Source organism: Protomyctophum parallelum (genome assembly GCF_964188405.1).
Source record: "Protomyctophum parallelum genome assembly, chromosome: 22".
Classification (NCBI taxonomy): Eukaryota; Metazoa; Chordata; class Actinopteri; order Myctophiformes; family Myctophidae; genus Protomyctophum; species Protomyctophum parallelum.
The window spans coordinates 37710468-37773685 of NC_139714.1; the positions used below are offsets into that span (position 1 = coordinate 37710468).

The window sequence follows — 63218 nt, forward strand, 5'->3', positions numbered from 1 at the left end:
GCACTATATTTCTAAAACTATGACACCTTTCAAAGACTCCTTTTCAGGCAAACATGTCCACCGTAAGATGAACCTAAGTAGGCTAGAATGGGGTTGGTAGGTTTAAGTATGTAGGACTAGTAGCATGCCAAAGTTTGTGCTATTGCCATAGAGAATGCATTGGGCGTTTAAGTTAAATAACTCAGAAACTACAAAACATTTCAAAGTAAAACGTTCCAGCATGTGTCTCCACAGTAAGCTGAATAAGTGTGAATGGAAATATCACACACATTATTTTGTTGTATTACTGTTGTATGGTAGACAATATATTTGGGTTTCAAGTGTGGTAATCTGAACACATGCGTCTTCACACTCTAGTGAAATAGTGCATGTCATATTTAATGTAAACATACAACAGGACTAAGGTGAGGCAGTCAGCAGGTCACAGCGCTGTAGGGCTTCGAACCCTATATCCAGGCAGAAGCTCGGATAGTACTCTACCAGTGCTTTTTGCAACACCATGCCTTTACTTGCATGTGCCCAGGCAGGCAGGCACCCACCCACCCACCCACCCAGCCACCCACCCACCCAGCCAGCCAGCCAGCCAGCCAGCCAGCCAGCCAGCCAGCCAGCCAGCCAGCCAGCCAGCCAGCCACCCACCCACCCAGCCAGCCAGCCAGCCAGCCAGCCAGCCACCCACCCACCCAGCCAGCCAGCCAGCCAGCCAGCCAGCCAGCCAGCCAGCCAGCCAGCCAGCCAGCCAGCCACCCACCCACCCAGCCAGCCAGCCAGCCAGCCAGCCAGCCACCCACCCACCCAGCCAGCCAGCCAGCCACCCACCCAGCCAGCCAGCCAGCCAGCCAGCCAGCCAGCCAGCCAGCCAGCCAGCCAGCCAGCCAGCCACCCACCCACCCAGCCAGCCAGCCAGCCAGCCAGCCAGCCACCCACCCACCCAGCCAGCCAGCCAGCCAGCCAGCCAGCCAGCCAGCCAGCCAGCCAGCCAGCCAGCCAGCCACCCACCCACCCAGCCAGCCAGCCAGCCAGCCAGCCAGCCACCCACCCACCCAGCCAGCCAGCCAGCCAGCCAGCCAGCCACCCACCCACCCAGCCAGCCAGCCAGCCAGCCAGCCAGCCAGCCACCCACACATAACTCCGTAAGTGAGTGCATGGTTGCGCCACTCAAAAACAGCTATGGTTGGGGATTTCCTAACATAACCTGGAATACAGTTTGATTCGGGTTGAATTGGACTCCCAAAATAACACTCACTCAGGCAATAAATCCACTCACTCATCAATACAGACAGAGGTTTTTTTTAAAGAGCAAAGGGAGTCACTGTTGAATAAAACATCCCTATATACGACTGGAAAGTATAGGCTACTGCTCATGCAGCTATAAGTGCAGCTACATTTGTAGCCTTTTTTTTTTTTAATCAACGTAACCAAATTATGTGATATGCTAATTCAGGGCACTTATATTTTATGTTCAGGAAAATTCACATAATACTCCCTCCCACTGCATTTATCCTTCTAACAAATTGCCCACGTCAAATCCAGGCTTGTTTACTGCCTCCATTTCTCACACTCAAGTGTATGTATGTGTGTTTCTGTAAGTATACGGTTTTGCATGTGTTTGTAGGCGCGTGCGTGCGTGCGTGCGTGCGTGCGTGGGTGCGTGCGTGCGTGCGTGCGTGGGTGGGTGGGTGCGTGCGTTGCATAATTTTTCACCTGCTCTGATCGTGCTCAACCATGTGATCAAAGACTGTCACAGCCTCAGGCAGATGGCTGCCAGATCACTGCCTTATCTGGATAGATTAACCCATTCTGACCTGAGATCAGATTCACACGAGGTTTCCACTGGACACACACTGGTCTGATTAACCCATTCTGACCCGAGATCAGATTCTAAAAATGTCAGTCGTTCTTCGATTTTTTTCAAAAATAGCAGACCTACAAGCTATGAGCTTGTAGATCTGCTATTTTTAAATAGCTAAAGCATAACATGATGCTAACACCAAAATGGGTGCCCGTTCAGAATGGATTAACACACAAATCAGGTGACATGTTTCAGTCTATGTTAACGTTCATCAAAGCTTGATATATTTGTTCCTATATTTGTTGTAATCCACACTTAGATTACAACAAATATAGGAACATGAAGAAAGTGTCAACTTGAACACCCTGCATAGTGGATTATCCACTAGCTCTGGTCCATAGCCTTCTACTGGTTCTACCATTCTGCCCTGCAGTTTAAGGCTATGGGACTTTCGGTTTTAAATCTCAAATCGGAATCAGACCAGCCTCTCCTCTTTAGCGTAAATAAAAAGAACGTTTTTGATACTCACCAAAACAAAGGCGGGTTGTGTCATTAGAAAGCCTACTTTCCTTAGTGGTCGCACTCTGAGCCCCCCACCACAAGTATAAACGGTACTTTTGGACCAAAAGGGGATTTTGTTTCCACCGGGAAAAAATACTTTTAGCTATACGTTTATATACGTGTGGTGGTGGGCTCAGAGTGCGTCCACTAAGGAAAGTAGGCTTTCTAATGACACAACAGTGTGTGTGTGTGTGTGTGTGTGTGTGTGTGTGTGTGTGTGTGTGTGTGTGTGTGTGTGTGTGTGTGTGTGTGTGTGTGTGTGTGTGTGCGCGCTTGCACACACATCACATGACACCCGCCCACATGCTTGGGAGCAATTAGTGTATATTTGAAACGAGCGTGTGAAAGAACTCCCAGCTGTGTCTCCTCACAGCTCAAACTCACATTTTTATTTTTGTCCTTTTTTCCCCTCATGCAAGTTTTATGCACTGAACTCACATTCGTTTGATTGTGTTGCTTCGCCATTAGATAAAAGAAACTAAAAGGCTATAATTTATATACGTTGCTGTAATTACGACCACGAGGCGAACTGAAAAGAACTGATTGTCATTGTTCAGGGAGACCCATTTATTTTTCTACATTTTCAAGATCTCTTGAAAATAGCCGACCCACAATTCGTATTGTAGCTTTTGGATCTTTGACTTATTATCTTTGATTGAAGTATTTATTAACAGTTTGCAGAATTACAGTACATTTCAAGCACAACTCGATACAAAGACTGTTAACTGTGAGTGGACGACACCATAACATAAAGGGACTAGTGGACATTTTACACTTGGTTGCATGCTGAAAATAGCTCACAACGTGTCGCGCTGCTATTTTTGCTATTGCTATTTTCAGCAAATGTAAAAACAGTCATTACGACGGCATCAAGGCCCGCCAAAATTTCAGTCGACTAAATAAACTGTAGATTTAGTCGACTAAAATCTCATGATATTTAGTCGACTAAAACTAGACTTAACACTAAAACATTCCAGGTGACTAAATGTGACTGAGACTAAATGAAAACTATTGAAGAGACTATGACTAAAACTAAAATAAAAAAAATCTGTCCAAAAACAACAGTGGTTCTGAAACACTGCCTGGATTCAGAGACACTCCACCAACGCTGCGCATACACACACACACACACACACACACACACACACTAAGGCTGTACCCTAGCCCTTATTTTAGGACTCGAACTTCGGCAGGAATTTTCGAGTGAACATTCGGACCAATCATGACAAACACAATTTTTCGGGCCAAAGAATTAGAGTAGCAGGTTACAACACATTTTGTTCTTCTTTGTAATTATTTGGTCCAAAATATTGTGTGTGTTGTCATGATTTGTCACGACAAGAGTTGGCTTCGTACGACGCTTAAAGGTCTTTAAATAAATAAGTTTTGAAATGCCTATGGAGAAAATGAAATGGAGAATAATTTCCTGGGCCACTCCAAGGACTGTATAAAGAGGACGAGAAGCGAAGACCGTAAGGGCGCCGCCATGTTGCTCACATGGTGCTCCATGGAAGGAAAGAAACATGCGCAATGGGCTTTATGCAGCCAACACTTCCGCGTTCAGCTGCCTTGGTCTGCAACTGCGCATGTTTCTTTCCTTCCATGGAGCACCATGTGAGCAACATGGCGCCCGTACAGTCTTCGCTTCTTGTGCTCTTTAGACAGTCCTTGGGCCACTCGTCGTTCTGAAAGGGGGAGGGACTGAGACGCTCCATTGTGCAAAAGGATGCCTGTTTAACAGATTAAATGTAATCAGCAGGGCGCAGCAGGGAATCGAACCCCATCCCAGTAAACCAGGAGCTCCATGCCTGTGCCAAAGTGCTTAGTTTGCGATGCAACGCAAAAACCTACCCTAGTAGGAGCCCTACCCTACCAGCCCTACCCTACCAGCAGCAAAGAATACAAAAACAGATACTTACCGTGAACCATCACGTTCTTCTGCAGATGACAGGCAGTGTCCACAAGTTAGGTGAAATGTCAGAACCGGACGAAATTGTGGCAGTCGACGCAAAAGACGCAACGCAAACGAGTGCAACAGCAGGCAGCCTGACGCGACGCAACCGCAGGAAGCCAGAACGCAAACGCAAACGAGAGCAACACCATCAGTACCCTGCAGAACCACACCATCAGTACCCTGCAGAACCACACCAGACCATCAGTACCCTGCAGAACCACACCAGCGACAGCAAAGGACAATAAACTAGATTTGTACTCACTGCGCAGCAAGCAGCTCTTCACAGCAGCAGCAGCTATAGCGTACAGTTCCTACCTCAATGTCTTGTGCAGGGAGGGGGGGGGCATCGGTCTGGGACACTTCACATGGGCTCAGGGTGGGGGTCGTCGGAAGCCTAAATTGGTGGGGCTGTGGGGCCCACGGACATGGCTCGTCTCAGGGTCCAGGGCTTGGTGCTGTGACTCTTCATATTCTGGAATTACATGGAGAAAAGATAAGTGTCCTTAGTGTTATGTAGGCCTACATCACATTAGAAACACATGTGGCTGTATAGCCTTGTCAGCCCCCACAACCCACATTTTACAACTTAACATCCCTCCCCCAAGCTTACATTTTTAATATACATTTCCCCCCAACTTTTGAAATAGGTTTTCCCTTCAGCTTTGAATGAAGTTTAAGCTTTTGTTTTGAATGCCAGTCAAAAAGACACTATGAGCCATATTGGAACAGTTAGCTTAACTCTTGTTATAAAACTCCACATCTCAGTGGCATTCATTCACAGGTCAAGTTACCCAAACTGAATCATTTAAAACAAAGCTAAAGGTTTAAGTTTAACATGTAGTTACCTTCTTGCTACAGCCAGACGGTGTGTAACTTCTTGCTACAGACAGACGGTGTGTAACTTCTTGCTACAGACAGGCCAAACACACACCAGGAAGAATACATCAGAATGCTGCTTCCAGTGCTTCCACACAGCTTTATATAGTTGAGGCCATCACAGGAGCCAATCAGCAGCCTGGCTCCTCCTAAACAATCACACAGCAGTCACCACACTTTTTTTCAATTCAAAGGAGCTTTATTGGCATTGAGAAAACATACATTTACATTGCCAAGGCAAAAAGCACAATACAACAAATTAACAATACAATCAAAACTAAATGTATGTACATTTGAATTGAAAGTCAGAATATTCAATAAATCTGTGTCACACACACACACGCACACACACACACACACACACACACACACACACACACACACACACACACACACACACACACACACACACACACACACACACACACACACACACAGACAGACAGACAGACAGACAGACAGACAGACAGACAGACAGACAGACAGACAGACAGACAGACAGACAGACAGAAATATGCAACAGCGCAGCGAGAGAGATAGAGATAGTGTGTGTGTGTGTGTGTGTGTGTGTGTGTGTGTGTGTGTGTGTGTGTGTGTGTGTGTGTGTGTGTGTGTGTGTGTGTGTGTGTGTGTGTGTGTGTGTTGTTGCTGATTGGCTGATTGGCTGCAGGCCCATCACCAAATGAATGTGCACAGGGGATTTTGGAGAGGGACAGAACAAGGAGATAGACATAACTTCTGACAGGAATGCACCAGAAACTTACTTTTTAACATATATCCATTCTCGCCGAGATATATTTTCGAGTTAATAAAAAAGGGAAACAAATATATATTTTTATTTTTATTTAAAAAACCCCCCGAATGGTTCAACTTCAAACCCATTAATTAAGATTCGAGTGCCAACCCTAACGAGCGAACATTCGAACCTTGAATGTTTGGGGACAGCCTTAACACACACACACACACACACACACACACACACACACACTGTGTGCTACGGCTCTGCCTGTCATTTGCATTTGTGAGAGTAAGCAGGAAAATGGTCTTTTATCCTCATTCATGAGGCAGAACAAGGTTATGCTGTGTCGCACACAGCGCTGTACGCACACAGCGCTGTACATCAAATGTGCATTCAAAGGAAAAGTGGCATGCGTAGATCTGAAATACAAAAAGATATCAATATGTTTTACATAATATGTTGGAATAGAAACACGTACTACTTATCCTTATTTGCTATGCAGTCTCTGTCTATGACTGATGTATGCATGTATGATTCTCTCGTTTCCTAGACATTATTCTGGCTACCTCCTTAACCCATTTGGACCTGAGCTCCATTCTACAAAATGTCTTCTAAATCATGACAGTTTTCTGATAAACCTCATGTTTCTGTGTCAGTGGTGATAAACCTCATGTTTCTGTGTCAGTGGTGCTCACACTAACCTCATGTTTCTGTGTCAGTGGTGCTCACACTATCTCATATCAAGTAAGGACATTTCACGATTTTTCAAAAATAGCAGATCTACAAGCTCATAGCGCGCCACTCGGTGCCGCACTATGAGATTGTAGATCTGCTTTTTTCAATAGCTAAAGTATAACATAATGCTCAAAACACCACAAGGGGTTCCCACCCAGGATGGATTAAGAATTGGCTCAGGAGCATTTACATTTACCTTGAGGATTCATTGTAAGATGCCGTCGACATTCTTCTTTTCTTCAACATATAAGTGGTGTGAATTGGTCCATGTCCTTCACAGCGGTCTCAGTATATACATTATAGATTAGAGGGACGCTTATTACATGCTAAAATATAGAATTACAGCACTGCAAACTGCAGTACCTATATCTATATGATAATTCACGAAACCTGCGTGCGTGCCATTCTCCAAGGTCCCCTCACTTTGTCTTTGATTTTGACCGACCCATTCTCATTCTGACCTGAGATCAGATTCATACGAGGTTTCCGCCGGACAAACACTGGGTCTGATTAACCCATTCTGACCTGAGATCAGATTCTAAAAATGTCAGTCGTTCTTCGATTTTTCAAAAAATAGCAGACCTACAAGCTCGTATCGCGCCACTCGGTGGCGCGATACGAGCTTGTAGATCTGCTATTTTTCAATAGCTAAAGCATAACATGATGCTGACACCAGAATGGGTGCCCGGTCAGAATGGGTTATAGATTAGAGGGACGCACCTGCTTATTCCATGCTAAAATATAGAATTACAGCACTGCAAACTGCAGTACCTACAGTATCTATATGATAATTCACGAAACCTGCGTGCGTGCCATTCTCCAAGGTCCCCTCACTTTGTCTTTGATTTTGACCGACCCATTCTCATTCTGACCTGAGATCAGATTCATACGAGTTTTCCACTGGACACACACTGGTCTGATTAACCCATTCTGACCTGAGATCAGATTCTAAAAATGTCAGTCGTTCTTCGATTTTTCAAAAAATAGCAGACCTACAAGCTCGTATCGCGCCACTCGGTGGCGCGATATGAGCTTGTAGATCTGCTATTTTTAAATAGCTAAAGCATAACATGATGCCGACACCAAAATGGGTGCCAGAATGGGTCAGAATGGGTCAGAATGGGTTAAACCAACCTCCCAATTTAAGCACAAATTAAATTTAGAATACGATTCTAAAGTCATGATGTGATTGGTTGTTGTGATCTTATAGAGATGCTGGTATAACAAACCAGTAAGACGCTCTGAGGGCGAGGTCGCCCGCACGCATCCTCCTGGGTGACAGCAGACTGCTGGGCGAGCGCTGGCGCTTTGGCATGGGGGGGTCAGATCAGCATAATGGAATTCATTCTGTTTTCTGTACTGCATGGCCATATATGGAGCGTGTCTTGAGTGTACATAGGGTTCGATGAGGTCAGATCAACATAATGGAATGTCAGAACAGGTCAGCTCCATATACAGAGATCTAAGGGTGGCTAAAACGTGACTAAAACTAAATTAATACTATTCAAGCGACTATGACTAAAACTAAAATTTGCTTCCAAAAACAACACTGCTTACTATTCAACAGCGCTGAGCTCACTCGCCTTCACTCTCCTTCACAGCCTCGGTATCTAGAGCTCTTGTGGGTGTTCAAGCAGATGCAGATGTCTTCCTCTCCTCTTCTCCTGCACTCTTCCTCCATTTGCCCTTAATTCCCCTCCATCCTGGGCTTCTGTTGCTGTCTACCCACTAATCAGTTCCCTCACTTGGGGCTAAGAAGATTCATCTACAAAAAGGGTTGCGGTACAGAGGATGCGGTTGTCACACTGGTCCACTTAATTACAAAACACCTAGATAAGTCAAATAAGAATCATGCGAGAGTGCTATTCTTAGACTTTTCTTCAGCTTTCAACACAATACAGTCGGATATACTAGTGTCAAAAATGGTACAGTTGGAACTGAATCCATACTTAATTCACTGGTATGCTTCTTTTCTTACTAACAGAGTACAGAGGGTGAAAGTGAACACAACCCTCTCATCAGCATTAACTACTAATGTTGGTGCTCCCCAGGGTTGTGTGAGCTCAGCTGTACTCTTCACCCTTTATACTGACAGCTGTCGTATTGAGGAATGCCTGTCTGAATGTCGCACTGACACACCAGACCAATACATTCTAAAATACTCAGATGATACAGTTTTGATTTCTCTCCTAGATAGTTCCAGTGATCCTGGACTGCACCAACACAGAGTAAATAAGGTGGTTGAATGGAGTGATAACAACGCTCTCATCATTAACACAAAAAAGACAGAAGAGATTGTTTTTGGTACACCACCAGAGATACACAGATCCCCCATTACTATTCATGGTGAACCGATCAACCAGGTATGTTCGTACAAATACCTAGGAGTAGTAATAGACAATCTTTTGTCATGGAAAGATCAGATTGATTCAGTGTGTAAGAAAACAAAGCAAAGAATCTACTTCCTTCGCCGTCTAAGATCCTTCGGTGCTAGTAGACGGATTCTTCTTTTGTTTTTCACTTCTGTTATTATGAGTGTTCTTCAGTACTGTAGTACCACCTGGTATGGATGTTTGTCTGCAGCCCTAAAGTCACAACTGCTGCAACAACTGAACATTTGTTCAAAGATTGTTGGACAACAACTTCAGAAACTTTATACATCCACGTATGATAACAGCATCCTAAGGTTAGCAAGGAATATCACCTCTAATACTAAGCATGTGTTGTATGGAGAATATAGGTTGCTACCTTCAGGAAGGAGATATGGTGTACCAGCATACAATAAGGTCAGACTAAAGAGGTCCTTTGTCTACCAATCGACCTTGAGGCTTAATCAGGAGATGTAGTAGCCACAGGATAATCTAAGCGGTGGATATTGCTCATGTCTTTATGTATGTAAATTGTCCTGTTTGTGTTTTGTTATGTGTTTCTGCATACTTGGCTGCTGTGTCGCAAGACAAATTTCAGTGTGAACTGACAATAAAGTACTATATCATATCATCTAAAGCGTCATTCATAGTCTAATATTTTCGGTGGTGAGGTGACCACCGAACTACAACATGACGTCACTGAGCCCGCGGTGAAGAGCAAACCACCGCCACCGCCACCGCCCCAGCCCTTCTCTCTGTTTCTACTCACCACCGCTCAACGTTATTTCACCACCGGAGCAGTGGTCACCTCACCACCGGAGCAGTGGTCACCTCACCACCGGAGCGGTGGTCACCTCACCACCGGAGCAGTGGTCACCTCACCACCGGAGCAGTGGTCACCTCACCACCGGAGCGGTGGTCACCTCACCACCGGAGCGGTGGTCACCTCACCACCGGAGCGGTGGTCACCTCACCACCGGAGCGGTGGTCACCTCACCACCGGAGCGGTGGTCACCTCACCACCGGAGCGGTGGTCACCTCACCACCGGAGCAGTGGTCACCTCACCACCGGAGCGGTGGTCTACCTCACCACCGAAAATCCAGACTATGAATAGGTCTAAGCCACCGCCGCCCTGTAAACTTACGTCACCTTGTTTTCTTGCTGTTAAACTCCAGTCGGTCTGGCCTTCACTCCACCAACCACTAAAACAGGCCTTTGTACCGAATTTGCTGCACAGAATTGTAATCCAATTCAGTCCAGACTGGACAGCCTAAAAGGTTAAAGCCTCGTTGCCATTTTCATGTTTTGAGACGCTGACCTACTGAATGTCAGACGTAATTCATCAATACATCATTGATGAATTGATGAATCATCAATACATCAATAAGTCCAGTTGAATTTGGGTTTGGTGTTTTTACTGGAAGCCACGTTGCTGAAAACCCTCTGCAGAGGGTTTGTTGTTTTCGTCGACTAAAACTAAGACGAAAAATGTTCGTCGACTACTTTTTTTCACTGACGAAAACTAAATGGAAACTAAATGAAAACTAAGCTATGATGACTAAAACTAAGACTAAATATACTGACAATTTCGTCAGCAAATAAAAACTAGACTGAAATGTTAGGAAGGGACTAGTGGACAAGAGATCCACTATAAGTCATTTTACACTTGGTTGCATGCTGAAAATAGCTGATCTACGACGTGTTGAGAGCTTGTAGATCCGCTATTTTCAGCAAGTGTAAAATCTGCCATTACGACGGCATCAAGGCCCGCCAAAACACATTTTAGTCGACAAACTAGATTTAGTCGACTAAAATCGCATGACATTTAGTCGACTAAAACTAGACTAACACTAAGGCATTCCAGGTGACTAAAATGTGACTAAAACTAAATGAAAACTATTCAAGAGACTATGACTAAAACAAAATGTGCTGCCAAAATCAATACTGGCTCACCTATAGGATATTATGTTCTCTCTGTGTCGGCTCCGATCGCCTCCGGTGGAGATCTGCAGACTTTGATTCACAGCCACAATCAGGAATCTAACCCATTCTGACCTGAGATCAGATTCTAAAAGTGTCTTCGATTTTTTAAAAATAGCAGACCTACAAGCTCGTATCGCGCCACTCGGTGGCGCGATATGAGCTTGTAGATCTGCTATTTTTCAATAGCTAAAGCATAACATGATGCCGACACCAAAATGGGTGCCCGGTCAGAATGGGCTAATCATAATGGACAGCGCTACTTGGACAGACATGTCCATTAGCAGATGGAATGAGTCAACATAGACGGCAGAAACCTGCCTAAACAGCCCTTTCCTGCTTGTTTCTTGGCTGTCTCTGTCCATTTGCCACAGGCCTGACTAAGGAAAATAAACCTTTCAGGCACTGGGCAGTATGTATGTGCCATGAACACATCCTACTATAAATGAACCTTTCAGGCACTGGGCAGTATGTATGTGCCATGAACACATCCTACTATAAATGAACCTTTCAGGCACTGGGCAGTATGTATGTGCCATGAACACATCCTACTATAAATGCGCCACGTCTCTGCGTGTCTGCGTACGTGTGTGTACGGTTTGTGTAGAGCGCTCCTCAAAGGCAATGACATGGCATGTATATATATATTCATATATATGGAAGCCAGTCCTATATGAAATATGAAATGGAAGCTCGCTTATAAACATAAGCTATTGATTGATCGATTGAATACTTTATTAGCAGTTTGCAGAAAAAAGGCACAGGAAAGTACATTTCAATACCAGGTCTTTGCTGAAAGGATTTAAACTCAAGAAAACCGGCCTTTGCTTTGCTACTCAATTAATCTAAACAACAGCTTTTTTATGATGACGAAACATAAAGATGACCACAGTGTAAGACTAGACTGGATATACAAAGATGACCACACTAAGACTGGACACATAGAGATGACCACACTAAGACTGGACACATAGAGATGACCACACTAAGACTGGACACATAGAGATGACCACACTAAGACTGGACACATAGAGATGACCACACTAAGACTGGACACATAGAGATGACCACACTAAGACTGGACACATAGAGATGACCACACTAAGACTGGACACATAGAGATGACCACACTAAGACTGGACACATAGAGATGACCACACTAAGACTGGACACATAGAGATGACCACACTAAGACTGGATATACAAAGATGACCACACTAAGACTGGACACATAGAGATGACCACACTAAGACTGGACACATAGAGATGACCACACTAAGACTGGACACATAGAGATGACCACACTAAGACTGGACACATAGAGATGACCACACTAAGACTGGACACATAGAGATGACCACACTAAGACTGGACACATAGAGATGACCACACTAAGACTGGACACATAGAGATGACCACACTAAGACTGGACACATAGAGATGACCACACTAAGACTGGACACATAGAGATGACCACACTAAGACTGGACACATAGAGATGACCACACTAAGACTGGACACATAGAGATGACCACACTAAGACTGGACACATAGAGATGACCACACTAAGACTGGACACATAGAGATGACCACACTAAGACTGGACACATAAAGATGACCACACTAAGACTGGACACATAAAGATGACCACACTAAGACTGGATACATAGAGATGACCACACTAAGACTGGACACATAGAGATGACCACACTAAGACTGGACACATAGAGATGACCACACTAAGACTGGACACATAGAGATGACCACACTAAGACTGGACACATAGAGATGACCACACTAAGACTGGACACATAGAGATGACCACACTAAGACTGGACACATAGAGATGACCACACTAAGACTGGACACATAGAGATGACCACACTAAGACTGGACACATAGAGATGACCACACTAAGACTGGACACATAGAGATGACCACACTAAGACTGGACACAGAGATGACCACACTAAGACTGGACACATAAAGATGACCACACTAAGACTGGATACATAGAGATGACCACACTAAGACTGGACACATAGAGATGACCACACTAAGACTGGATACATAGAGATGACCACACTAAGACTGGATACATAGAGATGACCACACTAAGACTGGACACATAGAGATGACCACACTAAGACTGGATACATAGAGATGACCACACTAAGACTGGACACATAGAGATGACCACACTAAGACTGGACACATAAAGATGACCACACTAAGACTGGACACATAGAGATGACCACACTAAGACTGGACACATAGAGATGACCACACTAAGACTGGACACATAGAGATGACCACACTAAGACTGGACACATAGAGATGACCACACTAAGACTGGACACATAGAGATGACCACACTAAGACTGGACACATAGAGATGACCACACTAAGACTGGACACATAAAGATGACCACACTAAGACTGGACACATAGAGATGACCACACTAAGACTGGACACATAGAGATGACCACACTAAGACTGGATACATAGAGATGACCACACTAAGACTGGATACATAGAGATGACCACACTAAGACTGGACACATAGAGATGACCACACTAAGACTGGATACATAGAGATGACCACACTAAGACTGGATACATAGAGATGACCACACTAAGACTGGACACATAGAGATGACCACAGTGTATTCAGTGTAACTCTTATTATTTAATGCAAAATCACTACTCGGCTACTCGCGGTAGCGAAATCGACTCCGATTTCTGCCTTCTAATCCAAATGGCCGCCCTTAATTGGAAGGCTGCAATTGGTCTATAATTACCTGTGTCTTTCATGACTATGGCAAGCTCTAAGAATTCCGATACACATCAGACACATTCTTCTCTAGAGATCGACCCACACAAAGAGATACTGGGCCTCACAGGGCAGACAGGAAGTGGTTGTTATTGACTCGATTATATAGAACATTAAACCCAATCGAGGTAATGAGCTGTTCAGCACAGTGTGAAGAATGATACGCACACACGTGCACGTGCACGCACACACACACACACACACACACACACACACACACACATACACAAGGAAGAATCATCTCAGACTGTTTTTCATCAACGGCAGGTGGAGCGTCACACATGATAATCTCACACACACACACACACACACACACACACACACACACACACACACACACACACACACACACACACACACACACACACACACACACACACACACACACACAGCGTCACACATGATAATCACACATAATTGTAGTACATGCATTGTTCTATTCTATTCACACCACCCCTACATATTTAATGATCATAATTAGCTTAATAGAAAACCAGATCAAGACAAAGCTGTCTCCAATATGCCATTAAGTATTCTCAGACTTCACTCAAATGATTGTCGGTAATTACAGAGAGAGAGGCTTTGATTGATTGAAGTATGTATTAACAGTTTGCAGAATTACAGTACATTTCAAGCACAAACTCAATACAAAGACTGTTAACTGTGAGTGAACGACACCATAAAGCAGTGGTTTTCAACTGATTGTGAACCAGGGACCACCACCCTGACTTAGAATCAACCTGGGGACCACTGTTGTGTTGGGTGGGGATATGGGCTAACATTAAAGGAGAATTCCATACTAAAAGGCTTTCTTACCTTTCTTTGTAGTTGTTACGTCCCCATCAAAGAGGTCCAGGTGTTATTTTGTGCAAAAGCTCCTTATTGGCTATTTCCCCTACCATAAGCCCTAAATGAATTGCATTGAATTGAATGGGATGTATGGGGTGTTGTGCTAATTCGCTTATTTCCATCGCTCAAAATTATATTTTTTTTGTATATATCCTCTCTTCATAATGTAAATAATAACCCAAGCGGCACAGTTTACTACTTATTTCGATGGAAATAAGTGAATTAGCACAACACCCCATACTTCCCATTCAATGCAATGCAATTCATTTAGGGCTTATGGTAGGGGAAATAGCCAATAAGGAGCTTTTGCACAAAATAACACCTGGACCTCTTTGATGGGGACGTAATAACTACAAAGAAAGGTAAGAAAGCCTTTTAGTATGGAATTCTCCTTTAATGCTTTTGTAAGTTAACACTTGCTATGCATGCCATGTGTATACACATCCCACTGTTTCTCAACCTACTACTGGTAAAATGTCCTAATAATAATGACTCAACCAGACAATCCGGTGCACTTCCCCCTTCTTGAGATTCTAACTCCCTTTTTCTGTTTCTCAACTAGTGGAAAGTGGAAATCAACAAATCCTACATGACTAAATCCATGGTCAGGGACCACATGCAATACCTCCACGGACCACCAGTGGTCCACGGACCTAGCCATACACCTAGCGTTACAGTTGTTTACAAGAATGCCCACCTTGTTCAATTCAACAAAACATTTAGAGACGTACAAAATAGACACTTCTACAGGTCCATCTCAAGTAATTAGAATATTTTGTAAAAGTAAATTTTCTTCTGTAATATAATTCATATTCAATATAATTTTCTTCTCAATATAATAAATAGTGTGTGTGTGTGTGTGTGTGTGTGTGTGTGTGTGTGTGTGTGTGTGTGTGTGTGTGTGTGTGTGTGTGTGTGTGTCATCATGACAACAACATTATAAATACATATTATAACGCTTTTAATCCAGAATTGATCGATGTCACCATGGGCCACATAGCCTACTGTACACGTACAAATAATACAAAACAAGAAAAAAAAGTGTACAAAAATGGACTTTGGTCCAGAGAGGGCCTATAGCCCTCTACGGTGGATTTTTATGACGGCAGATTGAAAGAGGATAATTCAAGCTTTCCCTACAGCTGTAATGTTGGTGAGTTTAACGTCGTTTAATACAAGCAAGCAGATCGCAAACGCAAATTGGATGAGTTAGGGAGTCAATGGAGGGTTATTGCAACTCTAGATTCATCCCATGCTGTCTACATGTATTTGTGTCATCACCACACCACCACCAGATCGGATTCGTGACAGAAAGAAAGAAAGACAATATATTTTTTTTACAAGAGGAAGAGGCAGGAACAAAGCCACGTGATCTACAAACTTTACACACAGTTCACACACTGACACATTTATAGACTGCCGTTACATCTATGGATCATCACTTTGACCTGGACTTAAAGGCAGCTCCTTAAATCAACTTGATTCCGTCAGTTTAATACACACTTTTTTTAACAGAGCCCGTTTTCTTACATTTTCACGTGAGATGTGGTGGTTCAGACAAGGAACATGTTTTCTACCTGCCTTCCTAGTGGTCTGGTCATCAAGCACGTTCATCATCCCATACATCATTGCAGTTTATGGACACCATGTCGATGTACTGTTTCCATACATAAGGTAGGCTAACTATAAAGTTCATTGTTTATATTATCTGTGTGTGCACGCGTGTGTGTGTGTGACTGCATGTAGGTGTAACCAGAGTTCGCTTAAAGGGCACTGCACATTGAATTTTAGATTGGAACTGCATTAACACAAATGACAGCTGGCGAGCTGGGTTACATGATCGGCTACTTAACTTAATTATTAATTATTGTTAACGTGAAAACAGTGGAATATGTATATAGCCTATACTGCTAGTTTATTTTGGATTGGTTCCTATAAATCAGTGCAGAATCAACAGGCTAAAGAATAAAAGTTCGGTTTCGTTTTACCCTTTTGGCTGACATCCAACTGCAGAGCTTTGTCCTTAAATGACTTTACCTCTGATTCACATTCTTTCATAGATGTACCAGCTATATATACTAGCCTACAGTATAGGCCTACTATATATTATGTGATTAGATTTTATTGTTATTGTTGTTGTTATTATGATGCTGCCTATATGTGTCGGCATGAGATCCTCAAAATAAACAACTGCATAAATACAATTAAATAATATTATTAAGTATGTGTGTGTGTGTGTGTGTGTGTGTGTGTGTGTGTGGGGGGGGGGGGGGTAGACAGACTTCAGTACAATCATAGGCTGATGTCTCAATAACGGAATAATATGTTAAAAAGAGTAATGAAGGAATTGGTTAATGGAATCCTCAACATAAGAGTGGCAAAGGATGATAATAATAATAATAATAATAACAATAAGGATCTCCTCACTAAGGCAAACACATCCCAGAATAACAAACTATCAGTGTGTATTATTATTATTATCAATGTGTGGTGAAGTCAATAAGCAGATGTGAAAATTAACCACTTGTGACATATTGTTATTTTGAAGTGATACAGGCGTCAAACCCCCCGAGAGGTGCGTCTTTGGTTTGATGACAGTCGTCACTGCATTCGCAGGTATGTGCACTTCATTAAAACATATTGTGGGCGGCCCCGGATGTTTATGTGTTGCTCAGACACGACGTTTTGCTTTCTCAAAGTTGGAATAACTAAACTTCCACATATTTTATACATGCTTCCCTTTTATCCATCCATCCATCTCCAACCGCTTATCCGTAGTCTGGTCACGGGGGCAACAGCTCTCCACCAGAGTGCTCCAGACTTCCCTCTCCAGAGCAACATTAGTGACTTCTTCCTGGGGGATTCCAAGACGTTGCTTCCCTTTTTATAAATAATGAAATTGAAAGCAGAACAATATCAGTACCGCCATGTGACAGTGTTTTAATTTGTTGTCGTTTCCTTCCTTTATTTGCCTTCTGCATCCGAGCTACAGTTGAGGTTGAAGTCACTGATTTAGCTTCACACCCTGGTCTTGGCCAGTCTTGATAAACTATGTAAATCTTTAAAATCATAGTATTCAGTGTAAACTGTACATCATTTTATCCGGTTATCCACTGTTGTAGTCCTTCTACATATACACACTGTATATACAGTATCAGTCTCACATCCACTGTTGATCATCTGTGCGTATATCCATTCATATATTATAAGCGATGGATGTTCAATGTATTCTTATTCACTGTTGATAGACTGTGTATTTATATTTATTGATAGATTAACTCAGTCAGACCATGTGCAATGTCTTAAAATCTATCTATTTTTACTTATATCTCATTCTTATCTATACACTTACCTACCTATCCTGTGTTTTAAGCTTCAAATCAAATCAAATCAAACGTTATTTGTATAGCACCTTTACAACAGCCAAAGCTGACCAAAGTGCTGAACAGAGTAAAACAAGACAGTAGAGCATAGCAATATAAAACAATGAAAAGAGACAATAAAATATAAAACAGAGCATACAATAGCACAGAGCAGGAAATCAATATACAGGTAATCAATAAATCAGGTGCAGTTAAAGGCAGAGGGAGAACAGATGAGTTTTGAGGAGGGATTTAACCCATTCTGACCGGGCACCCATTTTGGTATTAGCATCATGTTATGCTTTAGCTATTGAAAAATAGCAGATCTACAAGCTCATATCGCGCCACCGAGTGGCGCGATATGAGCTTGTAGGTCTGCTATTTTTGAAAAATCGAAGAGCGACTGACATTTTTTAAATCTGATCTCAGGTCAGAATGGGTTAATCAGACCAGTGTGTGTCGAGTGGAAACCTCGTATGAATCTGATCTCAGGTCAGAATGGCTTAAAAAGCCCCGATTGACTCGGCAGATCTAATATGGAGGGGCAGCATGTTAATCCAGAGCTTACTGATGTTGCTGTTACAACACTGTGATTTCCCCAGGGTGATCAGTAAAGGTCTACACTACTACAGTAGGTTTACAGTAAAGGTCTACACTACTACAGTAGGTTTACAGTAAAGGTCTACACTACTACAGTAGGTTTACAGTAAAGGTCTACACCACTACAGTATGTCATCGTGTCTTTCCTGCAGCACTAATGACGATGTATTGCCGATATAAGTTTGTGGACAGACTGAGTGAGCAGACGGCTGCGGTGCATCCAGCGCTCAATAAGGCTGCGCTGTGGGTCGGAATGCTCTCCTGTGTGGGAATGTGTCTCGTTGCTACGTTTCAGGTATGTTCTCTTCTCACACGTTATTATTATTATTCCTAGTAGAAACTGATCCCAAATTGGAGGTACTGTAGAAATTGGAAGAAATACACAGAAATAGAGCCAGTTATTTGATTCGCTTTGTTTGTTCACAATGTTTAGGTCATACAGCCAACACGTTCTAATGGCTCAGGGAGTATAGGCTACTCTGACAGGCTACGTTAAAATGATGTGATTTAGTGCAAATGCTGGATTTTTCATAATTTAAGATGCATTTTTGCCTTTTTATTTCAGATAGTAGAGAGAAGGAAAACCAAGGGCAGAGAGAGGGGGGGGGGAAGGGCAGACGGGGGTCAGATTCAAAGCCAGGCCATCGCACTCACTATAGGAGCATACTGTAAATAAATACAGTAAAAGTACTCACTATAGGAGCATACTGTAAATAAATACAGTAAAAGTACTCACTATAGGAGCATACTGTAAATAAATACAGTAAAAGTGTTACACTCACTATAGGAGCATACTGTAAATAAATACAGTAAAAGTACTCACTATAGGAGCATACTGTAAATAAATACAGTAAAAGTGTTGTGCAACAACCTTGTAAATCTGTTATAGAGGGTATGCACTGACATCGTGACAGTTATGCAGGAATGCCTTCGGAGTGGCTAAAAACTACTTTCTGGCCTTGACAGCCCATTCATAAACCAAAGTCATATCTAATTGCATTAAACGACATTAAACAATGTTAAACTCACTTTGCCACTCGATTTGCCTGCGCATGCGCATACCCTCTATTTTGGCTTTTTCTGAGATGTCTGTGGGTTTTGCAATTTGGCAGAAATATTATTTCTGCCCACCGGCTTTTTCAGCATTTTCAGAGTGCTTCAAACTTTTCAGAGTGAGCTCTCGATCAAGACATAAACTGCATTGGAGTCATCACGATAAGAACGATAAGAACCAGGTTTAAAAATCTACATTTGCCGGTTAAAACCCATTTTGGGCGGGAACCCCTTTTGGTGTTATCATGCTGTGCTTTAGCTTTTCAAAAATAGCAGACCTACAAGCGCTGATGGCGCGCTACGAGCTTGTAGGTCTGCTATTTTTGAAAAATCGAAGAACCACAGACACGGAAACATAGCTTTTTCAGAAAACTGTCAAGATGTAGAAGACATTTTTAGAATCTGATCTCAGGTCAAAACTGCTTAACCCATTCTGAACGGGCACCCATTTTGGTGTTGGCATCATGTTATGCTTTAGCTATTGAAAAATAGCAGATCTACAAGCTCATATCGCGCCACCGAGTGGCGCGATACGAGCTTGTAGGTCTGCTATTTATTTTTTTAATCGAAGAACGACTGACATTTTTAGAATCTGATCTCAGGTCAGAATGGGTTAGTCAGACCAAGGTGTGTCCAGTGGAAACCTCGCATGAATCTGATCTCAGGTCAGAATGTGTTAAAGAAAAAGAAAAACAAAAAGGTTTTTCTTTCGTATAATTTCAGGAAAACGTTAAGATCCTGAACTGTGCCTTCACCGTCCATGATGCCGGGGCCCTGGTGTTCTTCATCTCTGGGGTGGCGTACTCCGTCCTCCAGGCTGTGATGTCATACTGTGCGTATCCCTACGGATCGTCCCTCACAGTGTGTCACGCACGCACCGCCGTCGCCTCCATCGCCCTGCTAGCACTTTTCCCCAGTATCCTTCAAGTCATTGATTGATTGATTGAAATATTTATTAACAGTTTGTAGAATTTACAGTACATTTTAAGCACAAACTCAATACAAAGACTGTCAACTGTGAGTGGACGACCCAATTAAGCATTACACTTGTTTACAACAGGGTCCACATTGTTCAATTCATCAAAACATTTAGAGACATACAAATAGACATTTCTATGTAGCTAAAGAACAGAACAGGAATTCATCATATAGGAAGCAAAAAAGGGAAAAGATACATTATACAGTGAGGGGAAATGGGGGTGGGGGATTCAGATTTTACAGAGGCCAGTTTCGAATTGCAGCCATCCGTAGGTGCCCTTTGAGAGCGGTTTTGAAGGAGTCAAGGGATTCACATGTCTTAATGACTGTTGGTAGGGCGTTCCACATTTTGGTGGCATAGGAGGTCATGACAATGGGGCACATGTTATGAGGTAAAGGGCTGTATTTTGTGTGTCTTAAGTACCAGGTCTTATTACTTAACTTAAGACCTGGAGGCGTGATCAATGCCATTTGGCTATTCTGAGTGGCCAAAGAGCATTGACCTTAAGTTAAGTAATAAGACCTGGTACTTAAGACATGCAAAATACAGCCCAATGTGTTTCAATGGCTAGATGAGAGGTTATCAGGCTTCATGTTAGATTTTTTTTTCTTTTTTGGGTGTGTGTAGAAACATTTCTAATTATCTATAACTTATATATATATATAACTATAGATATTAGATAAGCCAAAAACTAGGCTATATACAATTTATGCCACTGGTGATTTTATAGACAGTTTTATTGACAGTTCTGATCTATTGATTAAACTATACATATGTTTTCTATTGATTCATGAATTAATCTAGCTATGTATTCAGTTCTCATACATACAAGTGGCATTGCTGTACTCTACTGTATACATTATTATTATTATTATTATTATTATTATTGCTGTACTCTACTGTATACATGGTATGCAATGAAAGCCTGCTAGGTACTTTTATCAGTGTTAATAGATATCTCTCTTTGACCTCTGCTCTGCCCTGCAGGAGTTAACGAGCATAGTTTTGTCCTTCCAAAATAGATAAAACTGTTTATTGGCTTAAGTAACCTACTTTGCACCGTTTTATTCAGTGTTCATGTCTATAGGTCAGGATGACTACGTTTCTTTACGCAACTTGGTATCCTTAGTACACTATGGACCAAGTTAACCATACCATACTGTGGTGTCCTTAGTACACTATGGACCAAGTTAACCGTACCATACTGTGGTGTCCTTAGTACACTATGGACCAAGTTAACCGTACCATACTGTGGTATCCTTAGTACACTATGGACCAAGTTAACCATACCATACTGTGGTATCCTTAGTACACTATGGACCAAGTTAACCATACCATACTGTGGTATCCTTAGTACACTATGGACCAAGTTAACCATACCATACTGTGGTGTCCTTAGTACACTATGGACCAAGTTAACCATACCATACTGTGGTGTCCTTAGTACACTATGGACCAAGTTAACCGTACCATACTGTGGTATCCTTAGTACACTATGGACCAAGTTAACCGTACCATACTGTGGTATCCTTAGTACACTATGGACCAAGTTAACCATACCATACTGTGGTGTCCTTAGTACACTATGGACCAAGTTAACCGTACCATACTGTGGTATCCTTAGTACACTATGGACCAAGTTAACCATACCATACTGTGGTATCCTTAGTACACTATGGACCAAGTTAACCATACCATACTGTGGTATCCTTAGTACACTATGGACCAAGTTAACCGTACCATACTGTGGTATCCTTAGTACACTATGGACCAAGTTAACCGTACCATACTGTGGTATCCTTAGTACACTATGGACCAAGTTAACCGTACCATACTGTGGTATCCTTAGTACACTATGGACCAAGTTAACCATACCATACTGTGGTGTCCTTAGTACACTATGGACCAAGTTAACCATACCATACTGTGGTATCCTTAGTACACTATGGACCAAGTTAACCATACCATACTGTGGTGTCCTTAGTACACTATGGACCAAGTTAACCGTACCATACTGTGGTATCCTTAGTACACTATGGACCAAGTTAACCATACCATACTGTGGTGTCCTTAGTACACTATGGACCAAGTTAACCATACCATACTGTGGTATCCTTAGTACACTATGGACCAAGTTAACCGTACCATACTGTGGTATCCTTAGTACACTATGGACCAAGTTAACCATACCATACTGTGGTATCCTTAGTACACTATGGACCAAGTTAACCGTACCATACTGTGGTGTCCTTAGTACACTATGGACCAAGTTAACCATACCATACTGTGGTATCCTTAGTACACTATGGACCAAGTTAACCGTACCATACTGTGGTATCCTTGGTACACTATGGACCAAGTTAACCATACCATACTGTGGTGTCCTTAGTACACTATGGACCAAGTTAACCGTACCATACTGTGGTATCCTTAGTACACTATGGACCAAGTTAACCATACCATACTGTGGTATCCTTAGTACACTATGGACCAAGTTAACCGTACCATACTGTGGTGTCCTTAGTACACTATGGACCAAGTTAACCGTACCATACTGTGGTATCCTTAGTACACTATGGACCAAGTTAACCGTACCATACTGTGGTATCCTTAGTACACTATGGACCAAGTTAACCATACCATACTGTGGTATCCTTAGTACACTATGGACCAAGTTAACCATACCATACTGTGGTATCCTTAGTACACTATGGACCAAGTTAACCATACCATACTGTGGTATCCTTAGTACACTATGGACCAAGTTAACCATACCATACTGTGGTATCCTTAGTACACTATGGACCAAGTTAACCATACCATACTGTGGTATCCTTAGTACACTATGGACCAAGTTAACCATACCATACTGTGGTGTCCTTAGTACACTATGGACCAAGTTAACCGTACCATACTGTGGTGTCCTTAGTACACTATGGACCAAGTTAACCATACCATACTGTGGTATCCTTAGTACACTATGGACCAAGTTAACCGTACCATACTGTGGTATCCTTAGTACACTATGGACCAAGTTAACCGTACCATACTGTGGTATCCTTAGTACACTATGGACCAAGTTAACCGTACCATACTGTGGTATCCTTAGTACACTATGGACCAAGTTAACCATACCATACTGTGGTATCCTTAGTACACTATGGACCAAGTTAACCATACCATACTGTGGTATCCTTAGTACACTATGGACCAAGTTAACCGTACCATACTGTGGTATCCTTAGTACACTATGGACCAAGTTAACCATACCATACTGTGGTATCCTTAGTACACTATGGACCAAGTTAACCATACCATACTGTGGTATCCTTAGTACACTATGGACCAAGTTAACCATACCATACTGTGGTATCCTTAGTACACTATGGACCAAGTTAACCGTAACATACTGTGGTATCCTTAGTACACTATGGACCAAGTTAACCATACCATACTGTGGTGTCTTTAGTACACTATGGACCAAGTTAACCATACCATACTGTGGTATCCTTAGTACACTATGGACCAAGTTAACCGTACCATACTGTGGTATCCTTAGTACACTATGGACCAAGTTAACCGTACCATACTGTGGTATCCTTAGTACACTATGGACCAAGTTAACCATACCATACTGTGGTATCCTTAGTACACTATGGACCAAGTTAACCGTACCATACTGTGGTATCCTTAGTACACTATGGACCAAGTTAACCGTACCATACTGTGGTATCCTTAGTACACTATGGACCAAGTTAACCATACCATACTGTGGTATCCTTAGTACACTATGGACCAAGTTAACCATACCATACTGTGGTATCCTTAGTACACTATGGACCAAGTTAACCGTACCATACTGTGGTATCCTTAGTACACTATGGACCAAGTTAACCGTACCATACTGTGGTATCCTTAGTACACTATGGACCAAGTTAACCATACCATACTGTGGTATCCTTAGTACACTATGGACCAAGTTAACCATACCATACTGTGGTATCCTTAGTACACTATGGACCAAGTTAACCGTACCATACTGTGGTGTCCTTAGTACACTATGGACCAAGTTAACCGTACCATACTGTGGTATCCTTAGTACACTATGGACCAAGTTAACCGTACCATACTGTGGTGTCCTTAGTACACTATGGACCAAGTTAACCATACCATACTGTGGTATCCTTAGTACACTATGGACCAAGTTAACCGTACCATACTGTGGTATCCTTAGTACACTATGGACCAAGTTAACCATACCATACTGTGGTATCCTTAGTACACTATGGACCAAGTTAACCATACCATACTGTGGTATCCTTAGTACACTATGGACCAAGTTAACCGTACCATACTGTGGTATCCTTAGTACACTATGGACCAAGTTAACCGTACCATACTGTGGTGTCCTTAGTACACTATGGACCAAGTTAACTGTACCATACTGTGGTATCCTTAGTACACTATGGACCAAGTTAACCGTACCATACTGTGGTGTCCTTAGTACACTATGGACCAAGTTAACCATACCATACTGTGGTGTCCTTAGTACACTATGGACCAAGTTAACCGTACCATACTGTGGTGTCCTTAGTACACTATGGACCAAGTTAACCGTACCATACTGTGGTGTCCTTAGTACACTATGGACCAAGTTAACCGTACCATACTGTGGTGTCCTTAGTACACTATGGACCAAGTTAACCGTACCATACTGTGGTGTCCTTAGTACACTATGGACCAAGTTAACCGTACCATACTGTGGTATCCTTAGTACACTATGGACCAAGTTAACCATACCATACTGTGGTGTCCTTAGTACACTATGGACCAAGTTAACCGTACCATACTGTGGTATCCTTAGTACACTATGGACCAAGTTAACCGTACCATACTGTGGTGTCCTTAGTACACTATGGACCAAGTTAACCATACCATACTGTGGTGTCCTTAGTACACTATGGACCAAGTTAACCGTACCATACTGTGGTGTCCTTAGTACACTATGGACCAAGTTAACCGTACCATACTGTGGTATCCTTAGTACACTATGGACCAAGTTAACCATACCATACTGTGGTATCCTTAGTACACTATGGACCAAGTTAACCATACCATACTGTGGTATCCTTAGTACACTATGGACCAAGTTAACCGTACCATACTGTGGTATCCTTAGTACACTATGGACCAAGTTAACCATACCATACTGTGGTATCCTTAGTACACTATGGACCAAGTTAACCATACCATACTGTGGTATCCTTAGTACACTATGGACCAAGTTAACCATACCATACTGTGGTGTCCTTAGTACACTATGGACCAAGTTAACCATACCATACTGTGGTGTCCTTAGTACACTATGGACCAAGTTAACCGTACCATACTGTGGTATCCTTAGTACACTATGGACCAAGTTAACCGTACCATACTGTGGTATCCTTAGTACACTATGGACCAAGTTAACCGTACCATACTGTGGTATCCTTAGTACACTATGGACCAAGTTAACCGTACCATACTGTGGTATCCTTAGTACACTATGGACCAAGTTAACCATACCATACTGTGGTATCCTTAGTACACTATGGACCAAGTTAACCGTACCATACTGTGGTATCCTTAGTACACTATGGACCAAGTTAACCGTACCATACTGTGGTATCCTTAGTACACTATGGACCAAGTTAACCGTACCATACTGTGGTATCCTTAGTACACTATGGACCAAGTTAACCATACCATACTGTGGTATCCTTAGTACACTATGGACCAAGTTAACCATACCATACTGTGGTATCCTTAGTACACTATGGACCAAGTTAACCATACCATACTGTGGTATCCTTAGTACACTATGGACCAAGTTAACCATACCATACTGTGGTGTCCTTAGTACACTATGGACCAAGTTAACCATACCATACTGTGGTATCCTTAGTACACTATGGACCAAGTTAACCGTACCATACTGTGGTGTCCTTAGTACACTATGGACCAAGTTAACCATACCATACTGTGGTATCCTTAGTACACTATGGACCAAGTTAACCGTACCATACTGTGGTGTCCTTAGTACACTATGGACCAAGTTAACCGTACCATACTGTGGTATCCTTAGTACACTATGGACCAAGTTAACCATACCATACTGTGGTATCCTTAGTACACTATGGACCAAGTTAACCATACCATACTGTGGTATCCTTAGTACACTATGGACCAAGTTAACCGTACCATACTGTGGTTTCCTTAGTACACTATGGACCAAGTTAACCGTACCATACTGTGGTATCCTTAGTACACTATGGACCAAGTTAACCATACCATACTGTGGTATCCTTAGTACACTATGGACCAAGTTAACCGTACCATACTGTGGTGTCCTTAGTACACTATGGACCAAGTTAACCGTACCATACTGTGGTATCCTTAGTACACTATGGACCAAGTTAACCATACCATACTGTGGTGTCCTTAGTACACTATGGACCAAGTTAACCGTACCATACTGTGGTATCCTTAGTACACTATGGACCAAGTTAACCATACCATACTGTGGTATCCTTAGTACACTATGGACCAAGTTAACCGTACCATACTGTGGTGTCCTTAGTACACTATGGACCAAGTTAACCGTACCATACTGTGGTATCCTTAGTACACTATGGACCAAGTTAACCATACCATACTGTGGTGTCCTTAGTACACTATGGACCAAGTTAACCGTACCATACTGTGGTGTCCTTAGTACACTATGGACCAAGTTAACCATACCATACTGTGGTATCCTTAGTACACTATGGACCAAGTTAACCATACCATACTGTGGTATCCTTAGTACACTATGGACCAAGTTAACCATACCATACTGTGGTGTCCTTAGTACACTATGGACCAAGTTAACCGTACCATACTGTGGTATCCTTAGTACACTATGGACCAAGTTAACCATACCATACTGTGGTGTCCTTAGTACACTATGGACCAAGTTAACCGTACCATACTGTGGTATCCTTGGTACACTATGGACCAAGTTAACCATACCATACTGTGGTATCCTTAGTACACTATGGACCAAGTTAACCATACCATACTGTGGTGTCCTTAGTACACTATGGACCAAGTTAACCGTACCATACTGTGGTGTCCTTAGTACACTATGGACCAAGTTAACCGTACCATACTGTGGTATCCTTGGTACACTATGGACCAAGTTAACCATACCATACTGTGGTATCCTTAGTACACTATGGACCAAGTTAACCGTACCATACTGTGGTGTCCTTAGTACACTATGGACCAAGTTAACCATACCATACTGTGGTGTCCTTAGTACACTATGGACCAAGTTAACCGTACCATACTGTGGTGTCCTTAGTACACTATGGACCAAGTTAACCGTACCATACTGTGGTATCCTTGGTACACTATGGACCAAGTTAACCATACCATACTGTGGTATCCTTAGTACACTATGGACCAAGTTAACCGTACCATACTGTGGTGTCCTTAGTACACTATGGACCAAGTTAACCGTACCATACTGTGGTGTCCTTAGTACACTATGGACCAAGTTAACCGTACCATACTGTGGTATCCTTGGTACACTATGGACCAAGTTAACCGTACCATACTGTGGTATCCTTAGTACACTATGGACCAAGTTAACCATACCATACTGTGGTGTCCTTAGTACACTATGGACCAAGTTAACCATACCATACTGTGGTATCCTTAGTACACTATGGACCAAGTTAACCATACCATACTGTGGTATCCTTAGTACACTATGGACCAAGTTAACCGTACCATACTGTGGTATCCTTGGTACACTATGGACCAAGTTAACCGTACCATACTGTGGTATCCTTAGTACACTATGGACCAAGTTAACCGTACCATACTGTGGTGTCCTTAGTACACTATGGACCAAGTTAACCGTACCATACTGTGGTATCCTTAGTACACTATGGACCAAGTTAACCATACCATACTGTGGTGTCCTTAGTACACTATGGACCAAGTTAACCGTACCATACTGTGGTGTCCTTAGTACACTATGGACCAAGTTAACCGTACCATACTGTGGTATCCTTAGTACACTATGGACCAAGTTAACCATACCATACTGTGGTATCCTTAGTACACTATGGACCAAGTTAACCGTACCATACTGTGGTATCCTTAGTACACTATGGACCAAGTTAACCGTACCATACTGTGGTATCCTTAGTACACTATGGACCAAGTTAACCATACCATACTGTGGTATCCTTAGTACACTATGGACCAAGTTAACCGTACCATACTGTGGTGTCCTTAGTACACTATGGACCAAGTTAACCGTACCATACTGTGGTGTCCTTAGTACACTATGGACCAAGTTAACCGTACCATACTGTGGTATCCTTAGTACACTATGGACCAAGTTAACCATACCATACTGTGGTATCCTTAGTACACTATGGACCAAGTTAACCGTACCATACTGTGGTATCCTTAGTACACTATGGACCAAGTTAACCATACCATACTGTGGTATCCTTAGTACACTATGGACCAAGTTAACCATACCATACTGTGGTATCCTTAGTACACTATGGACCAAGTTAACCATACCATACTGTGGTATCCTTAGTACACTATGGACCAAGTTAACCGTACCATACTGTGGTGTCCTTAGTACACTATGGACCAAGTTAACCGTACCATACTGTGGTATCCTTAGTACACTATGGACCAAGTTAACCGTACCATACTGTGGTATCCTTAGTACACTATGGACCAAGTTAACCGTACCATACTGTGGTATCCTTAGTACACTATGGACCAAGTTAACCATACCATACTGTGGTGTCCTTAGTACACTATGGACCAAGTTAACCATACCATACTGTGGTATCCTTAGTACACTATGGACCAAGTTAACCGTACCATACTGTGGTGTCCTTAGTACACTATGGACCAAGTTAACCATACCATACTGTGGTGTCCTTAGTACACTATGGACCAAGTTAACCATACCATACTGTGGTGTCCTTAGTACACTATGGACCAAGTTAACCGTACCATACTGTGGTATCCTTAGTACACTATGGACCAAGTTAACCATACCATACTGTGGTATCCTTAGTACACTATGGACCAAGTTAACCGTACCATACTGTGGTATCCTTAGTACACTATGGACCAAGTTAACCGTACCATACTGTGGTGTCCTTAGTACACTATGGACCAAGTTAACCGTACCATACTGTGGTGTCCTTAGTACACTATGGACCAAGTTAACCATACCATACTGTGGTATCCTTAGTACACTATGGACCAAGTTAACCGTACCATACTGTGGTGTCCTTAGTACACTATGGACCAAGTTAACCGTACCATACTGTGGTGTCCTTAGTACACTATGGACCAAGTTAACCATACCATACTGTGGTGTCCTTAGTACACTATGGACCAAGTTAACCGTACCATACTGTGGTGTCCTTAGTACACTATGGACCAAGTTAACCGTACCATACTGTGGTGTCCTTAGTACACTATGGACCAAGTTAACCGTACCATACTGTGGTGTCCTTAGTACACTATGGACCAAGTTAACCATACCATACTGTGGTGTCCTTAGTACACTATGGACCAAGTTAACCGTACCATACTGTGGTATCCTTAGTACACTATGGACCAAGTTAACCATACCATACTGTGGTATCCTTAGTACACTATGGACCAAGTTAACCGTACCATACTGTGGTGTCCTTAGTACACTATGGACCAAGTTAACCGTACCATACTGTGGTGTCCTTAGTACACTATGGACCAAGTTAACCATACCATACTGTGGTATCCTTAGTACACTATGGACCAAGTTAACCATACCATACTGTGGTGTCCTTAGTACACTATGGACCAAGTTAACCATACCATACTGTGGTATCCTTAGTACACTATGGACCAAGTTAACCGTACCATACTGTGGTGTCCTTAGTACACTATGGACCAAGTTAACCATACCATACTGTGGTGTCCTTAGTACACTATGGACCAAGTTAACCGTACCATACTGTGGTGTCCTTAGTACACTATGGACCAAGTTAACCATACCATACTGTGGTATCCTTAGTACACTATGGACCAAGTTAACCGTACCATACTGTGGTATCCTTAGTACACTATGGACCAAGTTAACCATACCATACTGTGGTATCCTTAGTACACTATGGACCAAGTTAACCGTACCATACTGTGGTGTCCTTAGTACACTATGGACCAAGTTAACCGTACCATACTGTGGTGTCCTTAGTACACTATGGACCAAGTTAACCATACCATACTGTGGTGTCCTTAGTACACTATGGACCAAGTTAACCGTACCATACTGTGGTATCCTTGGTACACTATGGACCAAGTTAACCGTACCATACTGTGCACTTCCTCACAGGGGATGACAGCAATGTACAGTATAATGTAGACAAGGGGTGTCAAATTAATTTAGGTCACAGGCCAGATTGGTTAAAAATGCAACTTTGTACGTGTGTTTTGGGATGCTCCCAATGCCGAAATGCCCAACAAACAAAACATGATGGTAGCATTTTAAAACCTCTTAAACCCCAGGGGGGTCCAGGAGGTAAAATCAAAACCTGAGACCTTGACCAGCCCCATGTACCCGCTGAGAGCTGTTCATGAGGTGGACACTGGACAGCCACTGCCCCCGCCGGCGGGGGATTGGGGCTTAAGAGGGCTCGTCGAAGAGCGCCCCCCCCCCCCCCCCCCCCCCCGAACCTCAAATGACGTCACATTGTAGGCTCTACAGAGCCGAACCGACTTTTATTCGGCTCTAAAATAGAAAATAGGAGTATGGATAGGAAATTAGGCTGCAGATTTAGAACTAGACAGGAATGTGTACTGTAGTGTAAAACTGAGCAGTACACAGAGGGTATAACACATTCCATGTAAATACAAGTTATTTTCAGCTTTTATGGTTGCGTTCAACATTGCCATGTTAAGCAACGTTTCTCTTAACTGGCGATCCAGCCATCATCGCTGTTTTCTTCATCAAGCATCCAGGGATAATTCAAGTAAAGCCAACTGATGAGGTACTGTATGATTATTCTATTCTAAAAATGTCTTCTACATCCTGACAGTTTTCTGAAAAAGCTATGTTTCTATGTCAGTCGTTCGATTTTTCAAAAATAGCAGACCTACAAGCTCGTAGCGCGCCACTCGGTGGCACGCTATGAGCTTGTAGATCTGCTATTTTCCAATAGCTAAAGCATAACATAATGCTAAGACCAAAAGTGGTTAAGGCTTCTCAATAAAAAAAACCAATATGATGGCTCAATATTGACAAAGTATTTGTTAGTACTATAGTAGCCATTATTAGCCGAGCCTATAGTATAGATCAGGGGTCCTCAACTATAAATGCTGAAGGTCCACAAATACTTTTTGAATAAGACCATGGTCCAGTCTCATGGTCCAGTCTCATGCGCACGCAAATAAAATTGCGGGTCGCTGCCCACGTGGGCCCCATCGGGTGGGGCTGCCCCCCTCCCCTAGAAACAACTATGCCTGTTTAGTACAGTCAAACCAAGCTTATACAAACCGGGTCCCATCCCAACCAACCAATACTGGGGTAGCCTGGGGTCCACCTCTGCTTTCTATGGCAGAGGCAGCTCCACCACGGACCCCCTATAGCCTGGGGTCCACCTCTGCTTTCTATGGCATAGGCAGCTCCACCACGGACCCCCTATAGCCTGGGGTCCACCTATGTTTCTATGGCATAGGCAGCTCCACCACAGACCCCCTATAGCCTGGGGTCCACCTCTGCTTTCTATGGCATAGGCAGCTCCACCACAGACCCCCTATAGCCTGGGGTCCACCTATGCTTTCTATGGCAGAGGCAGCTCCACCACGGACCCCCTATAGCCTGGGGTCCACCTATGCTTTCTATGGCAGAGGCAGCTCCACCACGGACCCCCTATAGCCTGGGGTCCACCTATGCTTTCTATGGCAGAGGCAGCTCCACCACGGACCCCCTATAGCCTGGGGTCCACCTCTGCTTTCTATGGCAGAGGCAGCTCCCGGCCGGATCCCCCGGGAGAATCTACACACAGCTGCGCGACATGAGACTGATTAATTAGAGCGACAGAGAGAGAGAGGAGTGTGTGTGTGTACATGTGTGCGTGTCTGTGTCAATTTAACAAAGGTGCAGACGATCAGAAATCCGCAGAGAGTGATGGACGTTTGCGCTACTCTATGCCGAATTGAAGTGGACTCAGACCCAGACTTTTTTTTTCCCTCCCTGGAAATAAAAACGTCTGGGTTTCCGAGGCTAATACTGGGGTGGCAGAGTTGACAAATATTCATTATTCACCTCCAAAAATCAAATTTTGTTCATTCAACCGAATGTGTGAATGTGTCACTGCTAGTGAGCCAGTCAGCGCAACATTGTCACCATGACATTGCTCGGCATTCAGCGAATACAACGGAGAATTCAACTTGCGGTTGCGGTGACTTTTTTTCTTCTCTTTATTCTTTTTTTTTTATGTTTTTTTGTGGCTTTCGCCTATTTTTTATGGAGGGACAGACAGTAGGCTGACAGGAAATGGGGAGAGAGATGGGGGAGTGACATGCAGTAAAGGCCGTCGGGTTCGGGAGTCGAGCCCGCGGCACACTGCCAGACTGGATTACCAGCCAAGGTGCCTGGACCGCTGAGCCACGGCCCAGGCCTCTTCTCTTTATCCTATCATTTCTCCAGGGTCCGCAGAGAGGTGGACCGCGGTCTGGTCGTGTGCCGCGGTCTGGTCGTGGACCGCGGTCCGCCTGTTGAGGACCACTGGTATAGATAGAGATATCATTGTAGGACTGTTTTCATCTAGGCGTTTGATTGAATACTTTATTAGTTAGAATTGTAAACCGCACGTCCCACGTGGTACATTCAGACATTAACGCTAAAAGGATAATACAAATTAGTCCTGGGAGGGGACGTGTTTCCATTGTGGTCCTATATATATATATATATATATACAGTATATATATATATAAAAACATACAGTAGCATTTATCTGTCTTCGCAGGACAATGTCTTCCATCTCGACATTAACTTATAGCATCTCTCTGTCATTGCAGGACTATGTACCTCATCTAGTCAGCAGTGTCAGTGAATGGATCGTTGCCTTCAGCTTCGTCTGTTTCTTCTTCACCTACATCCATGAATTCAAAGTGAGTATCACAACAACAACTACAGGTGAATGTACAGTATAGACCATTGATTGCTTTCATCTGATGGATTCTCATGATTTCTGTCCCCCCTTTTCATGTCTTACAGCTGTTTACCCTGAAGGTGAAAACAGACTTGTCAGAGTGCTCTTGACCATAGACCCTGCTGCAAAATTTCAGAGAATCATTTCATATCAGTATTGACCGGTTAACCCATTCTGAACGGGCACCCATTTTGGTGTCGGCATCATGTTATGCTTTAGCTATTTAAAAATAGCAGATCTACAAGCTCATATCGCGCCACCGAGTGGCGCGATACGAGCTTGTAGGTCTGCTATTTTTGAAAAATCGAAGAGCGACTGACATTTTTAGAATCTGATCTCAGGTCAGAATGGGTTCATCAGACCAGTGTGTGTCCGGCGGAAACCTCGTATGAATCTGATCTCAGGTCAGAATGGGTTAAAATGCTACATTTAATCATTAAGCTGAATCATTTTGTAACCACATAGATCATTGATATATCACTGCTGTACCTGAAATGCTGTTTTTCAACGGTAATTGTTATTGGACCAAGTACTGTACACGCATGCGTGCGCACACACGCACATATACATGTTTAATATATTTCATTTTTTTTACTGATTTGCAAATCCTTGACTAGGGAAGATAATAGGCTTCTGATCTTCACCTTACCCCATTTTGGGCGGGAACCCCATTTGGTGTTTGAAGCATTATGTTATGCTTTAGCTATTGGAAAATAGCAGACCTACAAGCTACGAGCTTCTAGGTCTGCTATTTTTGAAAAGTCGTGAAAATGTGTCACAAATCTTTGAATATATATTTCAGAGCGAACATTTTTAACTAAAATATTGGCTTCTGGGGGGGTCCCTGGAACTACATATTTTGAGATGGGGGTCCGTGGCGTGGCCCAATAGAGAGAATTCTGGGGGTCCTTGACATGAAAAAGGTTGAGCACCACTGACACAGAAACATGGGTTTTTCAGAACAATGTTAGGATTTTGAAGCCTTTTTTTTCAGTCCAAAATGATTGAACTTTCCTTTTGGTTGTCTTGTGAGCCAACGTGACCAATATGGGAAGTTAATCCAACAAAGACACATGATGATTACTTCACATGCTGAAGGTTGAACACATGCCACCACAACATGTGTTACAACAATACAATATCATTATACTTTTTAATTTCAAGGACCCCCAGTGTGATATGCATAAGTCCTTCACATGCTGAAGGTTGAACACATGTGTTACACCTCTCATTGCAACAATACAATATCATTATACTTAACCTTTTTAGTCCATGGACTCCCATTTAATACATTTTGTTTTTGTATATCTCTGGGACCCCATGCTGTTAATTTGTACAAATGTAACCAAATGGACCCTTATACTGGTCCATTTGCTTACACAATATAGAACTGATTATGTATTGTTGATACAGCAGCTTGTGTTTTTGGGAACCACGATGGAAGTCAAAATGCATCTGCTGTAAATGTAAATGTTGTACACTGAATGAACAATGCACCTTCATTACTCACAAGTGAATATAAATATAATAAAACAAACTGAACATTTGGGCCCATGCACTTCTGCCCCAAACGGTCCCAAGTTTAAAAAAAAAGGGACCAATTCTCTCAAGTGGCCAAATCTCCATTTGCCAATTTGAGATATACAGTTATCTATAAGGGAATATACGGATTGCTTTTTTAATTGCAAAGAACCCAAAGACTTGTTTCAAAATGTCCTGCATGTAATGTAATTGGTCACTTTATTTTATTGCCACTGTTTGATACTGCTGAGCTGGAAAATAAAGGTGCCTTTTTTAAACATTTTGAACCAACATGTATTGAATTGTATTGTCTTAATTTCAGTCAAAGCTCAATAACTGATTATTTCTAAGGTAAATAAAATATTTAGTGATTCTATTTTCTAATTTGTTATAGAGTACAATATGTTTTAAGCCAGGCATTAGCCAAGTCTTATCAGTGAGGGATCCTTTAAAAAAAAATATATTAATTTGAAATCTTGTGAAATGGGACATTCTGCACAGTGAGTACTTTAAATACATTTTGATACCAATACTTTTACTCAAGTAAATGTTGAATGCCGAACTTGCTTGTGCTTGTAACAGACTATTTCTATAATAGGGCATCGATACTTTTAGTACATGTGAGTACTACTTCTCTTCATTGGTTTCTGCATGATAGCGATGGAATAAGATTTGATTATTACGCATGGATGAACCAATTTGTTTGTTCGTCAGAATTTGTTTATTTCGTCACATCACAGGTGCAAATCAGTGGGTGAAGCATTCCAATGGTTTCCATCATGGCACCGGAATGAATAATGAATCTGTGCAGTAAAATGTATAACATCTTATTATGATATATCCTGTTGAAACCCCCTCTTGTCTGCTATGTCTTGAGTTATGTTTGAAAATAAACGGTTTAATGTGGGACATTACCAGCTCACAATGCAGGCGGTCTCCCTGCTCTTCCATGTGCTGTAGATCGTGTGGTCAGGTGGGACACCTACTGGTTGACAAGAGGTAGTGCATAACACTAAAGGTAGCTTTAAAATAACAAAGTAGCTCTTACAAGTGCATCTATCCACAACAAATGCAGCACTGCCCCAAAGCAAAGCATGTGACTTTAGATAATCTCTTTCAAAGACATTCAACACAGTATTCATATAAAACTACTTTATACAGTCCTGTGCTCTGCTGTATTAATTACTGATGGAAATTGATGACAAATAATTGTTTTACAATTAAAAATAGACCAAGAGAGCATTTCATTTCATTCTCATTGAAATTACTTTCATACTAAGGCAATTGTTATTACCAGAGATATTTTGCCATGACCGTCTGACTAGGGCTGGGCAATTAACCAAAAATATATTGAAACTGACGTTTAGAACCAGCCGACTTGCTGAAATCCAGATGAGTTTCTTTTTATAACATACATGCATATATTTTAGATTTCTTATTATCAATCAACCTGGGAAAGTTCTAATGGGATTTATTTTTAAATAAACGACCAGTTAGCCTGATTAATCTATTTAGGCCTGACCTCAAAATTAAAAAAAAAAAAAAAGAATCTTCTAAATCCTTTAGTTTTCTGAAATAAATATTTTCACAATTTTTCAAATTGTGGCGCGCTATGAGCTTGTAGATCTATTTTTCAATAGCTAAATTATAACATGTTTAAAACACCAAAAGGGGTTCCCAGCCCAAAATGGGTTAAACACTCAAGCCCTGTATTATAAATCATCGTCCAATGGTGGCATGCAAAAACAGCAGCTCTACAAGCTCACAACATGTCATATTGCAATGTGTTGTGAGCTTGTAGAGCTGCCATTTTCACCATTTAAAACATATTGATCGTATCGGAGGCAAAAGTTTGAAATGATCACATCTACATAGACACAGGCAGGTCGAGCTGTTCCAACATCCTACACAATGCCTCCATCCCGCATTGAACACAGCCAAACTATGAGCTTGTAGAATGTCTATTTTCACTGCGCGACATCGTCGTAACGAAGAAAAGGTCCTTTCAAACGGGCAGCGATTAACGTGCCTAGTCATTCATTTTCAATGTGCAGATAAGTCGAGGGGCGACAACGCAAGTGTCCCGTGAAATTGTCCCGCGCGTGCTTGTTTCGTGCACACACCCGCAACTGACCAGACCTGGATTCTGTCGAGTTTCTTTAAATTGATATACCGGTACTTGCGTTGCCGCGCCCCTCATGAGCAGACCTGGAGCAGACCCGTCGTTGACCCAGGTGATGTCTGCGTTAATCATTGCCCGTCTGAAAGTACCTTAAGGCTGGCTGCAAGTAAGGCACATCTGCCTTCCTTCCTTAACCCGAGGCCCGTTCTAAATTCTGCCTCGTCGTTTTCTGGAAAAACTGTCGGGTGGAAACGTCATGTGTCCAAAACGGTTACTTTTCATCATTCAAATTCATTTAGCAGATCGACAAGTCCATTTGGCAGATCGACAAGCTCATTTGGCAGATGGACAAGCTCAACACGTGTCGCTTCGCGCCGCGTTTTTGAGTTTGTGGATATGCTACTTTGTGTGATGCTCTAGTATGATTAAAATATGGAGATAAGAGCTTTCTGCCAGACAACAGTGATATACTGTACAGCAACAGCAACAACTGAAATGACAGACGCTTTCCCAGCTTGAAAGGTATAACGATGTTTAGGTGTAACGGGTCTAAATAGGTTCGTGCCGGTGCCTAACAGACAGTGTCATGGTGCTGGTGAGGACGGTCAGTCACTAAAAGAGGATTCAGAACCAGAGCTGTCGTCGTCGTCGTCGTCGTCGTCATCCTGTCCCTCTGAGTTCCTCCGACCGGCATCAGGCACAGGCGCGTCTGGCGAGCTGTGGACAGAACCATGGTTACACTGAGGTTACCAACTGTATACTGGCCCGGTTTCCCAAAGGACACATGGTGTAGTCCGGGGGCGGCCTTAACCCATTCTGACCTGAGATCAGATTCATACGAGGTTTTCCACTGGACACACACTGGTCTGATGAACCCATTCTGACCTGAGATCAGATTCTAAAAAATGTCAGTCGCTCTTCGATTTTTACAAAAATAGCAGACCTACAAGCTCGTAGCGCGCCACTCGGTGGCGCGATATGAGCTTGTAGATCTGCTATTTTTAAATAGCTAAAGCATAACATGATGCCGACACCAAAATGGGTGCCCGATCAGAATGGGTTAAGGATCGGGAGGCCCCGTTCATGACGTCATCATTTTAATAATTCATAATTATTTTATTATTTTTTTCAGTGTGAATTATCGGACTTCAAAGCATGAACAGCATACACAGCCAAGTAGAAAATACACAAAAACAGCTTGCTTGATAAAAAAAAAAAAATACTTTAAGGTATAACCCAATTTAAACCCATTTTTTAATGCTTGCGCAAGTTGGTTACATTGTATTAGGCTACTGTCTACCGTCATTGTGTCGCATTATCATGGCCCGGTTAAAAATGAGAATGATACACACCATGAACTGACCATAGACAATATCAATATCCCCTTTACAGCTCTCTCTTTATTAACGAATACAATTCGCCACAATCACCAGCCTGTACACGTAGGACTGGACAGAAAGAGAGTGCAGAGAGTACAGACAATATGCCATTACTAGGCTGTTGCTCTGCGCTCTGATGCCCTCTCCACGCCGCGCACCGTGCGCTCCGATGCCCTCTCCACGCCGCGCACCGTGCGCTCTGATGCCCTCTCCACGCCGCGCACCGTGGCCCATGAACAACTCCACGCGGACCCACAACGACCTGAGAGTGTTTTGCCTGAGTGTGGCCCTGAGTGGCACATTTCTACATTGTACAAATAGCATTCAACTATTTATAATAGCGTTTTGTATTATTATTTTCACCATAGTTGCGAACGCAGTGAGCACTAACTATGAGACCCTGCAGATCATGTCTGTGTGTCTGTCTGTCTGTGTGTGTGTCTGTCCCGCTGTGACACCACCCGCCCGACACCAGAGGGCACAGCTGCATCACACAAAACACACACACGCACGCACGCACTCACTCACACACACACACACACACACAACTTAACTTAAAAAAAACTTTAAAAACACTTAACTTAAAAAAACTTAACTTAAATTTTTAATCTTAAAAAAAAAAAAAAAAAAAAAAACTTAACTTCAAAAAATACTTTAAAAACACTTAACTTCAAAAAACTTAACTTAAAAAAAACACAAAAAAGAGAACTTTAAAAAGTATGTAATTTATTCTAATTGTTGTTATTGCCATTTACGAGCTGCGTTCGCTTCCCGCGTTTGCGCGTCTTACTTGTGTAGAGGAGGCTCTAAATACAAGAATGTGTCTGCCTGTCACATTCATAGAGACCTGGTTGGTTCATTCAGATGGCATGTGTTACAGCTAGAACTGCAGTGAAATGTGACTGAATGTAATTAAAGCACTCACTCTAGCAGGTTGGGATCCAGACCATCCAGCACCATTTTGTTCTTTATCGCCAAGACTGGGACCCCCTGTGAAAGAGGAGGCATGTTGGGATAAAGTTAAACTAGACTGGGACCCCCTGTGAAAGAGGAGGCATGTTGGGATAAAGTTAAACTAGACTGGGACCCCCTGTGGAAGAGGAGGCATGTTGGGATAAAGTTAAACTAGACTGGGACCCCCTGTGAAAGAGGAGGCATGTTGGGATAAAGTTAAACTAGACTGGGACCCCCTGTGAAAGAGGAGGCATGTTGGCATAAAATCACACCTGTGTGAAACTGAACTGTGATGTGAGGGGCACTCTCATCATCATACATCATCTCTAACTGCATAGTAAAATCCTCCATGTTCAGTTCACTCAGAGGCCCCTTTTCCACCGGTTGGTTCCCAATGGGAACCGGTTCAGTTCTTTTTGGTTTTTAGTCCATGAGCCAGAGCTCCAAAATTGAAACGTTAATTATGAATCGAGTGTGCAAAACCATACCTATATTAGATTGTTATCACCATGAAACTTCCCCAATTGAGTACTTACACGAAGACAATTATTTATTGTTAAAACATTTGTAGGCATTATGTAGGAAAATATGCAAAATAATCGAAAATATGAAAAAGCTACTACTGTGGAAGGGTTATCATGTATTAATGCACTTGTATTGATCCTACAAACAATTTAATATAGGGTATTTGCCCACCAATTTTGGAGCTCTGGCTCATGGGACTAAAAACCAAAAAGAACTGAACCGGTTCCCATTGGGAACCAACTGGTGTAAAAGTGGTCAGAGAGTTATAGACTCATAAGGGTCCATTTGGTTCCACTTGTACACTGTCAAGAGTTACAGACCTGTAAGGGTCCATTTGGTTCCATTTACAGTCTCACTGAGGATTTCACAGTGTGGTTTTCATTTGTAAACTCACCACTTGGACCATTTTTAGATATCGGGCATATCTTGGATCCTTGGCGACTGTCATGTTGTTTTCTGCGACAGGCTCCGTTGGCTCCTGAGTAGGTTCTGGTACGTTCTGAGAGGTCTGGTGAAGGGGAAGAAGAATATTCTGATCAAATAGGAATTGATACATGTGATTTGTAACATACTGTATGCATGGGTCGGCAGAGATACGGCCAAGCTCAAACATTGAAGTTTTTGATATACCGTAATTTCTGGACTATAAGCCGCACCTGAATATAAGCCGCACCAGCCAAATTTAGGGAAAATCCCATATACAAGCCGCACCGGACTATAAGCCGCACCGGACTATAAGCCGCAGCTACATTAGCTCAGAGCCTGAGATGGCTCTGCGTTAGCTGTAAAAATCCATAGATTAGCCGCACCGTTGTAGAGGCCGCAGGGTTCAAATCATGGGTAAAAAGCCGCGGCTTATAGTCCGGAAATTACGGTACTTAATTTAACCCATTCTGAACGGGCACCCATTTTGGTGTCGGCATCATGTTATGCTTTAGCTATTTAAAAATAGCAGATCTACAAGCTCATATCGCGCCACCGAGTGGCGCGATACGAGCTTGTAGGTCTGCTATTTTTGAAAGATCGAAGACACTTTTAGAATCTGATCTCAGGTCAGAATGGGTTAATAATGAAACTGTCAGGATGTAATAGACATTTTTAGAATCTGATCTCAGGTCAGAATGGGTTAAACGTTTTAATATGTTACAAAATATGGGTCAAGACATTGCTAATTGATGGTCTAGCTAGAATTCTCCAAAAATGGTGATAGGAATCGGACCCAAAACAAATGGCGTCTAAACATTTGTATGTACCCCTGGAGGCGGCACCGACACCACTGCAGGAACAGAAACATTGTCTTGGCTTTGATTGCCTGCCGGTCCATTGGTCTCTCCCGTTTGGTTCTGACTGATACTCTCAACTTTGACATCCTCCAACCCAGGAATAGAGGACAGCTGTGGAGACATTGAGAGAATGATCTCTATTGTAGCACAATACAAACACAGACTCCATATGAATATTGTAAAGGCAACTTTTCATAGAAAGGATGCCAGTGAGGGATATGGTGTGAAGCTCTTTCCAACGCGTGGTGATGATGACAGTAAATCAGGTCGTCTCGTTGAGTGCATTTAAAAGGTTTTATTTTGCTTGCAGGGTGGATAAGGCATAACATAAACCGGGTACTTAAAACTTTAACTTAAACAATACCTCGTGATGCAAAATAAACAAAGGATAACTCAAAACAACTGAAAACAAAACAAAACACTGTGTGGCTTCCCTGTGGCGTTTCCCAAAATCCCTGCTGCCGTGCACCTGTGACACATACAAGTAGGCTGTGCCTGTGATTGACTGAACCCGCCTATTCCCAGGTTGTCATAGCAACTTCACAACAAATTAACCACAGAATAAAATGATCAAATTGGCTACAACAAATATCATGTGAAAGAAGTGTTCAGTATTCAAGATGGGGTCCACAGACCCCCCAGTGGTGCTTGAGATGGCTCCCCAGATAAATGATTCATAGTTCATCTTCACCATAATTACATGTACAAGACAAGTGAATAGAAATACACCTAGAGAACATATACAATAATGTCTATTTTTTATCTGATCTCTATACCCTCAGCAGGAAGAAAGTGAAGGATTTCTGGACCATATCAGACCAAATCAATAATAGTGTAATGTGGAGAAAAGTTAAAATAGCTGACCTTTGCTTCCAAAATGCTTAGTGTCGTTTCAATCTGCTGTATTCGGAGGGATATACTTGCAAGTTTCTGTGAGAGACAAGTTGTGACAGAACAGCATTGTGTTAATCATCTGCTAATCAACAGCAGATGATGATTACAGCAGACCTTGTGCTATAAGGTCATTAAAGCAGGAACAAATAAGACTGAAAAATAGCTTCTGCCATAGCTCTAAACTCGGACACTTGACACCTTATGGACTTATCGTGTGTTAATATATATGTGTATATATGTGTTTTTATATAGAGTATTCATGTCATTTTTGAGGGGCGCTATCTAGCTATCCAGCTTTTGATTACCGTCCACAAACTTCGTCTTAAACAAACATTATTAAATTCCACAATGAAAGGAGAATTTTACGGCATACTTGTCTGAGCAAATAGGCATATTTGTCTATTTTACGTCATGATGATGTACGATAAGAACGCCCCTCAATTCACACGGGTATGATTTCTGAGAATTGACAATGAATGGAGAATTTACGTTTCATCATCTGAGGACGTTCAAGGTTCAAGGTCTTTATTAGTGTCCCAGAAGGGCAATTAGGTTTACAGCGAGAGTAGTGGTTTAAAACATACAAACGATACAGGACAACAACAGACATGAGACACCATAGCATAAACAGAGGTCTGGGCGCATCTAGTGCAAGTATAGAATAAATTAAAAAAAGTGCTAGGATATAAAGTGCCGGCATAAAGTGCTTGTTCCAACATATCATCATCATTTACATGTTACTGGCAGCATTGACTGCACGAATCGAGGCAGTGACAACTGACAACATGCAGAGGAGAAGTCATAGCAGAACCATCTAAACACTACAGCATGCAGAGGGGAAGTCATAACAGAACCATCTAAACACTACAGCATGCAGAGGGGAAGTCATAACAGAACCATCTAAATACTACAGCATGCAGAGGAGAAGTCATAACAGAACCATCTAAACACTACAGCATGCAGAGGAGAAGTCATAACAGAACCATCTAAATACTACAGCATGCAGAGGAGAAGTCATAACAGAACCATCTAAACACTACAACATGCAGAGGAGAAGTCATAACAGAACCATCTAAACACTACAACATGCAGAGGAGAAGTCATAACAGAACCATCTAAACACTACAGCATGCAGAGGAGAAGTCATAACAGAACCATCTAAACACTACAACATGCAGAGGAGAAGTCATAACAGAACCATCTAAACACTACAGCATGCAGAGGAGAAGTCATAACAGAACCATCTAAATACTACAGCATGCAGAGGAGAAGTCATAACAGAACCATCTAAACACTACAACATGCAGAGGATAAGTCATAACAGAACCATCTAAACACTACAACATGCAGAGGGGAAGTCATAACAGAACCATCTAAATACTACGACATGCAGTATCTGTTATTTTTTACAACGGGGGCACCCAGACGACGGCCCGACGGCAAATCGGCTATTTTGTCAAATTCCCATTGACAATGAATGGAGAATACAGTATGTGTGGTACAATGATAAGAGCACCCCTCACTTCACACAGGAGTGATTTGTAATACAATGAGCTGGTTTGCCAATCAATTTTGTTGTTTTGTACAACAATGGCAATACAAATATTCTGCTTCTGAATTCTGAACATGGGTTTAGATACTTTACCCCATTCTGACCGGGCACCCATTTTGGTGTCAGCATCATGTTATGCTTTAGCTATTTAAAAATAGCAGATCTACAAGCTCATATCGCGCCACCGAGTGGCGCGATACGAGCTTGTAGGTCTGCTATTTTTGAAAAATCGAAGAGAGACTGACATTTTTAGAATCTGATCTCAGGTCAGAATGGGTTCATCAGACCAGTGTGTGTCCAGTGGAAACCTCTAATGAATCTGATCTCAGGTCAGAATGGGTTAGAAGACACTAGTTACTAGAGGGTGAAGTAATGATTGGAAGGTAAACGGTAGAGAGTAGAGACTGATGCATTACCTCTTCACAGACTGTTGAAAAGCGGTTGAGAAACCTGACGGTGTGGACAATGAACTGATTGAGATAAGCTACAATCCTCCTCTGCTGTATGGCTGGGACCTGATAGGAAAAGAGAAATGATCATCATCAGACATTATCGATCATGATTGATCAATAATCCGATTGATGTTCAATAACAGAGACATGATCATCATCAAGACAATAATAGATATTGCTAAACCTGTGACAGTTGAAGATGATTGTAAAATCTGAGTACTATTGGGATAGTGTAGGTTAGTTACTCACACAAAAGAAAACAATAGTCAGTGTAATTAGTGTACTGTATATCATATCATTTAATGTTGTGGGGTTGTAAAGTGTGGATTGTATGATATCTATATAGGCTAGCCTTTCCGTATCTTGGGCGGCGAAGGGGCTAACTTTCTTATAACAATTACAACGTGTACATCCCCAGAGTGACAAATGGATATTGTCTGTCTGTCACGACCATGCATTTGGTTACATTTGTACATCCTCAGAGTTACAAATGTCAAATATGGATACATGTATTACTGAGGATTGTATTGTATTTGTTTGTGATGCTAATCGTGATACAATATGATGCCAGCCAACAGATCTGTTTTGAATGTGACGTACGGCAACATGCAGGTGTATCGGTTTATAAGGAGACCATGCAGAGATCAACAGGAGACCCTCAGGAGACCCTGGCCGTATTCTGATCTGCAGGCTTTTAAATATACTGTATATATATTATTATTCACATTATGGACCCACTTACCTTAGTCAGATCAACTCCAGAACCGACAATCGGCAAGCCGTCCTCGTCCATGTCAGATCTATGTTGATATTATCTGAAAACGGTCAATAGTTCATGCTTGTTTCACTGAAAGAGACAAAGACTGTGAAACGTTTTCATTCATATCATGTGACATAACTATGATCGCACGCAATACGCGTGACTTCACGGGCTCATCCCGGGCACTTCCGGGTCCGGTCACGTGGTTCATGTATGTATTTAAAGTGCGACGTAATTTTGTAGTCCTACATTACGTCCGGACATTCAAAGGAGCTTTATTGGCATGAGAAAACATACGTTAACATTGCCAAAGCAAGTGTCAAAATACCGGTATATATTATTAATATCTATGTATGTAGTAATGTGTATGTATATATATGTATATACATATATATATATATATATATATATATTATATATATATATATATATACATACATACATACATACATACATACATACATACATACATACATACATACATACATACATACATACATACATATATATATATATATATATATGTTAGGGCCGGGACTAATTGCGATTAATTTAGATTAATTAACTACAGAAAGATTTATCGCGATTAACTACAGATAAATTAATCGCACCTTTTTTTCCACCGCGGAACGTTTCTCACTGAGCGCTTTTCTATAGTACTGAAAACTGGAAATAATAAAAAGTCACCCCATTTTGTGTTGCCTAGAACTGGAGGTCTGACAAAAAACAGTAACAATATGAAGTACAGCTTTGTGATGTCACTGAGATGTACTTGTTACTGTCTGTTACTGATTTTTTTTCAGACCTCCAGTTCTAGGCAACACAGAATGGGGTGACTTTTTATTATTATTTCCACAACAGGTATATTAATGACAGTAAAATGTTGAAAATGAGTGGTATCATGTAGTCAATAATCATTGATTCACTGGGATACCAAAAAACATTTGAAAAAAAAGATTTCTCGCTGTTCTCGGGTTGAATACTGATATGCGATTAATCGAGTTTCATTAATTACAAAGCTTCTGGAAAATGTATAAATAAAATGTATGTATGTAGTAATATGTATGTATGTATATATATATATATATATATATATATATATATGTACATATATATATACATACATACATATATATATATATATATATATATATATATATATGTATGTATGTAGTAATATGTATGTATATATATATATATATATATATATATATATACTACTGGTGGATCACAATCTACCTTTTGGGCACCCCTGGTGTAAATTAATCAATTAAAAATATAAATATAATACAAATCTAATGGGAACGGTTGAGACGGACGTCATGATCTCCTCTCACTTTAGGCCCAAACCAAGTTTTAAGAATAATATTATTTCTAAAAGTATTAACGTTCTTATGAGAATTATAGAGTATAATTCTTATGGGAATTATAATAGACCTGCATGCATAGCAAGGAACTGAATGTGTATGTATACAAAAAATAATCAATATTAGTCTGTTAAAAACTGAACAAATTAAACTGGAGTGCCCTAATATCAGCAATATGTACAGTGACAGTGGTCAGGCTACTATGGGCTTCAGGCAGCGTCTAGTGAGCTAATCTAGTGAGCTAATTTAAGACTTCCGGTGGACGATCTCTTCAAAATAAGAGTACCCTCTAGAGTATTGAAAAAAAGTTTAATTTGCACATTAAAACTACAAATTAAGCATTTAAATGATGCTATATGATGCTATAAGACACACATTATGTTTCTGTGTAAGAATAAGTAATTAAATCCTTATAATAATAATAATAAAGTTATCTAAATGGATAAATGCTATTCACTGGAGTGCATGGACTTTATAAAGTGGACACTGGACAAAAGACGGCTCCGCAAGGCAACTATCTGGACATACCCACGCGTTCGGGGAGATGTCCTATACCACACCCCACTCTCCGCTAAGCGGGAGAGGTGTAAAATTTACAGCAGCAGACCTTCTACTGGGGTCAAGGCTGACAAAAAGTACCGTTTCCGGACCCAGAATGGACACTGGACAAAAGACGGCTCCGCGAGGCAACTATCTGGACATACCCACGCGTTCGGGGAGATGTCCTGTACCACACCCCACTCTCCGCTAAGCGGGAGAGGTGTAAAATTCACAGCAGCAGACCTTCTACTGTGGTCAACGCTGAAAAAAGTACCGTTTCCGGACCCAGAATGGACACTGGACAAAGAGGCCTCCGCGAGGCAACTATCTGGACATACCCACACGTTCGGGGAGATGTCCTCTACCACACCACACTCTCCGCTAAGCGGGAGAGGTGTAAAATTCACAGCAGCAGACCTTCTACTGGGGTCAATGCTGACAAAAAGTACGTAGGATGTACAATGACGCATATGGTCGAAAAATACACACATACTGGTCAAAGCATACTCATTTTGGTGGTACAGACAGGATAAATTGAACGTTTTTGGAATTTTTGTGCCAGCTCTTAACAGGAGAAGTAAGGTCTGTGGGCTGTTAATTACTTCATATGTTGATAAGCTCTTTTCCTGCTGACATGTTTCACATTGTTCAGATTGAGCAGGTAATATTTGTGCAATAGTGTCTAAGATGCCTTTTTGTGACACGTCAAGTGGCTGCACTATGAATTGTGACATGTTCTTTGTAGATGGTAAGGCCTTGTCACCACATTGAGTACAACTATACAGACTAAGACTTTTCAGGCAAAGCAGGTCATCTCCAAGGAAAGGAGACCGAAGTGTGTATTCTACAAAGCTGTTTAATATGGTGCATACTTCTGTCCTAGAACATTTCTGAGACACTAATGACACTGATGTGTTGGCTAGATTGAATTTCTCAAGTTTCCGTCTAAATGTTGAGTCCTGCGCTGCTGCTTCTTCAAGCCGTGTGTGACATTTTTTGATAGCAGATGTCTGTTGTAGAAATGTTAGAATTGGTAATGGTATAGCTTCACACATATTGTCATTTAGACTTTCATTGCATAAAACCACATCATCATCATCTTCTTCCAAATTGTCCTCCGTTATTGTTCTGTTAATTGCTTTCAACTGTCCAGGCACAGAATGTACAGATGTCTGTATGTTTTGCTTGAACAACTGTGTGGACACCACACATACTCAACCAAACTACTAGTTTGTGTATAAAATCTAATGGGTCATTGTGCATTCCTAAGGCCAAGTAAGATGCTATTCACTAGTTGTTGAGTGACACCACAGATTGTTTTGCAATCAAATGTGTGACCTGGATTTTGAAAAAAACGCTTGAATGAGAGCTGCTAAATTCCCCGGCATAGATGACAACTGAACCATCGAAGTAGGTGTCAATGGTTTCAATTTATCTTGTACTACTTGTAGATGCAGTATACCCACGCGTTCGGGGAGATGTCCTGTACCACACCCCACTCTCCGCTAAGTGGGAGAGGTGTAAAATTCACGGCAGCAGACCTTCTACTGAGGTCAACGCTCAAAAAAGTGCTGTGCCTTGGGGCATTGACAATTATTTAATTAACGAATTAAATAACCTTATTTTATTCTGAAGGCAACCGGATGTCTTAAATTAGCTAGCTCTCAGACAGGAAGTTCTAAATTAGCTCATAAGACGGAGCCAAATATCTGTCTGAGAGTGGAGCCTGCCTGGCAAATGACATGCGGGGTCCTTTTTGTGGGCTTGGCCGAAAGTGGGCGTTACCAAAAGGTGGGCGTGGCCATGGCCGCCAGAAGTCTGTCAGATTTTGACAGCTTCAAATTAGTGTTAAACATAATATAACCCAATTGACTCCAGTCCTCTCTGTTTAATATATCTATAATGAAACTATATAAACTATGCATATACCATGAAGTGCTATGACTACTAGCTCTGGTCCATAGCTCTAATGCGTTTCATTTAGAGCTATGTTACTCTAAACTTCCCCGCTCGCATGAATGCAGACCAGCCTCTACTCTTTGGCGTAAATAAAAAGAACGTTTTTGCTACACATAAAAACAAAGGCGAGTTGTGTCATTAGAAAGCCTACTTTGGTAATTGGTTCTAGTTCTAGTGAACAGAAATAATAAATAAATAGACTTGGTAACCTAACTGTAGGGAGTGCAAACACATTAAAGAACCTGGGGGTTATCATCTATGAAAAGGCAACACAATGAGCAGAAAATAAAAATGAACCATGTAAATACAACAAATTGAGCAGAGCACTGCAGGGAGTTGAACCCCATTCCGGTAAACCAGAAGTACCACAACCAGTGCCTTGGTTTTTGTTTTGTTTTACGAGGTCCATTCGTTGAAATGTAAATTTTGCATTGCAACGGTAAAGTAATTTCACAATTGACATTGTAGGCAATAATTAATAACGGTATGGCACCAGGCCAAAGCCATGGGGATAGAGTATGTTTTGCACTCTGAGTGAGTGTGTGTGTGTGTGTGTGTCCGTCAGTTTGTTAACAGCTAATCTCCAGCACCATTAACCCGGTCGATGCCAAATTTTGCACACACACTCCCTGGATGCCAACGATGAACCTCTGTCCCAAATTTTCCAGAACGGCCTGTATAGCACCACACATTTTTGTATGCCCTCCGAGACTATGGACTATAGCCTTTCGCTTTTCCGCGATTTAACCTTTTTTCAAATCGTGAACAATGATGAAGAATCGCGCACTATAGCATGCCACTTAATGACCTTGGGGTCATCAAGGTCATTGATATTGATCAATAACCTTGAGCAGTATAAATGACCTTCAATAAGACTAGTAAATGACCTTGACCAGTATAAATGACCTTGACAAGTACAAATGACCTTGACCAGTATAACTGACCGTGACCAGTATATGACTGACCAGTATAAATTACCTTCATGAGACTAGTAAATGACCTTGACCAGTATAAATGACCTTTAGAAGACTAGTAAATGATCTTCACCAGTATAAATGACCTTGACCAGTATGCGGTCCGTGACCATGGACTATAGCCTTTTGCTTTTCCTTGATTTTCACCTTTAAAAAATCCTCAACAATGATGAAGAATCGCACACTATAGCGCGCCGCTCAATGACCTGAGACCATGGACCAATGAATGAAATACAACACATTGAGCAGGGCACTGCAGGGAGTTGAACCCCGTTCCGGTAAACCAGAAGTCCGACACCAGTGCCTTAGTTTTTGTGTTGTTGTTCATTTAAAGGTCCAGGTGTGCATATGCATGTGCCCCTGTGTGTGTAGGTGCATGTGTGCATGTGTGTGCACGCTTCAATGACCACTGTTGGACCCAATGGCGATCAAGGACCTCAGGGAGCCACCCATAATTCACAACGGTCACAGCGAACTCTGTTGCATCACAACTGGTGGCCAACAGTCGTAACCAACACCGCCACGACCCACAGGAGAATACCATCGCACAGTGGTATCAGACCAACCACAATCAGCCAGCCCTCAAACCAAACCCTTCGACCTAGAAGAACTCAAAACTGCAATGGGAAAGTTGAAACCCGGAAAAGCAGCAGGGATTGATGACATACTGGCAGAAATTATACAGCACCTGGAACCTAACGCAAAGACCTGGCTCGTGGGGATGCTGAACACATGCATGGCACAGAAAACCATCCCTTCTGTCTGGAGAAAAGCCAAAGTGGTTGCAATCCCCAAACCTGGCAAAGACCCATCATCCTCAAAGAGCTACCGACCCATTTCCCTCCTCTGCATCACCTACAAGAGAGGCTGCTACTCCAACGCCTCATACCACTCATAGACACCAAGCTGACTAAAGACCAAGGTGGTTTCCGTCCCGTCCTGTGCTGGACAGAGCTCAACCTCACCCAACACATTGAGGATGGGTTTGAGGGAAAACAAATAACTGGAGCAGCAACTGGAGGGCGAAGCAAGCACGCAGGCAGCTTGTGCCTGCCTGCGTGCCTGCCTGCCTTCCTCATGTGGAAGCTGCATAGTTGAGTTTGTGTGTGTGTTTCTTTTTCTGTCTTTCTTTCTTAGGACGAAGATCAAGGTAGACGCCGTTGGAAGGCTCAACACAAGCCGATGCCCCTAGAGATCCATCCCAAAGCTTCCCTCAGGGAGTCCAGCAAGCCAGCTAGCCAGCAAGCCCGCCCAGTCAGCCAACGCAGCCAGCCAGCTCCGCCAGTCAGCCAGTGTAGAAAGTCAGGCTGCCAAGCCAGCGCACATCAGCCCTTGCAGTCAACCATTGTAGCCATACCAGCCTTGCTCAGTCAGCTCAGCCAGGCCTCTCTCGAGGCCTGGCTCTCTGTCTGCCTGGCCCGGTCTGCCCCGCCCTGCCTTGCAGCAACAGAACCAGCCTTGCTGGCAAGCCAGCCAGCTCAGAATACGAGCTCAGCAAGCCAGCGCAGCTGGCAAGCACGCAGTTAGTCTAAACCAGTTTCAGACTGGCAGGCCAAGGCAGACAGACAGGAAGACCGAGGCGCCTAGGCAGGCAGACAGGCCAGGAAGGCAACAAAGTGCAGGCAGGGGGACTGTCCGGCCTAAGGCTGCGCTGCAAGGGTTGGAGCCTGGCCAGCTCCTGCTGGTCTAGACTGAGTGGCTGTGGCTGCACAGTAAGGCTGCGGTAACCTAGTCTGGGCTTGCTGCTGCACTGGCTTGCTCAGCTCGCATTCTGAGCTGGCTTTCCAGAAAGGCTGGTTCTGTTGCTGCAAGGCAGGGCAGGGCAGACCGGGCCAGGCAGACAGAGAGCCAGGCCTCAAGAGAGGCCTGGCTGAGCTGACTGAGCAAGGCTGGTATGGCTGCAATGGCTGACTGCAAGGGCTGATATGCTCTGGCTTGGCAGCCTGACTTTCTACACTGGCTGACTGGCGGAGCTGACTGGCTGCGTTGGCTGACTGGGCAGGCTTGCTGGCTAGCTGGCTTGCTGTGCTCCCTGAGGGAAGCTTTGGGATGGATCTCTAGGGGCATCGGCTAGTGTTGAGCCTTCCTATGGCGTCTACCTTGATCTCCGTCCTAAGAAAGAAAGACAGAAAAAGAAAGACACACAAACCCAACTATGCAGCTTCCACCTGAGGAACCGAGACGCGAGAAAAGAACTGAGCGTCACTTGGGATGGTCACAAACTCTCCAACCATACCCACCCCATGTATCTTGGAGTTACACTGGACAGGACACTCTTCTTCAAAAAAACACCTGGAGAACACAAAAGCCACGGTCAACACCCACAATAACATCCTGTGAAAACTAGTGAACTCCCAAGTGGGGCGCAGACCCACAAACAATCCGTGCAACTGCCATGGCCCTGTCTTTCTCTACAGCAGAGTATTCCTGCTCAAGCTGGAGCCGATCACGTCACACCAAATTGGTCGACACAGCCCTAAATGACACCTGTCGCATCATCACGGGATGGGTCAAGAAAACACCTGTCCCGTCCGTGCCTTTATGCGCTAGCCGGCACCTCCCCCCGCACATCAGACGACTGTGTAACGCTCAAGATGAATGGAAAACACAGGAGATAGACAGTGAAGTCTGGAATGAAATGATAGAGAACACCTCACACACACAGTTTCCTTTCGTGGCTGTTTACATTCGAGGGTCGCCGGTCCTCTCAAACGGAACAGTTTAACGTCATGCCCAGGACGAAAAGATATAGAGAACACCATAATGACAAATGACAAATAACAGCAGGAAGGCATGGGCCACAATCCACCGTCTTGGCAAAGACCACACCACCCATAATTCACAACGGTCACAGCAAATTCTGTTGCATCACAACTAGTGTAGGTATTGGATGGAGCCCGCACACCACAGGTATAAGAAAGACGTGATGCAGAGGAGGGAAATGGGTCGGTAGCTCTTCGGGGATAATGGGTCTTTGCCAGGTTTAGGGATTGCAACCACTTTGGCCTTTTTCCAGACAGAAGGGGTGGTTTTCTGTGCTGTGCATGTGTTCAGCATCCCCACAAGCCAGGGCCTTGAGTTAGGTCCCAGGTGCTGTATCATTTCTGCCAGTAGGTCATCAATCCCTGCTGCTTTTCCGCGTTTCAACTTTCCCATTGCAGTTTCAAGTTCTTCTAGGTCGAAGGGTTTGGTTTGAGTGATGGCTGATTATGGTTGGTCTGATACCACTGTGCGATGGTATTCTATGTGGGTCGGTGGCGGTGTTGGTTACAACTGTTGGCCACCAGTTGTGACCAAGACCGCCACCAACCCACAGGAGAATACCATCGCACAGTGGTATCAGACCAACCACAATCAGCCAGCCTTCAAACCAAACCCTTCGACCTAGAAGAACGTGAAACTGCAATGGGAAAGTTGAAACCCGGAAAAGCAGCAGGGATTGATGACCTACTAGCAGAAATGATACAGCACCTGGGACCTAACGGAAAGACCTGGCTTGTGGGGATGCTGAACACATGCATAGCACAGAAAACCATCCCTTCTGTCTGGAAAAAGGCCAAAGTGGTTGCAATCCCTAAACCTGGCAAAGACCCATTATCCCCAAAGAGCTACCGACCCATTTCCCTCCTCTGCATCACCTACAAGCCTATCCCGTCACACCAAATTGGTCGACACAGCCCTAAATGACACCTGTGGCATCATCATAGGATGCATCAAGACAACACCTGACCCTGTCCAAACACCTGTTTACATTCGAGGGTCGCCGGTCCTCTCGAACGGAACAGTTTAACGTCATGCCCAGGACGAAAAGATATAGAGAACACCAACATGACAAATAACAGCAGGAAGGCATGGGCCACAATCCACCGTCTTGGCAAAGACCACACCACCCATAATTCACAACGGTCACAGCAAACTCTATTGCATCACAACTGGTGTAGTTATTGGATGGAGCCCGCACACCACCAAAAAAAAGAAAAACAACATACTATAGTATGCCCTCCGTGACCATGGACTTTAGCCTTTCGCTTTTCTGCAATTTAACCTTTTTTCAAATCCTCAACAATGATGAAGAATCGCGCACTATAGCGTGCCACTTAATGACCTTGACCAATATCAATGACCTTGAGCAGTATAAATTACCTTCAATAAGACTAGTAAATGACCTTGACCAGTATAAATGACCTTGACAAGTACAAATGACCTTGACCAGTATAAATGACCTTCACCAGTAGAAATGACCGTGACCAGTATATGACTGTGACCAGTATAAATTACCTTCATGAGACTAGTAATTGACCTTGACCAGTATAAATGACCTTTAGAAGACTAGTAAATGATCTTCACCAGTATAAATGACCTTTAGAAGACTAGTAAATGATCTTCACCAGTATAAATGACCTTGACCAGTATGCGGTCCGTGACCATGGACTATAGCTTTTTGCTTTTCCTTGATTTTCACCTTTAAAAAATCCTCAACAATGATGAAGAATCGCACACTATAGCGCGCCGCTCAATGACCTGAGACCATGGACCAATGAATGAAATACAACACATTGAGCAGGGCACTGCAGGGAGTTGAACCCCGTTCCGGTAAACCAGAAGTCTGACACCAGTGCCTTAGTTTTTGTGTTGTTGTTCATTTAAAGGTCCAGGTGTGCATACGCATGTGCCCCTGTGTGTGTAGGTGCATGTGTGCATGTGTGTGCACGCTTCAATGACCACTGTTGGACCCAATGGCGATCAAGGACCTCAGGGAGCCACCCATAATTCACAACGGTCACAGCGAACTCTGTTGCATCACAACTGGTGGCCAACAGTCGTAACCAACACCGCCACGACCCACAGGAGAATACCATCGCACAGTGGTATCAGACCAACCACAATCAGCCAGCCCTCAAACCAAACCCTTCGACCTAGAAGAACTCAAAACTGCAATGGGAAAGTTGAAACCCGGAAAAGCAGCAGGGATTGATGACATACTGGCAGAAATTATACAGCACCTGGAACCTAACGCAAAGACCTGGCTCGTGGGGATGCTGAACACATGCATGGCACAGAAAACCATCCCTTCTGTCTGGAGAAAAGCCAAAGTGGTTGCAATCCCCAAACCTGGCAAAGACCCATCATCCTCAAAGAGCTACCGACCCATTTCCCTCCTCTGCATCACCTACAAGAGAGGCTGCTACTCCAACGCCTCATACCACTCATAGACACCAAGCTGACTAAAGACCAAGCTGGTTTCCGTCCCGTCCTGTGCTGGACAGAGCTCAACCTCACCCAACACATTGAGGATGGGTTTGAGGGAAAACAAATAACTGGAGCAGCAACTGGAGGGCGAAGCAAGCACGCAGGCAGCTTGTGCCTGCCTGCGTGCCTGCCTGCCTTCCTCATGTGGAAGCTGCATAGTTGAGTTTGTGTGTGTGTTTCTTTTTCTGTCTTTCTTTCTTAGGACGAAGATCAAGGTAGACGCCGTTGGAAGGCTCAACACAAGCCGATGCCCCTAGAGATCCATCCCAAAGCTTCCCTCAGGGAGTCCAGCAAGCCAGCTAGCCAGCAAGCCCGCCCAGTCAGCCAACGCAGCCAGCCAGCTCCGCCAGTCAGCCAGTGTAGAAAGTCAGGCTGCCAAGCCAGCGCACATCAGCCCTTGCAGTCAACCATTGTAGCCATACCAGCCTTGCTCAGTCAGCTCAGCCAGGCCTCTCTCGAGGCCTGGCTCTCTGTCTGCCTGGCCCGGTCTGCCCCGCCCTGCCTTGCAGCAACAGAACCAGCCTTGCTGGCAAGCCAGCCAGCTCAGAATACGAGCTCAGCAAGCCAGCGCAGCTGGCAAGCACGCAGTTAGTCTAAACCAGTTTCAGACTGGCAGGCCAAGGCAGACAGACAGGAAGACCGAGGCGCCTAGGCAGGCAGACAGGCCAGGAAGGCAACAAAGTGCAGGCAGGGGGACTGTCCGGCCTAAGGCTGCGCTGCAAGGGTTGGAGCCTGGCCAGCTCCTGCTGGTCTAGACTGAGTGGCTGTGGCTGCACAGTAAGGCTGCGGTAACCTAGTCTGGGCTTGCTGCTGCACTGGCTTGCTCAGCTCGCATTCTGAGCTGGCTGGCTTTCCAGAAAGGCTGGTTCTGTTGCTGCAAGGCAGGGCAGGGCAGACCGGGCCAGGCAGACAGAGAGCCAGGCCTCAAGAGAGGCCTGGCTGAGCTGACTGAGCAAGGCTGGTATGGCTGCAATGGCTGACTGCAAGGGCTGATATGCTCTGGCTTGGCAGCCTGACTTTCTACACTGGCTGACTGGCGGAGCTGACTGGCTGCGTTGGCTGACTGGGCAGGCTTGCTGGCTAGCTGGCTTGCTGTGCTCCCTGAGGGAAGCTTTGGGATGGATCTCTAGGGGCATCGGCTAGTGTTGAGCCTTCCTATGGCGTCTACCTTGATCTCCGTCCTAAGAAAGAAAGACAGAAAAAGAAAGACACACAAACCCAACTATGCAGCTTCCACCTGAGGAACCGAGACGCGAGAAAAGAACTGAGCGTCACTTGGGATGGTCACAAACTCTCCAACCATACCCACCCCATGTATCTTGGAGTTACACTGGACAGGACACTCTTCTTAAAAAAAACACCTGGAGAACACAAAAGCCACGGTCAACACCCACAATAACATCCTGTGAAAACTAGTGAACTCCCAAGTGGGGCGCAGACCCACAAACAATCCGTGCAACTGCCATGGCCCTGTCTTTCTCTACAGCAGAGTATTCCTGCTCAAGCTGGAGCCGATCACGTCACACCAAATTGGTCGACACAGCCCTAAATGACACCTGTCGCATCATCACGGGATGGGTCAAGAAAACACCTGTCCCGTCCGTGCCTTTATGCGCTAGCCGGCACCTCCCCCCGCACATCAGACGACTGTGTAACGCTCAAGATGAATGGAAAACACAGGAGATAGACAGTGAAGTCTGGAATGAAATGATAGAGAACACCTCACACACACAGTTTCCTTTCGTGGCTGTTTACATTCGAGGGTCGCCGGTCCTCTCAAACGGAACAGTTTAACGTCATGCCCAGGACGAAAAGATATAGAGAACACCATAATGACAAATGACAAATAACAGCAGGAAGGCATGGGCCACAATCCACCGTCTTGGCAAAGACCACACCACCCATAATTCACAACGGTCACAGCAAATTCTGTTGCATCACAACTAGTGTAGGTATTGGATGGAGCCCGCACACCACAGGTATAAGAAAGACGTGATGCAGAGGAGGGAAATGGGTCGGTAGCTCTTCGGGGATAATGGGTCTTTGCCAGGTTTAGGGATTGCAACCACTTTGGCCTTTTTCCAGACAGAAGGGGTGGTTTTCTGTGCTGTGCATGTGTTCAGCATCCCCACAAGCCAGGGCCTTGAGTTAGGTCCCAGGTGCTGTATCATTTCTGCCAGTAGGTCATCAATCCCTGCTGCTTTTCCGGGTTTCAACTTTCCCATTGCAGTTTCAAGTTCTTCTAGGTCGAAGGGTTTGGTTTGAGTGATGGCTGATTATGGTTGGTCTGATACCACTGTGCGATGGTATTCTATGTGGGTCGGTGGCGGTGTTGGTTACAACTGTTGGCCACCAGTTGTGACCAAGACCGCCACCAACCCACAGGAGAATACCATCGCACAGTGGTATCAGACCAACCACAATCAGCCAGCCTTCAAACCAAACCCTTCGACCTAGAAGAACGTGAAACTGCAATGGGAAAGTTGAAACCCGGAAAAGCAGCAGGGATTGATGACCTACTAGCAGAAATGATACAGCACCTGGGACCTAACGGAAAGACCTGGCTTGTGGGGATGCTGAACACATGCATAGCACAGAAAACCATCCCTTCTGTCTGGAAAAAGGCCAAAGTGGTTGCAATCCCTAAACCTGGCAAAGACCCATTATCCCCAAAGAGCTACCGACCCATTTCCCTCCTCTGCATCACCTACAAGCCTATCCCGTCACACCAAATTGGTCGACACAGCCCTAAATGACACCTGTGGCATCATCATAGGATGCATCAAGACAACACCTGACCCTGTCCCAACACCTGTTTACATTCGAGGGTCGCCGGTCCTCTCGAACGGAACAGTTTAACGTCATGCCCAGGACGAAAAGATATAGAGAACACCAACATGACAAATAACAGCAGGAAGGCATGGGCCACAATCCACCGTCTTGGCAAAGACCACACCACCCATAATTCACAACGGTCACAGCAAACTCTATTGCATCACAACTGGTGTAGTTATTGGATGGAGCCCGCACACCACAAAAAAAAAGAAAAACAACATACTATAGTATGCCCTCCGTGACCATGGACTTTAGCCTTTCGCTTTTCTGCAATTTAACCTTTTTTCAAATCCTCAACAATGATGAAGAATCGCGCACTATAGCGTGCCACTTAATGACCTTGACCAATATCAATGACCTTGAGCAGTATAAATTACCTTCAATAAGACTAGTAAATGACCTTGACCAGTATAAATGACCTTGACAAGTACAAATGACCTTGACCAGTATAAATGACCTTCACCAGTAGAAATGACCGTGACCAGTATATGACTGTGACCAGTATAAATTACCTTCATGAGACTAGTAATTGACCTTGACCAGTATAAATGACCTTTAGAAGACTAGTAAATGATCTTCACCAGTATAAATGACCTTTAGAAGACTAGTAAATGATCTTCACCAGTATAAATGACCTTGACCAGTATGCGGTCCGTGACCATGGACTATAGCCTTTTGCTTTTCCTTGATTTTCACCTTTAAAAAATCCTCAACAATGATGAAGAATCGCACACTATAGCGCGCCGCTCAATGACCTGAGACCATGGACCAATGAATGAAATACAACACATTGAGCAGGGCACTGCAGGGAGTTGAACCCCGTTCCGGTAAACCAGAAGTCCGACACCAGTGCCTTAGTTTTTGTGTTGTTGTTCATTTAAAGGTCCAGGTGTGCATACGCATGTGCCCCTGTGTGTGTAGGTGCATGTGTGCATGTGTGTGCACGCTTCAATGACCACTGTTGGACCCAATGGCGATCAAGGACCTCAGGGAGCCACCCATAATTCACAACGGTCACAGCGAACTCTGTTGCATCACAACTGGTGGCCAACAGTCGTAACCAACACCGCCACGACCCACAGGAGAATACCATCGCACAGTGGTATCAGACCAACCACAATCAGCCAGCCCTCAAACCAAACCCTTCGACCTAGAAGAACTTGAAACTGCAATGGGAAAGTTGAAACCCGGAAAAGCAGCAGGGATTGATGACCTACTGGCAGAAATGTTACAGCACCTGGGACCCAACGCAAAGACCTGGCTTGTGGGGATGCTGAACACATGCATAGCACAGAAAACCATCCCTTCTGTCTGGGAAAAGGCCAAAGTGGTTGCAATCCCTAAACCTGGCAAAGACCCATTATCCACAAAGAGCTACCGACCCATTTCCCTCTGCATCACCTACAAGGCTATATGAGAAGCTGCTACTCCAACGCCTTGTTGCCACTCATAGATACCAAGCTGACTAAAGACCAAGCTGGTTTCCGTCCCAGCCGCTCCTGTGCTGGACAGAGCTCAACCTCACCCAACACATTGAGGATGGGTTTGAGGGGAAACAAATAACTGGAGCAGCATTCAGAGATCTCTCTGCTGCCTACGACACTGTCCAACACCGCACAATGGTCAGGAAAAGCCTCCTCAACAACAGGCGCTTCTATGTCCAGTTAAATGACCAGAGGAGTAAATGGAAAGCCCAAAAGAACGGCCTCCAACAAGGTAGCGTGCTCGCCCCCCTCCTTTTCAATATCTACACAAACGACCAGCCACTACCCAATGCCTAATGCCAGCGTTTCATCTACGCCGACAACCTCTGCATTACGACCCAACAAGCAGACTTCCAGAAGATTGAGTCTGTCCTTGAAAGTGCCCTCCAAGAAATGTCAAGCTACTACAATACAACCACCTGAAACCCAACCTATAGAGAACACCTCACACACACATAATTTCCTTTCGTGGCCGTTTACATTCGAGGGTCGCTGGTCCTCTCGAACGGAACAGTTTAACGTCATGCCCAGGACGAAAAGATATAGAGAACACCAACATGTCAAATAACAGCAGGAAGGCATGGGCCACAATCCACCGTCTTGGCAAAAACCACACCACCCATAATTCACAACGGTCACAGCAAACTCTGTTGCATCACAACTGGTGTAGGTATTGGATGGAGCCCGCACACCACAGGTATAAGAAAGACGTTCTTTGTTGAAATACTGACAGCGTTTCGATCCATTTGATCTTCATCAGGTCATGTGTACACAAAACATACACTTTTATACTAAGGGAGTGCCCCCATTAAACAATCAAAATACCACATTTTGGTGCCCCTCCCATCACTGCAGGTGTGACACGTCAACCCTGAGTGAGTAGGTGGGGACCCAGACATATTGATGTAAATATAGTCTGTTCAGAAATTGTAGTGCCTCTCATAGAGCTTGTAGGTGATGCAGAGGAGGGAAATGGGTCGGTAGCTCTTCGGGGATAATGGGTCTTTGCCAGGTTTAGGGATTGCAACTACTCCAGCCTTTTTCCAAACAGAAGGGATGGTTTTCTGTGCTATGCATGTGTTCAGCATCCCCACAAGCCAGGTCCTTGCGATAGGTCCCAGGTGCTGTATCATTTCTGCCAGTATGCCATCAATCCCTGATGCTTTTCCGGGTTTCAACTTTCCCATTGCAGTTTCACGTTCTTCTAAGTCGAAGGGTTTGGTTTGAGGGCTGGCTGATTGTGGTTGGTCTGATACCACTGTGCGATGGTATTCTATGTGGGTCGGTGGCGGTGTTGGTTACAACTGTTGGCCACCAGTTGTGACCAAGACCGCCACCGACCCACAGGAGAATACCATCGCACAGTGGTATCAGACCAACCACAATCAGCCAGCCCTCAAACCAAACCCTTCGACCTAGAAGAACTTGAAACTGCAATGGGAAAGTTGAAACGCGGAAAAGCAGCAGGGATTGATGACCTACTGGCAGAAATGTTACAGCACCTGGGACCCAACGCAAAGACCTGGCTTGTGGGGATGCTGAACACATGCATAGCACAGAAAACCATCCCTTCTGTCTGGGAAAAGGCCAAAGTGGTTGCAATCCCTAAACCTGGCAAAGACCCATTATCCACAAAGAGCTACCGACCCATTTCCCTCTGCATCACCTACAAGGCTATATGAGAAGCTGCTACTCCAACGCCTTGTTGCCACTCATAGATACCAAGCTGACTAAAGACCAAGCTGGTTTCCGTCCCAGCCGCTCCTGTGCTGGACAGAGCTCAACCTCACCCAACACATTGAGGATGGGTTTGAGGGGAAACAAATAACTGGAGCAGCATTCAGAGATCTCTCTGCTGCCTACGACACTGTCCAACACCGCACAATGGTCAGGAAAAGCCTCCTCAACAACAGGCGCTTCTATGTCCAGTTAAATGACCAGAGGAGTAAATGGAAAGCCCAAAAGAACGGCCTCCAACAAGGTAGCGTGCTCGCCCCCCTCCTTTTCAATATCTACACAAACGACCAGCCACTACCCAATGCCTAATGCCAGCGTTTCATCTACGCCGACAACCTCTGCATTACGACCCAACAAGCAGACTTCCAGAAGATTGAGTCTGTCCTTGAAAGTGCCCTCCAAGAAATGTCAAGCTACTACAATACAACCACCTGAAACCCAACCTATAGAGAACACCTCACACACACATAATTTCCTTTCGTGGCCGTTTACATTCGAGGGTCGCTGGTCCTCTCGAACGGAACAGTTTAACGTCATGCCCAGGACGAAAAGATATAGAGAACACCAACATGTCAAATAACAGCAGGAAGGCATGGGCCACAATCCACCGTCTTGGCAAAAACCACACCACCCATAATTCACAACGGTCACAGCAAACTCTGTTGCATCACAACTGGTGTAGGTATTGGATGGAGCCCGCACACCACAGGTATAAGAAAGACGTTCTTTGTTGAAATACTGACAGCGTTTCGATCCATTTGATCTTCATCAGGTCATGTGTACACAAAACATACACTTTTATACTAAGGGAGTGCCCCCATTAAACAATCAAAATACCACATTTTGGTGCCCCTCCCATCACTGCAGGTGTGACACGTCAACCCTGAGTGAGTAGGTGGGGACCCAGACATATTGATGTAAATATAGTCTGTTCAGAAATTGTAGTGCCTCTCATAGAGCTTGTAGGTGATGCAGAGGAGGGAAATGGGTCGGTAGCTCTTCGGGGATAATGGGTCTTTGCCAGGTTTAGGGATTGCAACTACTCCAGCCTTTTTCCAAACAGAAGGGATGGTTTTCTGTGCTATGCATGTGTTCAGCATCCCCACAAGCCAGGTCCTTGCGATAGGTCCCAGGTGCTGTATCATTTCTGCCAGTATGCCATCAATCCCTGATGCTTTTCCGGGTTTCAACTTTCCCATTGCAGTTTCACGTTCTTCTAAGTCGAAGGGTTTGGTTTGAGGGCTGGCTGATTGTGGTTGGTCTGATACCACTGTGCGATGGTATTCTATGTGGGTCGGTGGCGGTGTTGGTTACAACTGTTGGCCACCAGTTGTGACCAAGACCGCCACCGACCCACAGGAGAATACCATCGCACAGTGGTATCAGACCAACCACAATCAGCCAGCCCTCAAACCAAACCCTTCGACCTAGAAGAACTTGAAACTGCAATGGGAAAGTTGAAACCCGGAAAAGCAGCAGGGATTGATGACCTACTGGCAGAAATGTTACAGCACCTGGGACCCAACGCAAAGACCTGGCTTGTGGGGATGCTGAACACATGCATAGCACAGAAAACCATCCCTTCTGTCTGGGAAAAGGCCAAAGTGGTTGCAATCCCTAAACCTGGCAAAGACCCATTATCCACAAAGAGCTACCGACCCATTTCCCTCTGCATCAC

The 63218-nt window shown here is 43.5% G+C and overlaps 2 protein-coding genes across 2 annotated transcripts; one reads left to right on the forward strand and one right to left on the reverse strand.

Annotated features, from left to right (window-relative positions):
* Positions 1 to 16233: 16233 nt before the first annotated feature.
* dram1 (DNA-damage regulated autophagy modulator 1) lies at positions 16234 to 34117 on the forward strand (the record flags this gene model as incomplete). The annotated part of the gene is made up of 7 exons (XM_083757903.1): positions 16234 to 16364; positions 17239 to 17306; positions 18805 to 18947; positions 20429 to 20621; positions 31725 to 31786; positions 33819 to 33911; positions 34018 to 34117. 7 exons carry the CDS (start codon positions 16234 to 16236, stop codon positions 34060 to 34062), a joined length of 735 nt encoding a protein of 244 aa, XP_083614029.1. The 3' UTR covers positions 34063 to 34117.
* A 3532-nt stretch (positions 34118 to 37649) lies between these two features.
* On the reverse strand, positions 37650 to 45558 carry washc3 (WASH complex subunit 3). The gene is made up of 7 exons (XM_083758292.1): positions 45377 to 45558; positions 44599 to 44697; positions 42601 to 42666; positions 41707 to 41847; positions 40848 to 40961; positions 39900 to 39964; positions 37650 to 38312 (listed from the first exon to the last, which is right to left on the reverse strand). The coding sequence occupies exons 1-7, from the start codon at positions 45425 to 45427 to the stop codon at positions 38201 to 38203; spliced, it is 648 nt and encodes a 215-aa protein (XP_083614418.1). The 5' UTR covers positions 45428 to 45558; the 3' UTR covers positions 37650 to 38200.
* Positions 45559 to 63218: the final 17660 nt, after the last annotated feature.

What these genes read in the sequence shown, in the direction of transcription:
- washc3 (XM_083758292.1), bottom strand. Translation starts at nt 45,427, where the DNA reads ATGGACGAGGACGGCTTGCCGATTGTCGGTTCTGGAGTTGATCTGACT. An exon ending in CTGGAGTTGATCTGACTAAG is followed by an intron (nt 44,698 to 45,376) that starts GTAAGTGGGTCC and finishes TTTTCCTATCAG; the next exon opens with GTCCCAGCCATACAGCAGAG. An exon ending in TGTCGGTGCCGCCTCCAGGG is followed by an intron (nt 40,962 to 41,706) that starts GTACATACAAAT and finishes CCCCTTCACCAG; the next exon opens with ACCTCTCAGAACGTACCAGA.